At 38.8% G+C, this 60,553-nt stretch overlaps 2 protein-coding genes across 5 annotated transcripts; both read left to right on the top strand.

Moving 5' to 3' along the window:
- The first annotated feature begins 10,756 nt into the window (after positions 1-10,756).
- Positions 10,757-21,389, top strand: popdc1 (popeye domain cAMP effector 1). Its single transcript, XM_078790517.1, has 11 exons — positions 10,757-11,375; positions 12,270-12,378; positions 12,492-12,757; positions 14,678-14,835; positions 15,543-15,776; positions 16,490-16,614; positions 17,786-17,973; positions 19,198-19,306; positions 19,451-19,618; positions 19,724-19,865; positions 20,542-21,389. Exons 1-11 carry the CDS (start codon positions 10,870-10,872, stop codon positions 20,670-20,672), a joined length of 2,136 nt encoding a protein of 711 aa, XP_078646643.1. The 5' UTR covers positions 10,757-10,869; the 3' UTR covers positions 20,673-21,389.
- A 426-nt stretch (positions 21,390-21,815) lies between these two features.
- On the top strand, positions 21,816-46,095 carry hace1 (HECT domain and ankyrin repeat containing E3 ubiquitin protein ligase 1). Of its 4 annotated transcripts, XR_009119938.2 has the most exons (27): positions 21,816-22,130; positions 22,384-22,438; positions 22,719-22,808; positions 23,543-23,647; positions 23,738-23,813; positions 23,951-24,082; positions 24,350-24,432; positions 24,510-24,606; positions 24,705-24,806; positions 24,885-24,991; positions 25,472-25,622; positions 26,652-26,720; positions 28,799-29,103; positions 30,159-30,227; positions 30,411-30,498; positions 31,268-31,379; positions 31,680-31,777; positions 31,906-31,993; positions 32,093-32,242; positions 32,995-33,191; positions 33,409-33,540; positions 36,438-36,536; positions 37,899-37,969; positions 38,047-38,160; positions 38,589-38,720; positions 45,913-45,981; positions 46,063-46,095. XR_009119938.2 is itself a non-coding variant. In XM_078790859.1 (26 exons), exons 1-25 carry the CDS (start codon positions 22,040-22,042, stop codon positions 38,689-38,691), a joined length of 2,784 nt encoding a protein of 927 aa, XP_078646985.1. In that variant the 5' UTR covers positions 21,816-22,039; the 3' UTR covers positions 38,692-38,720; positions 45,913-45,990. The 4 variants fall into 4 exon arrangements, 3 of the variants coding, with proteins under 3 accessions (XP_078646985.1, XP_057909588.1, XP_057909589.1); XM_078790859.1 differs by lacking the exon at positions 46,063-46,095 and having other exon boundaries at positions 45,913-45,990; XM_058053605.2 differs by lacking the exons at positions 45,913-45,981; positions 46,063-46,095 and having other exon boundaries at positions 38,589-42,006.
- The last annotated feature ends 14,458 nt before the right edge of the window (positions 46,096-60,553 follow it).

Here is a 60,553-nt window from a genome sequence, read left to right as displayed (position 1 = left end):
TGTTTGTGTCCTGCCGGGAACCCTGATCAATGTTTGATGGGTTTGTTCCATCTCCTGGAATGGAAAAGCGCCGTTTTTTGCACCTCAAAAACAGTTTTGCAACATGAAAAACGGGCAAAGAAACGAACCGTCATTAGCCTTCATTAGGTCCTGCCGGTACCTCTGATGAATGTGTGGTGGGTGTTGTCCATCTCCCGGACAATAAAAGTGCTTTTTAACCACCTTAAAAAAGGAGAATTTGCAACGACCGCTGACCTGAAAAACGGGCAAAAACGAAGCGTCAGAAAAGTGGAATTTTTTGCCTTCTTTAGGTCCTGCTGGGACACCTGATGAATGTGTGGTGGGTTTTTTTCCACCTCTGGACAAGAAAAGTGTTGTTTCAGCACCAAAAAAAAAATAGAATTTGCAACGGCCGCGGACCTGAAAAACGAGCAAAAAAACGAACTATCAGAAAAGTGGGATTTTTTGCTTTCATTATGTGCTGCCAGGACCCCTGATGAACGTGGGGTGGGTTTTGTCCGCCTCCTGGACCAAAAAATTTTTGTTTCTGCACCTCAAAAATTTGAGGATTCGAGAATTCACGACAGCCGTTAGTCGGCGCCACAGTGAGCCACTACGCATCAATCACAACATCTTTGACTGGCTCCAACTGGCACCAGCCCAGTGGACTCCTCGCATCATTGTCGCAACTTGGCTCGAGCCATTACATTCCAGTGGATTCCAATAGGTGGATTGTTTGTGACATTTGGTTCCACTTGGTGGACACTTTGTGCCAATTACTTGATGCAAGTGGCGCGAAATTTTCTTGCCACCAAACTAAATTATTGCCGCTGTTACGGGCCACCACGAGCCAGTTGGGAGGCAGTTTGAGCCACTGCACGCCACTAGGCACCTTATTGGTGACACTAGGCACCACAACAAATTGCATTGACGCGAACTGGCACCAACTGGCGCCGGCTCAGTGGACTCCTAGCATCATTGTCGCAACTTGGCTCGAGCCATTACATTCCAGTGGATTCCAATAGGTGGATTGTTTGTGACATTTGGTTCCACTTGGTGGACACTTTGTGCCGATTGCTTGATGCAAGTGCGCGAAGAAGATTTTCTTGCTGCCAAAAAAATTTTTTGCTGCTGTTACGGGCCACCATGAGCCAGTTGGGAGGCAGTTTGAGCCAATGCACGCCACACTAGGCACCTTATTGGTGACACTAGGCGCCACAGTAAATTGCATTGGCGTGAACTGGCACCAACTGGCACCGGCCCAGTGGACTCTTAGCATTACTAACGTTACTAACAGTAGAATCAAACCAAGCAAATGTCATACATAAAATCATATCTAAAGCCACTATCCCAGATTTACCGCTCAACATCTATTTGGCACTTTGCCCGTGTGATCAAGGCCGCCACCGCCATTCATACACAAATGTGTCTGTGTGTGCGTGTTGAGGGGGAAAGGCCTCCTTGTGCTAATTTTGGGTCAATGAGTTCCAATAACCCAGGCTGGGGTGCCAGTCTTGGTGCAAGAGAAGCATGAACAGATGATGTCATCATGCCCCTGGATGACACCCACCCACCAACACGGGTCCCCTGAGCCTGTTGTGACGGGGGGGGGGGGGGGGGGGGGTGTTGCTATACTGTTTCTTGTAAACCACCCTCCTTACAATAAACACGAACTGACAAAGATTGCACAGTTGGGACTGATCAGAGAGGACATTTCCCACACTGATGTCAGTGATTATGCCAGACATTTTACAACAAAGATGACTGTGTGGCTCGCTTTTTGACGCTCGTGCACAGAGCAAGCAGCTGATTAATTGTTTTTGATTTATAAAGGAAAAAGAGTGAAACATGTCTCAGAAAAAATTCTACAGGTCAACAATCGACATTCTGATCTCCTCCCAGTTGCACACACACCCATCACGAAAAAACAAGACAAAAACCAGCAACACTCAGTCACATCTGGCTTTTCTCCTGTTCTGCTTTAGCGTGAAATGAGTGTTGGTAAGGGTGGTAGCCCAAATACTTACATTTACTATTACACGCAAAGTAACCACCACTAACACTCACTACTACATCAGGTCTGTTTGATTATATGGCAAATTTATTTTTCTAAACAATATAATCCAGATTCCGAAACTGCACAAAAATACATTCTTAATTACTGATTACATCCAAAGCAGTATGAAAAACCAATACGTTTTGATATTTATATATAAGATTTTTATTTTATTTTATTTTATTTTATTTTATTTTATTTTATTTTATTTTATTTTATTTTATTTTATTTTATTTTATTTTTATTTTTATTTTTATTTTATTATTTTTTATTATATGATTTTTTTAGGTTATGTTTTTAGCATAACAAGTATTGGAACTGAAAAAGATTCAAGTGAAAAATAAAATACAGAGAATTTTTTTTCGGGGGGATATGCTTCATATGCTTCATATTTCATATTTCATATCATCTTGTAAACTGTATTGTATATAATCCTGGGTAAAACTGTTATTACTTTAGGCTGTTTATATTGTTTATTTTTAGATTGTTTATTTTTATATTGTTTAACTGGTTCTGTCCCCTCTGCTGCTGTGCAATGTAAATTCCCCCACTGAGGGACAAATAAATGTATATCTAATGTCTCATAACTAAGGTCTTGTTGACAGACACACACTCACATAGCACAATCAGACTTGATCAGAACCAAATATATTGCGCTTGGTTTTAAATACAATTGGAAAGCCTTTAAAATTGTACAATCATCTGCTATTTCTCAGATAGTAAGGCGGTCCTAAGAACAGGGTAGAAAAGCTAAAAAAAAATTTAAAAAAATTGCTTTTTTTAATGTCAGTTTTCAGATTTCCTAATCCTAACTTTTTTTCATGGTTGTCAATGTTCAATGTCACCTTCCTGGTTTTAAGCTTAATGTTAACCTGCATAAAAACTTATCCCATCCACCAATGTTGTGGACTTATTACTGCATATTGTAGTGTAGGCTCCAGGCCTTTGAATTAGGATCAAATTTGAATCAAATCACCAGAAAGAAAGACTGGGCTGGAGATGCTGCCGCTCTGCACGTAGGCCACAGGAGACGGGGAGGGGGTATGGGGAGGAGAATGGGGCATACCAGCCTGGGCTCTGGTTGGTAGGGCTCTGGTGGCGTGAAGTCTCACGTCGTCTGCTGGCTAATAGCTACTGCAGCAGATCGGATGAATGGTGGGATATGGTGAATGGAATTATGTCCTCTTCAGTTTTGGCTGTGTGGAGTTTCAGTGTATTATAAAAAAAAAGAGAAAAGAGGCTTTTTTGGAGGTTTCCCGGCTATTGAATTAACCTGTCGGTGCTGTTGACTTCATTATGGCTGCAGGACATTAGCTACCCCGTGCTCGTACCACCACGCCACTTCATCCAGGGGGCGGAGCTTATTTAAATCATCACTATACAAGTGTGTCCCCTTCATCACAGAAGCCACCGTGACATTCAAATCAAAATACTTCCTTTGTTCCCTGGCCGCTACTAAGGAAATGTCAAGGCTCCTCATGTGACAGAAATTCCTTTGCATTTCGCCGTTGCCCCCATTTCCTTCTCTGAGGCGCCATTTGTGTCGTCCGGTCTTGTATTTGAATATCAAAAGACCACAAAAATGTGGCCAAGTTTGGTACATTTCTGAGTTTTTTTTAACCATAGAACTTGTTTTTAAATCTAGTATATCATATTTGATATCGATCAAACACTAAATAAAAACATGCGTATTCTCCATGAAATGTATATATTGGACTTCGACTTTTAAAAAGTTACTTAATATTGCTTTATTAGTAGCTTTACGAACATAATCATAGTTAATTTCTGTGCCTTCAAATATAGAATCCCCTTAAATCCTGTTTATCCCTATAAAAAAACAAAGAACTGGTTATTTATTTCATTGAATTATGGGGCCTCAAGGAAGTCATATTCTCAGATATCTGTAAGATACATACTTTACAACAATGATATGGGTACTGGATAAATATTTGAAGGATATAGTGACCGGGGAAAGGGCTTTAGGGATTGACGGAGCAAAGACTATACCCTTGTTCAAAACAGAAACCTATATAATTTAGCTTGGAGTTACAAATAAATTGCTAACTGCATGGGTGTGTTTGTAATAGTATTTCATATTATATAAACATATCTGTTTGCACTGAAATCAACAATTCATATTAGTTTAGCCTATTAGTTTGCTAGCAAGCAAACAATGGCAATTAAAGAGAGATGGGGAGTGTTATTGAAGCTGAAATGAACTGATTTATTGAAAGTATTGAGTTAAAATCAAATAAAAAAGAACTGTATGCCCTCTGAATGAGTCATAAAAATACAGGAAATGCAAATTAGATGATGGAATTTGGTGACTTTATTTTTTTAGGACAACTAATAACTTATTTTCTGATGAAGTAATGAAGGAATTACTGTACTTGGAAGCATCTTTACCACCTAAAAGTGAAAACACAGGGAAAAAAATGTCCGTAAATAATGATTTATTTGATGAAGAAAGCTTTTCGAAGCACATTCCTAAACACGCCCCTACAATCTCTCAATCTTATTTTATGTTTAGTGGGTCCTTTTAAGATGATTTTACAGTTTCTTGGAGTCAAATGAGCTTGGATTAACCAATTATAGGAATTATAGGGTCTTTGTCAGGTGATGTTTTGTAGGCAAGGTTTTCGGTACTTGTCGCCTTTGACACATTTGAAGCAAACTGTTTGTATTTGTGAACATACCCGCCCCTTGTTTCTCATGATCACATCTGCACCTTGATTTCATTACTGCTGGCACGGAAAACAGACAATGTAGGCCAGATGGTTTTGTGTTTTTGTCGTCCGTCTGTCTGTATGTAACAAAGACAGATTTCTCTTGGAGATTAATTATTTATCTAATTTATCACAAAAAAAGGCACCATAAAAACAACATTAAAAAAATGTTATATTCTAGGGCATGTTTTTTTTTTTTTTAAAGAATTCCTAAAAGTAAATCACATTAAAGCTGTACTGTCGCTCTTTGGCAGACTGCAGAATGTAGAAAATGTTTGCAATAGCATCACAATCACAAACAATTCATCCATATTTATTGCTCACTCATGGATTAAATGCAAATAATACAATTTTTTTTCAACCAACTCCAAAAATATTTTTGATCAATACATAAATTTGGAACCACTGGAACTGGGGTCAGAATAAGTGGCATAGAAAATGGATGGGTTGGATCCTGGTGAGTAGGAAGGTCAATCAGGTTTAGTGACAGGGAGATTATGGTTGGTGAAAGCAGGACAGAAGATACGTAAGTTCAACTTCAATATGCAACCAGTCTTGGCTCAGTAGAACATTGTCAAGCCTTCAAGTGTCCTTCCATGTCTCGGCCTTGTAATTATTTTGCCACATATGGCAATGGAAATGAAGAAATTTAGATCAAATTATCTAAAAGTAAGACAAATGTACTGCTGAGGTACTTTGTCACAGTTTGGGTCATAATCTTACTGTAGGATGCACAGGGGTCGGCAACCTTGAACCATTATGAGCACTGACTACTACATTGAATGTCATCTTATTGTGTAGGTACTGTACATATATTTGTTTACATGCATTGCTTTACACACTGTATGCAAATTATGGTGTTAATTAATTAAGTCAATGAACTACAACAGACCACTTGGTTTGGTTCCTTCGGAGGACCAGACCCTGAATTTGGACAATGAACAAAAAAATACTTTATGTATTGTTTATATTTGTATTGTAAAGGGGCGACACATTTCAAGTGTATTTTCATCAGCTGGTGTTTTCTGCCATCTAGTGGTTTACTGGCGTAACTACATATGCAGTGCACTACAGTCAATACTGAGTCAATGGAGCCAATACTGTCTAACGTATACTTTGTGTGTGTGTGTGTTACAGCTACAACACCTGCAGAGAAGACGGACGCCGAAAAAAAATGTAAGTAATTACGCATAATAATTGAGTTTTACAGTAACGCCATTCATCATTCACGTTTTATTACGTATTCAACAACTTTGCTACTCCGCGTAAATGTTCTCCATGTTTTGAATTGTTTGTTGTTGCTAGCTAACTTTAGCCGGTTCACACCGATATATAACTTCACTGTAATGTACCGCATTTCATATATGATTAAACAATAAACAGATGGAGATAGAGACCTCAGTAGTGTAGTAATTGTGAGTTGTATTTTAATATCGGTCGTTAGCGAAGGGAATATACATTAATAAACTGGCTGAGAGAGTGGCATGTTTGTGTCCGACGAAAGAGCCCCCTTTTCGGCCACGGCAGGTGGCTATCACCGCTCTCCGAGTTCTGTGGAGGCACGGATACTGCATGCCGTTTTCGAGTATAAAATACAACAATATAAAATACAATATGAAATCATTCATATTCCAAACATGAAATGGTGATATATGTTTATTGAATTCATCATAAAGTATGGATGGTCAGGAAGTGAGCTCATACAGCACATCACATTATATAACTTTATTCAGCTTTTGGAATCTAACCCTGTCCATATGTTTTTTTTTACAGTCACTCTATATTTGTTTTCAGCACACTTACCATATTACTATTATGATTGTATTTACAATGAGATGATATTTGTAGCAATCACTCATGTGTGTCATTCCTGCAGGAGATGCTGAGCCAAGTGACGTCATCAAACAGCATCCAAGTACCATTTCAAAGATACAATCTCACTATGGATTTGGATTATTTATATTACATATGCATTTGATACATTTTTATAAATGTTGACACAGTGCTACTTGTAAGCTGTCATTTATTACAACAAATAACTGTAAAATGTATTTATTTAAAAATGGGTGAGGTAGGCTATACAAGTATGCCGGAGCCTATCCCAGCTGACTTCAGGTGAGAGGTGGCGTACACCCTGGACTGGTCCCCAGCCAATCGCAGGGCACATATAGACAAACAACCATTCACACTCACATATGAATTGAGTCACCAATTAACCTAACATGCATGTTTTTGGAGTGTGGGAGGAAACCCACACACGCATGCGGAGAACATACAAACTCCAACCAACCAGTATGGAATGACTATACAGTACAGTACAATCTACAGCGGTATTGAAGCATGTTGTCCACTAGATGTCAGGAAAAATCAGTATTTTGTCAAGTAAGTCACCGTCTTGTAAAATGAAAATTAAATTATTCCTATTTTTTAACAGGGATCTTTGGAATCGTCCTAACTTTTCCCCTCAATACGGCTCACCTGACTGTAAGTGTTTACTTCAAGGGATTAAGCACCGCATCCCAGATCTACATAAGAATATTAAGAATGAATGGAATTGTTTCTTATTGAAATTATTTTCTAGTATATCATTTTATCAATTTACTTTCCATGAGAAGTATTGATTCTACATTCAAACAAATCAGTGTCCAAGATTGGATTGAGACCGACATTAGAGGTTCAACCTTTTACATGAAAGCTGATGTACTTGCCCTCAAAGTCAAGGATATCAAGCTGGGCGAAACATCGTCACTTGATGACACTTGAAGCAAGTAATGAGTGTGAAGTGGGCTGTGTTGAGGTTGGTTGTCTTGGTTACATTCCATCTTGGGCTCACCAAGTGGTCTCCATCCACTCAGCAAAGTCATCTTGTGTGTCTAAGGCTGCTTTGACTCAATAATCAATGCAATTATCATAAACTTTGTCCTCCAGCTCCCACTCAGTATGGTTATTTTAGTCTAGTTTTAAAGTTAGGCTGTCAGAAACATCAATTATTGGGCAGGATTATGTATATTTGTATGTATATAAGTGTTTGTAATTGACCTACTGATTTTTTCATGTCAGTGTGAACAGCAAAATTCAAATTTTTTTAAATGCAACTCATATAAATCCTACAGCAATCTGAACAGTCACATTGCATAAATCCAGCATATATGTAATTGAAAGGCTTGGATAAAGGTTCTTACTGATTGATGTAGGCAAAAGTTTTTCTTCTCATGTGAAAATTATTTTTAAAAGGTGTTAGTGAAGCAGTTCTTGTCAATGTCTCACCCACCCACACGCTTCTTGGAACGCTCGCTATATACTCCAGAATATAAAATAAATCAGTAAATGACTATGATGTCTTGTATGATGTCTTGTACCCGGGGTTTGAATCTCCACTAGTAAGCATAATCGGTATTCATCAGGAAGGGCGTCTGGAATTTTAAAGGACTCAAGCAAAAAAAAAAAAAAAAAGATCCGCTGTGGTGACTCCGTAATCAGTAGTATAATCATCCCAGTATCGGATAGGAAATGAAATTAATGATCACACATAAATAGAGCACAGACTGCAGCAACCCATGCAGAGCAGATGGAACAGATTTCCATACACATTAATTTGGTCTCAAACTGGATTTAGAATTCGTCTCCTAGCATAAAAACGAAAACATGATGATTTTTTTTTTGTATAAGTGTGTAGATGACTTGACAGACATGCACCTTTTCACTTCTTTTTTTGCTCCACAGATCTTTCAAAAAAGCTTTCTGGTTCCCTTTCCCTTGAGCAGTTCTGTTATCAGAAAGAAGTCTCACGGGAAATCTCGACTGAATGTCAAACAAAAAATTCATGTCTGCTCTTTTCTTATTATGCTGGAAGAATAAAAGAAGGATGAACCTGCTTTTGTTGTGCTTCAGGTTGAACCCGTCATACCTATTTTTCTTAGATTTTTTTTTTTTTTCCAGAGAGATGTGAACACCTAGAGCTGCAGCAGCAGTCTGAGAGATAAGGACAGGACACAATGGTCTCTCCACTGAGAAAAGTCAGAGTAGGAAAAAACTTTTTCTGAGTTGTTCTTGATGCCTAAAGATAAATGTTGGAAGGTAGCATTCATTCAATCTTTAATTTAATGTCACTTATCCTGTTTCAAGGTCACCTCTCTTAAACTGTAGATGTAGACTGGACTGATTTCTAGTCAATTCCCAGGACATGTACTAAAATCTGTAGACAAAACTTTCACATTTAAACTAACGTGCATGATTTATGGATTGCGGGAACAAGGTCCAAACTGAGATTTGAACCCAGAATCTGCAAAGTTACTCACTTATTTTTTTTTGTCCGGAATACATGAGATTGATAGTTACCGTTAGAATAACTGACTTAGCCAAGCTACTGTATGTACGTTGTATGTACGTCATCACACTAAGCTCCGATTAAACCAAAGATCTAATATTTGGCTGAGTATCGCTGACAGCTGGCATTTGTGAGAAGGAAGTCTACTAGCATTGCAATCATTTCCAAAAAAAAAGTTAATATTTGGGGATGGCTTTAAAAAAAGAGCTGTGGAGGATAGTTCCAGAACTTGCAGAAAATAGATGTTTGTATTTGGATTGTGCTGTGAGCACAATTGTGTGTGACAGAAGGCGCAGGCTGACATATAGTAATATTGGCAAATTTCACCCAACACCAGGACACACACAACAGACTCTTTAAATTTATCTGCATAGTACAGTAATTCAATAAAGGGTCGGTTTTTATATTCTGACTTTACAGAGATAATGATCGAATCTATTGATATCTGATATAATATTCTGTATTTCATTTTGAACCCCTCTACCTGATAGAGTGCCATTTAAATGTACTGGAAAGTACAATCCCCATACTCGTGTACTGTATATGAATCCCTTTGTGGAAAGCATAATGATTTCCTTCTATATATGTGGTATATTATCACATCTTGTATTCAACCCTGTGACCATTGAGGGTAAGACTACTTTGTTTACATGACTCTATACGCATCCAGATTGACCTCGGGGTTAGAAGATGCTATAAATAGTTGGTTGTAGGTGCCTGGTGATATCTGGCCAGATAAATTCCCCAGCTCCATGCATGCTACCAAACACGTGCACACACACACACACACCTGATAAACACACACAATCCTCAACGTTAACATTGATATACATAGTACATAGCCCCAAATTTGAAATATGATGCCGTGTTCTTCTTCTTTTGCACTACACTGCCATTAACCCCATGTCTGAAAAAGGGGGTCAGACCCAGTGAGAGTTTTCCTGCAACAGCGTCATACCATCTGCTGAGAGAATATGACATGTGCCAAAGGGGTTCTCTGGCACTCTATGTTGCTCTACATATTTCATCCAACTGACTAGCTCCTATTTAAATGAACAAAGTTACTTTTATTAAAAATGCAATGGATGGACTGCACTATAATAAGTTAATTTTAATAAAATACTCATAAATCATGTTGTGTATAAGACAAATCTGCATTCTTCTCTTCTTGCCCAAAACACCATCTGCACATTGGACCATATTGGACCAGTTAGACTATATTTCTCTTCTCTTGTTACCAGTATAAAGGAAAAATGCTCCGACCACATCCAGAACTGTTAAGACTCTCAGTCTTATGCTGAAAATTGCACTGAACACATATAGTCATATAGCCATAACCTCACATACAAGGAAATTCACATTTTTATTACTGGTCCTAGATACTTTATTTACTAAGTGTATTATTGTCTGTATTATTATATCAATACTTTTTTTGCACCTTCAATTTCTTATTTGTTACAATGACAATAAACTAATTCTTCTTCACTTCTCACGCTTAATAATAATATTTACTTAATATTAATGACATTTTCATTGGTAGTATAATTTGAAATGCACGTGTTACTATAAAGTTTACTTTTATTTTTACAACTTTAACCTACTTCCGGTTTGACCGTGGCTAAACTCCTCGAACTTAACAGTCAGGTGTCTCAACTGTGTGGTTTTCTCTGCCTATTAAATTGTACTGCTCAGGCTGGACTTGTCTTGACTATAGGTGGAATGTACTGTTAGTTGTTAACATTTATAAAAAAAAAAAAAAGATGGAACCTCCAGACTTCGAAAGTATGAACTTCACCGTGAAGCTCGTTGAGAACACATACCCTTTATGTGAGAAATGGAAAAACGGCTCCGAGGGCTCGGTGTATCACCTCGCCCACATCTTCCTCTTTCTCGGCTTCATGGGTGGTAGCGGATTTTACGGACAGCTCTATTTGTTCACCTTCCTGACTTTGGGCTTTTTCTGCGCCACTCTTTGGGCTTGGACGGACCCCTGCACCAATGACGCCTTCCTGTGGTGTTTGGCGCTCTTCTCGGTGTGTTTGGGGCAGGTTCTCCATGCTGCCTACAGACTCCAGAGAGTGTCTTTTAAAAGGGACTTCCAGGAGCTTTACAACTGCCTGTTTAAAAAGCTTGGAGTGTCACTTTCACACTTTGGGAAAATTGTTGCATGCTGTGACGAAGACATCCACACCATAGAGAAGGACCACTGTTTCGCCATTGAGGGGAAGACGGCCATTGACAAGCTGTCATTGCTCCTGACTGGCAGGTGACTACATCACTAATGTTGTGATGGTGGAACGTCTTTGTACATTTAATATACATGAAGTCATATTTGTGGCCATTTAGTAACATTTAAAATGGCAGTTCATAAGAGAAAGCAGTTGAATTTATAATGAAGGGGAAAAAAATACAATTTTTTCCCATTTGGTTGTTTTGTTACAGTTGTTTGATGCCTTGGAGTACTTATTCCTCCAGCAACTGTTGTAACATAGGACTCAAACACTGAGTACTCAGGCAAGCACATTCATTTATTCATTCATTTTCTACCGCTTTTCCTCACAAGGGTCGCGGGGGTGCTGGAGCCTATCCCAGCTGTCTTCAGGCGAGAAGCGGGGTACACCCTGGACTGGTCGCCAACCAATCACAAGGCACATATAGACAAACAACCATTCACACTCACATTCATACCTATGGACAATTTGGAGTCGCCAATTAACCTAGCATGTTTTTGGAATGTGGGAGGAAACCGGAGTACCCGGAGAAAACCCACGCATGCACAGGGAGAACATGCAAACTCCACACAGACATGGCCGAGGGTGGGATTGAACGCAGGTCTCAGAGCTGTGAGGTCTGCGTGCTAACCACTCGATCACCGTGCAACCGCACTCCCAACTTAGATAAATAAATAGAACAAACTCATTAAAAAAACAATTTCACTTGAGTGTACCAAGTAAAACATCTAGAGTGGTCAACTATGGTTTTTAAGTTGCGTTTACATCGTTTTTTCAAGGAAATCGGTTTGCCTGGCAGGCTAGTTCCAACCCCTCCCTTCCTCACACTCATCCAATCACCAGTCAGAACTCAGCCAAGATGCATTCATGGTCTTCGAGACCGTCATATATTTAATTTCATATATTTTCTTTCTTTGTTTGTCCTACAGAATCCGAGTGACGGTTCAGGATGAGTTTCTACACTACATCTATCCCTTTCAGTTTTTGGATTCACCAGAATGGGACTCACTCAGACCATCAGAGGAGGGGGTATTCCAGGTCATCACATATCTCGACACTTTTTTTCCGCAAGATGTTAGAACAGATACAAGATTTACTCAAAGTTTTCTAACACTTTATGATCAATTTATTATGTGTTTTCCTTTCTTTAGGTCACCCTGTCCGCTGATAACCCGTGTACGTACGTATCATGGAGGCGGAAGAAACTCTACCTTCTTTTTGCCAAACACCGCTACATAGCCAGGATCTTTGCCCTGGTTGTGCGGAACGATATTGCAGAGAAGCTGTACTCCCTTAACGACAAGGCATTCGACTGCTCCGGACACCGCTATGATCTCCGCTTACCGAGTTACTGCCACATGCCAGGGACTGAATTAGAAACGGCAGATGTCCACTCAAAAGTCCCAGTGCAGGAATGACTGCTTGGCCACTCAAATACTGCTGCAGGCATGACACACCTTCGCACTTTCAGAATGTGGTGACGATTTTTGCCGGTTTCATTGCAGTAATGTTTTGGTAAACATTGCACACGATTCTGAACAAGTGCAGGGAGCTTGCACGCTGCACTTAATGTAGGTGTTTGGAATATGGCGTACATATTGTAAACTAACCCAAATTCTCAAACACACACAAAGTGCTGAAATTGCACACATTTTGCATAAAATACACATAAATTTCATAGATGTAATTCAATTCATTTTTGCACGAATGGAACGGCTCATGTTCATTGGCCGAAATATACAACCATAGAATATCTGCACTACTGATCTGTCTGTCCGCACAATGTATGGATATGTCTCACTAGCGATTGGCTGTTATCTGGGATGTGGCTCTGCATTTAACCAATCAGATGGTGCCGTGGGTGGGACAATACTGGAGACAGAACTGCAGACGGAGAAGCTCGCATCTGAGCCTAAATAATCAATTTTTAAATAAGTCAAAATGCAAAAATATCGTCTGATAATATTAATTAATTGGTCGATCACTGTTGTAAATTTAAGATGGTAATGGTTTGAATGATTTTGAATGTGTCTAAGGGATAATGTGGATAATTTGTTGTTGTATGCCATCCCCATCTGCAGTGGAATACAACAACAACCCCTTGGTCCCGTGAGCCTAATTCTGGTCAAATGTTGGTGATGAGGAACATAGTTCCGGTTAGTTGGTGGGGCTACTTGGCTTATCAAAACAATACGTGTTCAAAAGAGTAATAGATGACTACGCATAAATAACTGCGAGGTCTGATTTTTGCAATGTGAATGGGTGATTTGGTCAAGCTTTGAGCAGGAGGGGATGGAAAATGAATGTGGACTGAATGTGCCGTCTAGCTTGACAAACACCAAGATAGCTAAATATCTGCTGGAGAAGAGTGTGGCATAAACCGAAATCCCACATGTTACGTTGGAAAATCCCGCTTACAATGCAGACTACCAGGTACGGTGTGACGGTACTGTTTAATGCCCAATACTGTATCTGTTGGTCCAGGTAGAGGGGTGGTCGACAGGACCCAAAATTGAAATGTCAACAAGACTTCACAACATACATATGAATTCATATTTTAAAACACTGTATTTGGTTGTGTAGAGTGGTTAGCATGCAGACCTCACAGTTAGGAGACCAGGGTTCAATTCCACCTCTCTGTGTGGAGTTTGCATGTTCCCCCCGCGCATGTGTAAGTTTTCTCCGGGTACTCCGGTTTCCTCCCACATTCCAAAAACATGCTAGGTTAATTGGCGACTCCAAATTGTCCATAGGTATGAATGTGAGTGTGAATGGTGTACCCCGCCTCTCGCCCGAAGACAGCTGGGATAGGCTCCAGCAACCCCCGTGACCATCGTGAGAAAAAGCGGTAGAAAATGAATGAATGAATGTATTTGGATGTACCTGTATTGTTGGTTGAATGCATATAAATGTTAGTAAACAAAAACACTATTTAATTTCTCTACTTGTTCGGGCATGGAACCTGTAAATATGGTCATATTTAGTGTTTTAGTAATGCAGTCACATGACACTGTGTTTTGTGTAACTGTCATATAACACAGATATGTATAAGCATAGTAAATTCAATATAGAACTGCTAGTGTTATAGTCACTGGATAATATTGTGTCTGTGTATGCAGTGTCAAACAAAAGCGCAAAGACCGCACATTATTAATGCTAAATCCATAAATTCTGCAAATAACACACAATAGAAATTGTTGTGTTGGAAAAGTCAACCAATTTTACTGTAAGAGAACTAAAAGGAAATAAAGATAACTTGTAAATGTGTTGTTGCTCCCCCCTGCTGGAGGCCTCAGTCACTGCACATGTGCTACTTCTCAATCCCGGTCCATTTTAGTCAGTGCTTGTCAAGACCGTGGAATGTGCGACGCACATTGTGCAGCCCTCTCTATCTGACTGAGGGTCCAGGCTGTCCCCACTCTTCCAAAGAAGCCATTCCTCTGCCGTTGGCGCTCGCTCGCTCGCTCGCTTATTCCATTGGCTGTCGCTCAATCGGTAAGTTAAATGCCTTTTGTTCGTGGCGTTAACTCGGAAAGTTGTAGGTGTGAGAAATCCCTCAATAGAGATCGAGCATGTGTGCATCTATTTTTATCAGCACCCCCCAACCGCGCTGCATCACACGTAGAGAAAATCGATTAGTCTGTTGTTTATCTTCAGAAGTGTTTTCTGTTTACAATGTCATTTAAAAATCCAATCTTTATGTAGAGATTTCCTTCAACATAGTGAGTTATTCTATGGAAGGATAATCCACCATACAGTGCAAGTACATTTGAAATAGTCAAATGTAGAGTTATCCAAAAGTGAAAGCTTATATTATACACTCAATATCAATTTTCAAAAGAACAAGACAAAAGTTCATGCAAAAGAAATGATTGTGAGAATTTAATTAGGTTCAAATAGGGCATTTATGGCATTAGTCTTTTGTTATTAACCTGTTTATAAATCAGGGCTGTGGGGTTGTGTTTGTGTTCCTATGGAAAACAGAAAACAATTCATACTACAAGCCTTAAAATGGTGCAAATGTTGAAAACAAGTAACCAGCATATGTCATGAGTACATTCAAAAAACTAAAGACGCAACTTCAAGGGACTTGAATTTGAAGCCACAAATGTTATTTGCATAAAAATCCAATTTTTTTTAGCTCCGAGTAATTCATCGTCTTCGACTGACATGCTGGTAATCTTTGCCCTCCTCTCCAAGGTGACCCTGCTGCAGGATGTCGTCTACCCCGGAGCTCCTTTTTACCACCCTGCCCCCCTTTCACTCAGTCAGCCCGGGATTCCCGTCAATGGGGCCCAACACCACCACTTGCCAAGAGTGGGAGCAGACCCACCATCTTCTCTTCCACGTGGGGAACTTGTCCCTGCTGCTAGGCCTGCTCATCCCTACCACACTTGGTCTGCACATGATCCTGCTGCGCCTTCTTCTGGTGACAGGTCAGTTTGGGGTGTGGAGACTGTTACCACATGACTTGCAATACTGTTGTGTTATTTATGTATTATTTGCCCTGTCGTAAAGTTTCAGAAAGGAGAACATGGTGAATGGAAAAAGCATTACAATGTGTTTATATTGCACTTGGAATCAGACAGGCGACAGGAAGCAGCAAGATTCATGGGAAACAGGGTTGTAAATTCAAAGTGGTACTTATTTTTACAGCGCTTTTTTTTTTTGGAGGCATGTCTCAGAGGGACTGACAGAGAGAAGCAAAAAGGAAAAGAAAGAAAAGCCACAATATATTGGACACAATGACAAGTCAATTTCAAGTCAATGATGCTTTATATATCACTATATTGACAGTTACTATGGTACACATAATGTCATTGTATGGTCATATCACCTAAAAAACCTTAAACTGTATTATGGAAAGCAGGAAATGAACAAATGTAACAGTTACTGATTGTAAAAGTACCAGATGGAGGGGTAGGATTTAATAAGCTTTGCTTCTTCCTACTCCTTTTGGACATGTGGAACTGTGAACTGATTATGTGATGCATTCAATTGTAATCTGATGCATGTTCAAATGAAATTAAACCATTACCATTACCAATTTCGGTTAATAGATGTACAGTATATAGTATAGTTTTGGAATGAAATGTATTCTGTTTCTCGGTTGGTAATATGTACTGTCATACTTCTCACACCCTGACAGGATGTGGCCTATTCATCGCGTGGGCAACACTGTACAGATGTAACATGGATGTGATGGTTTGGAACGTGGTTTTCCTGGTGGTCAACTTCATGCACTTGATGTTCCTCTTGTATAAACGCAGGCCGGTGAGTTGTCCATCTGTTTTAGTGTTTGTTTTGGTCTGGTGAATGCAATCACTGTACCCCACTTGAGCACAAATGTGAATGCATACTGCACCAATGCACCAAAACACCAGTGATGATGTCACCAAATGCAACACTCCTTTCCATAGAAATAGAAATATTACGGGAGTATGTAACCCAGAAGCCGACATTTTTTAGATGAGAGTTTTGTCGCACAATGTACACGTCACATACACGGTCCTATCAAGTCACCATTTTATGTGTACAGCATGCTTAAAGGAAAACTAAACTTTTGCCCATCATCCATAATCCTTATGTGAGACATGAACATTCATTAATTCATTCATTTTCTACCGCCTTTTCCTCACGAGGGTTTCTGGAGCCTATCCCAACTGTCTTCGGGCGAGAGGCGGGGTTCACCCTTTACTGGTCACCAGCCAATCACAGGGCACATATAGACAAACAACCATTCACACTCACATTCATACCTCTGGACAATTTGGAGTCGCCAATTAACCTAGCATGTTTTTGGAATGTGGGAGGAAACCGGATTACCCGGAAAAAACCCACGCATGCACGGACAGAACATGCATACTCCACACAGAGATGGCCGAGGGTGGAATTGAACCCTGGTCTCATAGCTGTGAGGTCTGCGCGCTAACCACTCAACCACCGTGCCGCCCAGACATGAACATATGTTTTTTCTTTCCTGTGCATTCTAAAGATAGAAAAACAGATAAAAACAGACTGTCTTTTTTACTGGATGTAATGGGATCCACCAACAGTATGCCGCCTACAAAGACCACTATAAATCTCCAACAACTTTTTATGGTTTTATATATGGTACATAAGGACTATAAGTTTGAACGCACCTTTGGTCAGTTAGTTTAGTTGGTTTAGTTAGTTCACTGGCTACATTGCTTTGCATTGTCTGAGGAAGCAGGTCACATAGCCTCCCGGGTTTGGTTCTGCTTTATGGTAATGTGATGCAAGTTTGATCAAATGGAAAAGTACCTCTGGGGGATTTAGTGTAACAAGCCAAAAGCAAACTGACAGAATCGGAGCAGGATTTTACAATACAAAAGCCCTCTTTTCCTCTCCTCAGCTTTTTGTGTTGTCACATAGACCAGTTTTATCGTAAAAACTCGTAAATCCACATTGTTTGCTTTGCCAGATTAAGATTGACAGGGAGCTGAGGTCTGTGTACAAGCGGATGTTTGAGCCCCTACATGTGAACGAGGCTCTGTTCCAGAGGCTCACAGGACAGTTCTGCACCATCCAGACGCTCAAGAAAGGGCAAGCCTATGCTGCAGAGGACAAGACCTCCGTGGATGAACGACTCAGCATTCTTCTCAAAGGAAAGTATGTACTGTTTATAAGCTGTTGGTAGAAAGATGATGAAAAACTACCTCATATTTTTATATTTTCAATGAAGGGATGATATGTCTGTATAAATCTGAATGGTTTGTGCCTTCATCAAAATTCAGATATAGTAGCTGCTAAATAAAATATGAATACAAAATAAATGTGATTTTTGTTTTGCTCGAATATATGCATCATTGTGCATTATATGTGTCCAAACTTAGGGAAACTCTGTATATTTGGATATATTTTTTCATAGAAAAAACACCATTATTTTATATATATGCATATATATATAAAATACTATTATTTTATATATATTTATATATAAATAAAATAATAGTGTTAAAAATATATATAAAATTTAATATAATATATGTAAAATAATAGTGTTTTTTTATGAAAAAATATATCAGAATATACAGAGTTTCCCTAAGTTTGGACACATATAATGCGCAATGATACATATATTCGAGCAAAAAAAAATCACATTTATTATTTTTTTTATTGAATATGATTCAACAAATACTCATCTCTCACTACATCATGGATTGACTTTAGATTTTTCACTCTAACATGGTACATCACAATTTTTCATAAATCAAACATATCCAAATCTAAGCTAATGTTACATGTTTTTTGCCTAAATGAAGCATTTAATAAGGTGTAGTATTCTACACTAGTCACTAGGTGTCAGTAATGTCACTGTAATGTTTGGTGAGACACACAATCACCGTACACACAACAGACATTTATTGCAGGTTTGAATTATCTCACTAAAGGCGCAATGATCCCTAATAAAAATCCCTAATAATCCATAACCCATGGCAACCAACACTTCCTTTCCACCACTTGCTCTACTCACCCGGGGAACACATTTATAGCGACACATACAGTCTTATTTATGTCTTAAATGCCTTATTTACTGTTGTTATGTTTACTGTATTGGTCAATACAAGCATAAAGGTGACTATAGGGGTATTAGTTCATGTCTAGAGGGCTCTAATAATGTTACAAATTGTATTTAGAAGGTCGGAAACAGGTTTTTTATGCTCTTAACTATGAAAATATTCCATTTGTAAATAAGGAACCAATTATCCAAAATAAACAAGTGATTACTGTATGCAGTATAATTGTATTTATTTTATTTTAATGTAATGCAGACTTTTAAGTCAAAACATTTTTTTTCTGAGTCTTTCTGAATTCTGCTGTTTTTTGCAACAGGATGAAAGTGTCCTACCGAGGTCATTTCCTTCACAACATCTACACTAATGCATTCGTCGACTCCCCAGAATTTAGGTCCACTGTGATGCACAGAGGAGAGAAGTTCCAGGTAAGAAAAAAACGATGCGTGATGAAATCATGCAAAAGACTATTTGCCATCATTGGGGTAAAATGAATTATAATCAATTTATGTTACAGTAATCACCAATTAATTTTCATTTGACGTGTCTGTTTTTCCTAATATGACTGCTAGGTAACCATTATGGCAGAGGAGAACTGTAAGATCCTGTGTTGGTCTCGAGAGAGACTCACCTACTTTCTGGAGTCCAACACGTTTCTTAATGAAGTGTTCAGGTACCTCATTGGAAAAGACATCACCAACAAGCTCTATTCCCTCAATGACCCCACACTCAGTGACAAGGTGGGTGGAAAAAAAAATCCAATAACAAAGAGAAACAAATCATACCTATTTTTCCGATTATGAATTGGTGTGATGTGAACTTGTTGAAATGATGTTCGGTCTCAGGCAGTGAAGAAGATGGACCGCCAGCCCAGCCTCTGCTCTCAGCTATCAATGATGCAAATGAGGAACAGCATGGCCAGCACTAGTGATAGTGATGACGTCCTTAATCAAATTCTGAGAGGAGGATCTGCTGGCTCTTCTCTTCGTAAGTCATACTATCACCCAGAAAGAGGTCAAGTCAGGTGAAATTTATATAGCACAGTTTCACATACTTACATAGTTACAGTGTATTAGTTGTAATGGTTATATCATTGCACTTTACTTTCAAGGCGTCAACTATGAGGGACATAGCGAGCGGGTGACAATTTAATGACGTACATGACAGTTTATAAATGTGAAGAGGTTGCGATTGAGGAAAAGGGAGATCTATAGAGCATGACAGCAGTCTCGGTCAATGGCAGCATCACAAAAAAATGAACAAACACGAGCTTGAGAAAAACATGGCTATATAAGCTTTATAAATATGGAAAGTTGAAGTCAACATGGCAAAAAAAAAACAACCCACGATTAAAGCACTTAAAAACAGAATATATTACATACACATAAGAGGAAGCATAACATCAATACAGTATTTTTTACCAGATGCTGCTTGATTCTGACAAACAAAACAAATGGAATTAACTGTTTTCCCTCAAAATGCTTTTAGAGTAGCTCCTCTGTTTGGCACAAAAGCTCTTAATGTTGCATTTTGGAAACAGTTTGTGTTAATGGAGGGACATTGAGAGCTTTTTAGTCTGACAGAATCCACTCAACCATATATCACATTAATATTTTTACATCAAATTGCTACATTTCTGTGTTGTTGTCTCCGTCTCATGTAGAAAAATCACCCGGTGCCAGGACCTCCTCAAAGATGAAGCCAATTGAAGAAGGCATGGAGGATGATGTTTTTGTTGAATCTCCCTTCTCCAAGCCATGCCGCCTGTCCAGCACCTCCACCGAGGAGGTATAACCTAGGGAAGTACACTGGCCGAAACAAAACAACTAGTATCCAAGGTGATACTGTATGTGATTGAAGTCAACAAATAAGAATAAATGAAGTAGTTGAGGTCATATACAGTACTTTGTGACATGCGTACTTGTAGCATGTGGAGATGTATTTGTTTATGTTGTCCTGTCACTAACGAAAGGTGTTCATTGTGTCACATGTGTTTATTTTTGTCATATTCTAAGTGCCTCTGTTGCTGGTATTGAAATTATAAAATATGTTGGGTGAGGAAATATAAAGTGCTGGGTAATATACGTATGTTCACAATAAATTAAACCATTACTATTCCTATTATTCAAAATCTTTGTCACGATTACTTCTGATGGTATTTTCAAATATTTATTGAAAATCTCAACTTAAATATTAATGTAACAAAATCAAATGCAAAACCAAAGATACATTATAAACAGACTTTAAAACTTTTTCTAACAAGTATATTAAAAACTCAAAGGATGCAGTGGCCACTTTGATATTTGACATTTTGTTAACTGACCCATTATGCTAAGAAGTCGTATATATTTCCGGAAAAATCAGCACCTCAGATTTGTGTTATAAATTAAAACGCACATTATTATGAACTTTGGGCCCTATTCATTACACTTTTTTGCTCTTGTATTTTTAGTTTTTCTTGTACCAAGTATTCACTTGTAATATTATGGCTTTATTTCCATAATATTGTAATATTATACCCTTTTTCAAATTAAACTTTACAAAAATTGCAGTGTTATTTATTGTTTTGTTTGCTCTTCATAACATTATTTTTTTTAAATAACATTTTTTCAAAATATATATTTAAAATTCACGCTTCTAAATTTACATTATTTTACCTCATGTTACAACTTTACGCTCATTAAATTATGACTCTTTTTCTCAATATTTTTTCTATAATATTATGACTTTTATACGTTCTTGTTTACTAGTTAATTGTATTTTTAACAACAAGCAGCTAGCTTTTAATTGGAATATATACTAATCATTAAATTTTAAAATTAAATCATGCAATAAACACATCACCTATTTTGATCTACAAATTGCAGCCTTTTTTGGGGTCAGGGAGTTGTTAAATCGTCACTAAAGACTACATTACCCAGTGACCACAGCGAACGGTGAACGTCATCATAACAGGAAGTATGAAACATTTGCAGTAACGTTGACGTTCAGGAGGGCAGCAGGGGAGGGAAATAATGAGTTAGCAGTAAAGCAGTGTACCAGAAAAAAAACGCCTACCCCTGTTAGCGTCCATGGGCAACGCCCAGGGACGACACATTCGAATGTGGATCACATAAACCTATTGGGTGACACGACAATTTCTACCGGCTGGCTGCTCCCCTATGATGGAACGGGCGATGGAGCAGCTTAACGTACAGCTCAACCGGCTGACCCGCTCCCTCCGCCGGGCCAGGACTGTGGAACTCCCCGAAGGTAATGTCGACCCTGAAGGTGTCAGTACCCGGAACCAAACATAGCTTGGGTCCCGTTTCTAATACGGTATAAATCCGTACTGTACCTAATGTATGTTACACATTTCACAAATATAAACAACAGCCGCACTAATAATAGTGTTATATATATCATAAGTGAATGTTGTGAATGTAAACCCTTTTTATGAGTGTGAAATCAACTCAGATCAGTTAATTTACTTTAGACTTTATCTTAAGTCCTTCTTTTTCCACAGACAATGAAACTGCAGTATACACACTTATGCCCATGGTGATGGCTGACCAGCACAGGTAGGCATCCAACCAACCTCGATAACATGCTTTTACTGGAGGTCCTTAGTCTGTACGCAACTGTACAAAAAAAGAGCATAATAGGTTCCTTTTAACGCTAAACATTGTAAGATAAAAGGTAAACCTGGGGCAGCATACGTTTGGTTGTGTTGTGTTCATTTTTGGATGAACCTTAAACAATAAATCATAGCTCTTTTTGGTCTGGTACATGCTGAAGTTGATAGTGTTTGTGTCACCCACTCCAATTAAATAATATTTTTTTTGTCACTGTTTCCAAAAGATCAGTATCAGAGTTGCTGCTCAACTCCAAGTTTGATGTCAACTATGCATTTGGGCGAGTGAAGAGAAGCCTGCTTCATATTGCTGCCAAGTAAGAACTTCTTTGTTTTTGTAGTCCACACACACAAAGTATTGTATTTGTGTGACCATTTATATACTGATGCAACACTTTTGAATGAAAATCATTGTCAGCCTAATAATTCCAATAGTCTTTCAACATTTCCTATACTGTATATGAATTTCAGTTTAGCCCCTCTGAAAGCCGTGCACCCCAAAACTAAACAGGAAGTGTGGCTCAACGATGTCACTGGAGCAGCGCGGCGTGGAAAATATGAGCTGCATGAGCTATTTTGTTTACAGACTATTTATTCTCCACATTATTATTTATTATTATACGGGAGCCAGGCAACGGCATTTCGTTGGCAATTTCACTGCTGTGTTATTGTGCAATGACAATAAAGAAAGGCTATCTATCTTATGCTAAGGTGTGTTTCAAACTCCAATGTGCTTCACACTTCAAATATGCAACTGTAGTGCGTTCTGGGATTGGAGTCTGCTGCGCATGTGTTTTGTTTTAAATCGCTAGTTCAGATAAGTATAGATAGAAATATTTAGCATCACATGGAGATTGGACATTGGAGATGTTCAGGACTGGCACAAACCTGGATAAATGGGAGGGTGGTGTCAGGAATGGCATCCAACACACAAAAAAAGCCAGACTAGCCATAACGTTCCTTGCTTAAAAAGAGCTGTGCAATGGGGATAAAGTGTGATGCCACAAGATGTTGCATTTGTATGTAAAATCTGCATATTTTCCCTGCATAGCTGTGGGTCAGTGGAGTGTCTTGTTCTGTTGCTGAAGAGGGGTGCCAATCCAAATTACCAGGACATCTCAGGCTGCACCCCACTGCACCTTGCAGCAAGGAATGGGTAAGGATCTATCTATATCTAGTGGAGGCAATAACGGCAAGTGCAACAATGTGATATGTGAATATCTGAACTCTGTCCTGTTCCCTGCAGACAGAAGAAATGTATGGGCAAACTACTGGAATATAATGCTGATGTCAACATTTGCAACAATGAGGGACTGACCGCTGTGAGTGGAATATAATCCTCCGTCTGGTTTTGATACAAATCATAGCAGTCATCGCTACTTATTAAATAACCCATAAACTGTTTTATTTCAAGTCTTGATCAATAGTCAGAGCTGTGACTCCACCCCCTCTGCTTTAGATTCATTGGTTGGCAGTGAATGGGAGGACTGAACTCCTCCACGATCTGGTCCAACATGTGTCCAACGTTGATGTCGAGGATGCCATGGGACAGACAGCATTGCATGTAGCTTGTCAGAACGGACACAAAACTGTAAGCCACTTTTCATAGTTAAATGTTTATATAATAGAATAGAATGCCTTCATGATCATTGTATTATATTATATTATATATTATATTATTATTGGAGCAGATTTATTTATTTTTTATATTTATATTTTTTTATTTATATATATTTATATATCTATTTATATTTTTTAAATATATATTTATTTTTTAAATATATTTATTTACCAGATTTCAGAGATCATGCTCTCCAAAATTGCCACTGTATGACTGATGTGTGTTGTGTCCGTTCAGACGGTGTTGTGTCTGCTGGACAGTGGTGCTGACATCAACCGACCAAACGTCTCCGGCGCCACACCCCTTTACTTTGCCTGCAGGTGATGCCAACAGTACATTCATTTTAATGTTGGAAAAAATTATATAATTTTTGTTCATAAAATAATAATCTATGCAGTCATGGCCAAAGAGACACAGCACAGATCCTGCTTTCTCGAGGAGCCAAATACCTTGCTGACAAGAATGGGATCACTCCTCTTGATCTGTGTGTCCAGGTAAACACTGCAGCAGACGCCGTATGTTGTTTCTCTAGCTAAGTTGGAATTTACTTCGATGTGAAGTACTCTGATTTGTGTCTGTCCTTAATATATAGGGAGGATACGGGGAGACCTGCGAGATTCTCATTCAGCACCATGGCAGACTCTTCCAGATCCTCATTCAGATGACACAGAATGATGACATAAAAGAGAATATGGTTTGAGCATATTCATTAAAATGTCCAGATACTGCTATACTTGTTACACATATTTGTTAAAAGTGTGTTTGTATGTAGCTCCGGCAGGTTCTGGAGCACGTTTCTCAGCAGAGTGACAGTAATTATCAGAGGATCTTGACAAGTTTGGCTGAAGTTGCCACCACTAATGGACACAAGCTGCTCAGGTATGATTTTCAGGATTGTCTCCCTATTAAAATAATTTAAAGTAATTTTTTGGAAGAAAATAACTTGGCGTTTGGTCTTATAATTTATCTGTCTTGCAGTTTCCAAGAAAAAGTCAATTTCTGCTACCGTTCATGAAAGACAGAGATTCCAAGACATAGATTTGTCAAAACCCTTGACATCAAAATGAATGTTTTGGAATGTGCAGACAGGCTTTCAGATAGAGCTGCTTCTACTGTTTTTGCCTTATTTTGCATATTTTTTCCTATTCTGAGCCAACAGTGTATCTTGGAAACTATATCCAAACTTCACTTTTGACTTATTTTTTTGTTATCAGTGACTTAAAAAAAAAAAACACAAGCATTTTGCTTGTAGACCAGTGCAGTCAGCCATCTTTTTTAATTGTGTCATTAGAAGTGGATGGAAGATCCCATTATAAAGCAAATAATCACTAATACCATTTTATTTTATTTTCTACCCAGCCTATCCAGCAGCTATGACGCTCAGATGAAGAGTCTCCTGAGGATCGTTCGCATTTTCTGCCATGTATTCCGCTTGGGACCTTCATCACCCAATAATGGCAACGATATGGGCTACAACGGCAACAAGACCCCTCGTAGTCAGGTCTTTAAGGTTGGTACCTCATATTTACTGGAGCAGTAGTGTACTATATGTTTACTGCAAGTGTTGCATGCGCTTCACTCTAACTGTCATTGATATGCTGATTGCTGACATGTAAATCCTTCAGCTTTTTCACAGTGTATTGCTTCCATCCAGTAACATTAGGCAGATTGTAAAGAAAGATCATGCTAAATGACATTACCGGTATTACATATCCCACATATTATATTTAACATTAGTCCAATAATAGCTCATTGACAAAGTGTGGCCACTTGATGGCAGTAAAGCGCTTTGATTTGACAACAAGTACCAAAGCAGTTTCAGTAAAATGTTGTACAGATGACAAAAAATAACATACCTTCAAAGAACACATTTAAAAATATGAAAATGGTGTAAAACTTAGAGACTAGAAAATGTATGTAGCTTCTCTAGCAGTTTTTACACTTGTGGCTTTCTGTATGTGTGTCATCTTGACCTAAGTCAGTGCTTAGTGGGTGGCCGGGGCCCGGTTGCGTGGGGAACTTTCCGGGGTGGGGGTGGGTGTTTAATTTAAATGCAGACCAACCAACATGTTCAAATTCATAGTACTCAACATGCAGTTTGACTCCTGACACTTGTATGCTCTCCATTTGGTTGCATACAGATAATAAATAATTGAAAAGCACTGACTTAGTAGTCGTAGTGATGCTTCAAATAATTTAAATTTGTGCTTTTGATAATAATAATTGCACTGCAGCTTTTAAAAATAGTCACTCCTAACCACTCTCCATATATTCCAGGGTTAATTTTGTATGCTTTTCTAAAACCCTTGCAATACAAAACTGTCAAAGTTTTGCTCGAGAACCAGTGGTGGATGGAAGCTGAACACATTCCATAGTGTATTATATTAGTAATTGTAGTAAGATTGTCATATTTTTATTAACCTGGCCTTGTGACTGACTGGTGGCGGGATGAATGAACTCAGTAATGATTTAAACAAACAAATAAACATATCAGTATTGTTCAATAACTGTCATCTGGTTACATTAATCCTGGTTGTAGATGCGTATGAGACAAGCAGAGGCTATACCAAAAGACAAGTGCTCTTCGACAGCTTCTGCTGTATTTTACGTAAGCCACTGACATATTTCAGTTTCATTTCTTAAGCTCAAGCATGTTAGTATATTGACACTGATGATCCACAAGGCTGGGAATCTTTTTTTTTTTTTTTTTAATTTCCTATCATCAATCAACTGGCTTTGGTTTGGATGTAACCTCTTTTTAGCTTGATATTTTATTTTCAAATACAACCCTTTGAAAATGGCATTTTATATCTGTTTTGAATTTGGATTAGGCAATTAGTGGGGAGTATGGACAATCTCTGTTTGTGAGTTGACGTCAAATATAATCGGCGTCGCCAACAGAAACGTCAGAAGTGGTTCAATCAGAATGAGTAGAACAAATTTTAACTGACAGACTTCTACTCCCTCAAATTTCTGTAAATGTCCTATTGCCTAAACCAAAGCTTTCATCTTCCTTGGACTTCTGCGTTTTTTCTTTTTTTTTCTGATGGCCACTACTCAAGATGATTTAAGCACAAAAGTAAGTAGTGTTCAGGAAGTACATCTGTGGGCTTTTTTACCAAGTCAGAACCTGAGGGGCAAAGCGAATGCTTCTGTAAACTTAATTAACACCTTGCAACATCTCTGGAGTGCACTAATCATCGTGTATTTGTTCAATCTGTGTACAGAGAAATCCTGGGAATTGTGTACATTAGACTGAATACTTGATACAGATGTGATCAGAGTTATATATTCACCCATAATAAGCATTGCAGCACGGCGATATTGAATGTGTAGTAATATAATTAAGTAATTCTTTGTGTGGGATGGATTTCTGTAACACTGTAACCCTCACTAGGGTCGCAGGGGTATGCAGGAACTTATCTCAGCTGATTTTGGGCAAGGGGCAGGGTACGCACCAGCCAATCACAGAGCACATATAAGCAAACTTTCACACTCACATTCATACCTACAGGCAATATATAAATATCATATTGGAGGTTACATTTACTTTCATTTATGACTATTATTGATTAAAAACATGACATGGCAGCGAGATCAACTCTGACACTTCCTTTATGTTTTGCTGTAAGTTGTAAGTGTTTGTCAAGACTAGCCAATGAAGGTTGCAAGTGCCAGCATTCGATAAAGAAGGTGAAAAACCAATCAACCACCAAAGCTCAACCCTGCCATGAATTGGGAACTGCTGGAACACCGAGTTATTGTCCACAGGGTGGCATATTTTACATCACCATGGACTGAGGAAATTATTCATTGGTCCGAAATGTACACCTTCAAACTGGACTGAAATTTTCCACTTACAAAATCAGCAGGGGATCAAATATCTATTTTCCCCAGTGAATATAGGTAATTTAGCCTACATGTATAATTTTGACTCTGTGTGGATTTCATTTCATTTTGGAAAGAGAGTGGCTCCACTAGGCCTTTTATGATAACACATTTTGTTGGAAGAAATTTTTCCTACAGGTTATTGCCAGTTACGATACCATCGTCAATGTTATATTAACATTTTTTTCATTAATGTACTGATAATGTATGACATAGTAATGCGAGTACACTGTATCAAAAGCAATGAACTTTAATTTCTCAAGAGTATTTGGAATGTTAAGAGCATTTAAATATATTTGACAGCTGAAAAATACACAAAAAAAAACAACAAAATATAAAATGGACTATGCAAAAATTCCACATAAAGAAAAATCACAACCAAAAACCAAAAGTCGACCTCTGTGAAGAAAAGAAAACACTTCATTAAAAACAAAAACACAAAATGTTGTTTGTTGTGTTTCTAAAGGTCTGATCACAACTGTACAGTTGCTGGAAGTTAAATTTGTATTTTTTATCTGCATAAATCCTGCTTTAAAACTTTATTAGTTGGGGCTGCATGACAGGGTATCTTCAGGTCTGTTTTTGAAATAAAAGTATTGCATAGAATGAATTGATTTTAACAGAGCAACTTTTTCCTTTAGGGTCTTAATTAATTCTCTGATATGATGAATAATGTTATCAACCTGAAGATACCCTGAAAGCAAAATATTTAAATCAATTTATAATATCTTCATGATTAATTATCTTAGCTTTTTTGTTATCTTATTCACCTCTCATATCTTATTTATGCTTTTACAGCCGTTGGAGCTGCTTTGGCACTCGCTGGACGAGTGGCTTGTGCTGATCTCCACTGAGCTGGACAGAAACAGGAAGAACCCTTCTTTCACATCCTCCAGCAGTGAGATAGCCTCTCTGATTCTCAAACAGCGGGAGGTCGATCACTCTGGCACCACACCAAAGCTCCCCACCTCACTGGACCCTCAGATTGTCATGGAAACGGAGGTGTACGCCGACGGAGAGGATGTTATCTCCATGACAGCCAATCGTCTCAGCGCCGTGATCCAAGCCTTCTACATGTGCTGCTCCTGCCAGATGCCACAAGGGTTTGTTCACTGCAATGACAATCAATAGAGGAAGCAAGAAGCATGGCTTTTGCAGTACATAACATTTAATTGCACTGTACATCTTAGACCTAATCCATAGCCATTAATTCTAGTAATACTAATAGCAAAACTAGCGTGACTATTGCTACTTTTTAATTTACTACATTTTGCAGGCAGATTAGCTAAAATCAGGTAGTTGAGACAAGAGTTGAACTCTACGGCGACTGCACTTACACACTTGAATTAGGGAAGTAGGTGTACAGCGTGTCCTAGGTCTGGGGGCAGCAGTCTTAATAGGGAATCCCAGACTTCCCAGTCTCCGCCCACCTCCTCCAGCTCCACCGGGATTTCACCAAGGTGTTCCCAGGCCAGCTGCCATCCCGGCAGACCTAGGAAAAGCTGCAGGGATTACGTCTCACAGCTAGCCAGGCTCGATTTACTGCTGGCAATCGAACCAGGCATCTGTGCTGGTTGTCCAGGGACCGAATAGCACAAAGTAGCATGCTACCAATCCCATACCCCGGTACCTATTCACAGATTTGAATTTCTATTGCTTATATTCGCTTCCTTTATAACTATACCTTGTACTATATTATCTCACATACATGACAAGTGTGGTGCAAATACCTTGGATTACTTGTAGTATTTTGTTTTCTCAAAGTCAAAAGAAAACATTTCTATCCCCCCTCTGAGGTGCAGCCTATACCGCCTGTTATCTCTCTTTGTTTAAACTCTGACCAAGTCTGTAATTATGCTCAATTAGATCATTAAGCGTGCTTAATAAGCAGCCAAGAGATGCCTGGTATTGACATGCCTGCCGAAATGAGATGGCTGTCTTTGTTGTTGTTGATCTTATGTCGTTCACCCTGCTTGTTGATTAAGATTCTGGTCTAGTCTCGTCTCCGACGGCAATTCATCATTTTCAGTGTAGATATTTGGCTGTTTCAGATGAGTAATCTGTGTCTAATTGGAAAGCAGACGCTGCCACAGCATTGTTGCTGCTGTCTATTTCACTGTCCTTTCTCACTCATCACTTCCTCTCTTTCTTCATTCAGAATGACATCCCCTCACTTCATTGAGTTTGTCTGCAAGCATGACGAGGTGCTGAAGTGTTTTGTAAACAGGTGAGTCAGTCTGGCACTTGGCTTAGGCTATACATCAACCTGCTCACGGTGCCCGGAGACCGGCCATTGATTGGGAAAAACAATCCATTCTCTTCGACGTTAGTCTCTCCACCACAGCCGCCTTTTCACATCATAATATCGTGTTTCTTTCCATCAGTCTCATTTCTACCTCCCTTTTTGTAGAAATCCAAAGATCATCTTTAACCACTTCCACTTCCTGCTGGAGTGTCCCGAGCTGATGTCACGCTTCATGCACATCATTAAGGGCCAGGTATGAAGACATGGGACAAGTAGAAGTCTTATAAAAAGCAGTTATGACCAAAAAATATTTGGTTGCATGTGGGGAGCGGAGATGCTGCAGAGCTCCGTGATTCTGGTTTCAAATCTCGGTCTGGACTTCTGTGTGTAGTTTGCATGTGCTTGTGTGAGTTTTCTCCCATTATTCCGGTTTCCTCTTAACAGTCCAAAAACATGATGTTTCTTTTAGACTATAGACTTTATACTATCTAGTCCATATTTCAATTTTATTTCTTAACCATATAGCTATGGCTATTGCACTCACCTTAAATTCTATTTTGTATAGCTTCTTAAATGAACAATTTGAGATTTCGCCCAACTCACTTTCTCGTCAGTATTCATATTGGAGCTGCAGAATGCCAAGCTTCGTTACGTATGGATTATGGCCCGCCTGGGAGCAGGCCCTTGTTTTAATTACAGACTTTAACCTGGTGAATTTGATTTCATCTGATTTCTCTCTCAGTACGCCTCACAGCCCCAGGAGGAAAAAAAGCCTCTCTCTCTTCCACGCTCATCCTTCACTCTACCTCTGCCGCTTAGAGAACAAAGGCATACATTATGCAAATAGAACTGAGCTCCAACTCTGTATTACAGAGGAGTATTTCAACAAAGAAGGCTTTCCAGGCCGTTGGTTGAGACTGAAAATCCACAGTCTGAGATTTGAAAGCAAGGCAAAGTGGTAATTAGTTTAAGGGTGGAAAGTGCTGTGTGACGTTTGTTGAAGTTGTGCTTTTCCTCCACAGCCCTTCAAGGATCGGTGTGAGTGGTTCTACGAGCATCTTCTTGCTGGTCAGCCGGACTCAGACATGGTTCATCGCCCGGTCAATGAGAGCGATATCCTACTCATCCACAGAGGTAGTAGATACCTTAAATAATCTTTTATGTCTATGTAAGAAGAACATCTGTGTGCAGATTGTTGTTTTTGCACAAAACCATTAGGTTCACCTACACCATCGTTGAAATATGAGGACTTGTTTGTACCTTGTTAAATTTTTGTTGATTGACTGTCAGAGTTGTTGTAAGTGGTGTTTCTCGTGTCATGTCGCAATATTAGACTTATATTATAAGACCTATTCATTTTTTGGTACAGTGTGTATTGTGTATAGTTCCTTTATTAATCAATAATCACAAATGTTTTGGTCCCCCTGTCAATAGACTCAATATTTCGAAGCAGCTGTGAAATGGTTTCCAAGTCTACCAATGAAAAACTGAAGCAAGGGATTGCGGTCCGCTTCCACGGCGAGGAAGGGATGGTGCGTTTTTGGATGGTGCCACACAATGGTTCCTCAGCAAGAAAACTTTTGATTCACCTTTTTTTCAGTTGCAACAATGCCATACTGAGAGAACTATGTTGATATTTGATGTTTGCAATTGTTTACAGGGTCAGGGTGTTGTTCGAGAATGGTTTGACATCTTGTCTAATGAGATAATCAATCCAGACTACGCTCTCTTCACTCAGTCAGCTGATGGTACACTGCCTTTGCTTTTGTATTATACCATTCATTATGACACGCATGTTTTTATTTCAGAGAATCCATGTGTATCATGGTGTGCTTCCGATTTTACAGGTACAACTTTCCAGCCCAACAGTAACTCCTCAGTGAACCCAGACCACCTGAACTACTTCCGGTTTGCGGGCCAAATCTTGGGTCTGGCTCTGTATCACAGGCAGCTGGTCAATATCTATTTCACCCGCTCCTTCTACAAACACATCCTGGGTAAAAAGAAATTCAGAATGTGATGCTTTCATGTTGACTGTCTGAACCCGACTGACAGCGTTAAAGACAAAAATAATTCAAAATTCTCCCGTGCATATCCATAAAACCTAGGATTCTCTATAAACATTTGGATTCTCATCACCCAAAGCTAAATCTCTTTGCAAGATTAGTATCGGTTTTAATGTTCATAATATGTCAATATAGACTATATATAGACAATAATGCTTCAAATAATTAAGGTTCCAAAATACTTTATGGTAATGGTAATTGTTTTTATTTCATTTGAACATGCATCAGATTACAATTGAATGCATCACATAATTAGTTCACAGTTCCACATGTCCAAAAGGAGGAGGAAGAAGCAAAGCTTATTAAATCCTACCCCTCCATCTGGTACTTATACAATCAGTAACTGTTACATTTGTTCACTTCCTGCTTTCCATAATACAATTTAAGTTTTTTTTTTGTACCTCCTTTATTGTGGTTACTTTCCTCCAGACCCGAGCATGATAAGTAATTTCCGTGAAGTAGTATTTCTAATTTATAAATTGAATTTTTCCATAGTTGCAGCATGGAAAACCTGCTTACGACCTAAATAAAGTTTTTACAACTTCAAGTAGTATTTATTATCATTGTACAAAAACAACAACATTTGGAGCATCATTAGAGCCCTCTAGACATGAACTAACACCTCCATAGTCAGCTTAAGTTCGTATTTCCCAATGTAGTAATGTAGTGATTGGTTGTTCCAGGTATCCCAGTGAACTACCAAGATGTGTCATCCATTGATCCAGAGTATGCCAAAAACCTGCAGTGGATCCTGGACAATGACATCAGTGATTTGGGTCTGGAGCTCACCTTTTCTGTGGAGACTGATGTATTTGGTGCCATGGAGGAAGTGCCTCTCAAACCAGGAGGCACGGGCATTGTTGTGACTCAGGATAATAAGGTACTGTTTGTGTGTGTGTGATTTAATATAATTATATATACCTGTCCTTTTTGCCAAATTATCCATGCAGTATGTAGTTCCTTAATATTATAGTAATACTTAATTTATTCGTATGAGGAGCTTGTCACTGTTGCTGTGCCACATTTAGTTAGTTAGTTAGTTAACAGCCATGTGTCTTTCTGAATACTTTATTTTTTTGTGTTTGTGTGTGCACCAGGATGAGTATGTCCAGCTTGTGACAGAGCTAAGAATGACACGGGCCATCCAGCCACAGATAAACGCCTTCCTGCAAGGATTCCACACTTTCATCCCGCCCTCACTCATCCAGCTTTTTGATGAATATGAATTGGTAAGTCGTCGTCCCTCCCCATTGTGTCTCTCGTTGTCCTCTCGTCAGTTGGTATTCACCTTATTCTCCGCTGCCAGCTTGTCCCGCTTGCATCTAATGTAAGGATTGATTAGCCATGCCTGGCTTGGGGGTTGGAATCAAAAGGATAGGGTCACCTTGAAGCCCCGCCTCCTGATTTAGCTCTATCAGATGGTTATTGTTTTTTGTTTTTTTTTTTTCTCCCCCCCATGTGTGTCGGCAGCTTTAATGTTGTCACTTGGACATGGATCAATTGTATTATTCCACTCCATGTTTGTTAGACACACCTCGGTCACACTGTCATTTCTCTTCTTGAAAATATTGACAGTGGAAGGCCTGTTTTATGTTTTCATACCGACATTTCAAGACATTTCATTCATGGCTTCTTTCATAATGAAAAAAAAAATGCAAGGTCACTTTCTGTATTTTTGCTGAATTAAAATAGCAGAACACCGCTAAAAAACGACGATCCAATATGATCCATGTAATTGTGACCAGTGTCACAGGTTTTTGCACTACACAGACACTGCTGTTTTTTTCTGTTATTACTCCAAGATTTGATGCAGCGGCCAGTAATACTCACGAAAAACAGCAAATGGCCGCCAACACAAGTCGAGTCGCTGTGATCTTTATATATCCAGCCTTTGAGTCTGGCTTCTTCTGGTGTTCCGTTTAACTGTTTTACAGTCGGTGCTCCAAGAGACCTGCTCATTCATGTAGAAGTTCCTTTGAGCTTGCTTCCCTGTTTTGTTTTGTTTTGTTTTTTTTTCTGGTGAGCATTATGATGATACGTGGCCTTGTTATTTTTTCCATACAGTGTATTGCATGCATTGATCATACCTATACTTCCACTTCCTTTGATTGCAAGATTTTGGCCACCTGTTGTTCTGTTGAGGCTACTTCCATTTCATGTGGTTCCTCTCTGCCTCTCTTACAGTGGTATGAAAAAATCATTTTTATAAATCACTGCTTGTTGGGATCAGCCATTTCAGTTAAATATATCATATAGCAGACAAACACAGTGATAGATGAGAAGTGAAATCAAGTTTATAGTATTTAGTGTGCAATTGATGTAATTATTTAAAGTTGGCAGGTGCCTAAATTTCGGCATTCCAACAGAAAAATTACATCAATATTTAGGAGAGCCTCCTTTTGCAGAATAATGAAGCTTCCAATGAAGGTCTAGATTTTGGTTGAAGGTAATTTTGATCATTCCTCTTTGGAAAACATCTCCAATTGAATTTCTGAGCATGGACAGCCCGCTTTAAATCACAGCTTTTCAATAATATTCTTCCGAATGACTCTCCCAGAATAGCTGAATAGTTGAACAGTGACACCATCTACAGCAAGATCATGTTTTAGGTCTTTGGGTTGAGTTTGACTGTTCTCACCATCCTTCGCCTCTGCTTATCTGTGATTTTTTTTGTCCTACCAATCCGGGCCTAAACTAGGACTCTGTGGTTTTCCATTTTGTATTCATTTCCACTTTTTGTATTCTGCCCCTAAACCATGATGTTGAACAATCTTTGCTCTCAGGTCATTTGACAATTGTTTTGATTCTACCATGTTGCTACTCTTCAGAGAAGATGCAAATAGAACTACTTGCAATTGGCCGCCTTAATTACCCTTTTCCTCATGGGTCAGTGACCTCACCAAAAAAAATGTTGTGTTTCAATCACCGTAACCGTCCTGACCTAAGACTGACTATATTGTGGAACTCTGTCACGATCCCATCATTCTGCACGCTAATTGCAATATTCTGTTTCATGAGTTTCTATTTTTTTCTCCCAGGCTGGCAATTATTCACATAAGACAGCATTCTCTTCCTTCAGAACCATGACAGCACAATAGATAAAGTTTGATGACTTTATTAATTGAACAATTACCCAACCATTTTTAATCACACAAGTCATGACGTTCGGCTGTCACTTAATGTTTTGGCTTGTCTTGCTTGCTGTTATTAGCAATAGTAACTCGTTTTCTTCTTGAAGTTAGTTTCTCATTGCATACAGTATTCAAGCCAATGGTATCAGCAAACCGTTCTTTAGTTACGGTCAAGATCTGTGGTGAGGTAAAGTGTAAAGTATTCATTCAAAAGTCTAATGACAATACAGAGCTCAGGTAATAGACAGTCAGTTCACTTCACAGGAAGTGATGCAAATGACTGTGAATAATTACTTAACTAATGCAATATGAAAGCTGTTCACACAAATGCTAACAAGTTATATGTTCTATGAACCCAATCATGACCTTAAAATCAGGATAAGGCCTGTTACGCCCAAGCAATTTCATACATTTGCTACGGTACCATTTTTACAAGTGTATAGTACTTGCATTATTGCACACTCCATTATAAAGAGAATTTGTTTACATTGTTATATGTGATGTTGCAGAACATATAATTGGTCACATTTAAATAATTCCATTGCACAATTGTTTCATTGTACAATCATGACAAGTCCTCCAAAATGACTGACCTTCAAGAATAGGACATCCTTAAGGACCGGTACACACAGTGCAGTTCTTAATATGAGTTTACAATCAAACTGCATTGTACTGTATATACAGACTACATTGAACATGATTTTTGTGTCTTTTCACCCTCCTTTTGTACACTGGTTGTTGGTTGTGCATCACCACAGTTAGCAGCATAACAACAGAAAGGCGTAGCTGCAACTGTATTGATATCTGTGTGAATGCCACAGCCGGAAGAGAGGCGCAGCTTATTCACAATGCTCCAAACACCTTTGATACTACATAAATGTACCGGCTGGGGCGACATTTTACAGAGCATCAATATATTCTGTGTAAACAAGCCAATCTCTGTGGGAAAGGGTTTTTCCTTCACTCCTTTCATGCATGTTTGTGTTTGTGTGCAGGAGCTCCTACTGTCAGGGATGCCAGAGATCGATGTGCAGGATTGGTGCAGGAACACCGAGTACACCAGTGGCTACGAACCCCAGGAGCCAGTCATCCAGGTGGGCTCATTTATAGCTGCTGTGATTTGGACTAATGCCTAGAATATTTAGAAAGACAATCTGGTTTACTTTTTTAATTACATTATTATTGAATATATGACACATCATTTAGTAAATACTGGAACCTTCGAAGTCGAATGCAATCATTTTTTGACCTCAGTATACAATTGAACACAGCATGTTTCACAACCGTGTGTGACATCGGCAGTAGTAAAAGTACACATATTTTTTCTTTCTTACACGTTTTTGTCTTTCCTGATTCACCTAGAATGAAGGTAATGTTTTTTTTGTTTGTTTTCATGCAGCACTTTGTGTTACATTTTATTACATGTTACATTTTATTGTGTTCATATTTCTCCAATACTTCTCTACAAGAGAGTAGAAATATGATCTTAGGGAAGAACTAAATTTGAAGCACTTATATGCTAGGACTACGTTAAAAAGCCATAGATTTCAGTATGTGGAATCAAACTAAGGAATAGATTGAGTAAGGACCTCAAACAATGCACAAAACAGTGAGCCAATTCAAGAAACAATACAAGCAGTTGATGTTTGCTAAATACAAGGATGAAGAGTCTTGAACCAGTCATGATGTGCTATACATATCACTATATTGACACTTACTATGGTACCCATTATGTCAGGGGTGGGCAAACTTTTTGATTAGTGGGCCGCGTTGAGTTAATAAAATTGTGCGGGGGCCCAGAACATATATTTAACACACACACGCTATTTTATGCTTATAATTCTTAACAGTCCGCCTTGAATTATTAGTCTAATTGTATTTGTAAAAGTGTCATACTATCAGCTATATGTTTTCATTTCCCTCAAACTACGCGATTTAATTTTAGGTTTGTTTTTTTTTACTGAATAAGACATGTTAAAAGTTGAAATACTCCAAAAGTAACTGGTGGGCCGGATTCAAATGCTTGGTGGCCCCCGGGCCGCAGTTTGCCCACCCCTGCATTATGTCATTGGATGGTCATATCAACTTGTACTTTGGTACGGGACAAAAAAAAAAAAACCTTAAATTGTATTACGGAAAGCAGGAAGTGAACAAATGTAACAGTTACTGATTGTAAAAGTACCAGATGGAGGGGTAGGATTTAATAAGCTTTGCTTCTTCCTACTCCTTTTGGACATGTGGAACTGTGAACTGATTATGTGATGCATTCAATTGTAATCTGATGCATGTTCAAATGAAATAATACCATTACCATTACCATTATATTTTAACTAGTCAAAGTACGAAGACATCTGTTGAAATTTCCCATCAAATGTTCTTTGAAATTAGTTTTGTTGTGGAGAAAGGATGAAGACATTTTTCTTCAGGGTAATTTTACTGTCCTTACTGTGTTACAGTGGTTTTGGGAAGTCGTGAGAAGTCTAACCCAGGAGGAACGAGTTCTGATGCTTCAGTTTGTCACTGGAAGGTTTGTCTACACCATTAAATGTTCTCTGTGACTAAATATTTGCCTCTGTTTTGTAATTTTATCTTAATTGTTATCAGTTCCAGAGTTCCTCATGGTGGCTTTGCCTATCTAATGGGTGGCAGCGGTTTACAGAAGTTCACCATAGCTGCAGTGCCATACACCTCCAACCTTCTTCCTACCTCCAGTACCTGGTAAACACGTTTGAGATACATTTGTTTCAGCCACTTTGTATTATCTGAACTGTTTATGAAAATGAGTCCAACAGCTTGACATATTAAGCTTTGCACTGAACAAAAGGTTAAGACAGAATACCTCAGTCACTTCATAAGTATTCTTCTTTGCAGTAGTATGCCTAAGCACTAGGGGGCAATATGTTTCTTCAGTGATTTACGCTCTAGCAGGTTACGTTGTGGCACAAAGAAAGCTGATAGTTGGACTCAGCGAGACCTCTGTGTGATGGAATGTGCAAAAGGTACCTCATTTTACGGTTCAAGGTCTTTCTTCTGGACAAAGTACGAGACACCAGGAGTGTTCCACCAGCTTCATATAAACCTCTGTGACCTTAGAGCTTTACTATTCCGTACACATTTCCGATATATTTTTTTCTTCACATTTGCAGTATCAACATGCTGAAACTCCCGGAATATCCCAGCCAGGAGATTCTAAGAGATCGCCTCCTGGTCGCGCTGCACTGTGGGAGTTACGGCTATACCATGGCATAACCATCCTATCCTGTTATACAGCTGGAAAGGTGTGCAGACTCATACAACTCCCTCCATTGTTGCTGCTTTTGCTGGACAAAAAAAAAGAAACGTTTTTGTGTGTGTATGAGAGACACTGGAGAAAATGATTTTTTATTTCCCCCTTTATAAAGACGGGAAGAGTTCTGATTTTTATTATGGTAGGTTAATTTTAACAGACGCGGCATATCAACCACCCCAGAAAACACCATAAAAAAAAAAATCAAAGGTTCCACACCTTTGTATTTCACAGATTGTATAAATATTGAATCTCTGACAAACCAGAAATAATTCTGCCCCCCACAGATCAGTGTGTCCATGAAACACACAAAATGAGTCCTGCAGCCTGGTGACAAAGGGACCACTGGTGGTACAATAATTAAAAAAAAACGAAAAAAAAAAAATGCAGTCAACTTTGGAGCGCCTGGTGGTGTAAGGGTAATTCAGAGAAAATTGAAGGATCAACTCAGAATTATGCAGGAGGGAGCTTGTTAATGATATCGAGGTTTTCAGGAAGACCATTGCTAAAACACTCTGCTTTCATGGAATGAGATCCATGCCCGCAAGGCCCAGGTACAGACCCCGTCTGAAGTTCGCCAATGAACCCCTGAATGCCTCAGAAGGCATGGGAGCATGTAATGTGGTCAGATGAGACTAAAATTGAGCTCTTTGGCATCCCGGGTCGATGTGTTCAGAAAAATGTTGATGAAATCATCAAGAACACCGTCCTTCTTTTCAAGGATGGAGGTGAAAAAATTATAGTTTTGGGCTAAGAGGCGAAAATCTCCGCTCGAGGGAGCTGAAACTTTGAGTTACCGAGCAACAGCCTTAAAACATTTAGGTTTTGGAGAGTATTTATAAAAAGGAGTGTGCCAGAATCCCAAATAAATTACAGTAATGAGTAATGATGTTCCGATCAGTGTTTGATGCTGACGATACCGATCCAAATAATCCATGAGTGAAATCCACCAACACCCATACATACATGTAGTGTAAATGTTTAAATGGACTACTGGCTATATTCGGGGTCACCAAGGTTTTTTTTAATAAAATGAAATTATTTTAAATTTATAAATAATATTTATATAATATTAATAATAATATAAATAATATTTATAAATATTTTAAATTAATTTTCATAGCTTATTTCAAGCCAAACAAAGCCATTATGCTTGTTTTACCACAACATGAACAAAATGCTGCTATCCACAACCCATGTTTTGTATTTCACAATTTATTTCTAGTCTTCTCACATTATTAACCAAAAACGTCAATAAAAAAAGCAGGTTTGCACGCCTCTTGGCCGATACCGATCGGTGGCTGATCAATCGGATCGACCTCTAGTAATGGAGTATACCTGTATAACTCTTCCCAAGTCGAATCAACTGGATAAAAGTAAATTATAGGGTTGATCCGATTGACTGGGCACCGATCAGTATTGACCATTTTCCATAAAAAAAAATTGCTTGATCTGCATATACTGATTAAACACCACCAACTATTTTAATTAGCAAGTTTTAACAGGGTATTTGAAGAACAACACTTGATGGAATATGGTGAGTTTTGGAGGCTAACGCTCACCCATGTGTGTGAGAGTCAGTAAAATAATTGATGTCTTTCTCAGCGGGAGACACCGGGTTCATCAAAGTCTGGATCCCGTAATAAAAGAAGCCCCCCCCCCATTAATTCATGACTAAATTTATAAGTAATTACCTATTATTACCTGCTCCGTGGCAGCCAAGGGACCTTAAAATTGTCCTGACTTTTCCCCTTTTTATGGCACACCAGATCAATAACACTCGTCATAAATACATTTGAATACTTAAATAAATGTACTGCAACAGATGTGGAACGGACGTGAGGGGTAGGATTAAATAAGCTTTGCTTCTTCCTACTCCTTTTGGACATGTGGAACTGTGAATTGAATGATGTGATTTATTCCATTGTAACACATATACATGATCAAATTAAATTAAATCATTATTACTACCAATTTTAAAATGTATAATTAATCTATATGATCGGTATTGGACAATTTCAGTTTAATCGGCATCGGCAGCATACTGTAAAACCCTGATCAGAGCATCCCTAGTATTGTAGTTTTATCACAAGTTCTGATATGTGGGAGTTGCACTCAAAATCATTCATACTTTGTAAATTATGCTTTGTCTAAAATTGAATTAGTTTACAATAAACCAACAAAAATCATTGAAATTTTAATTAAGGTAATTAGTTTACTTAACACACCTAATATTCACATTTTTTTTTTTTTACCGGCTATTTAATGTTTGTACATTTTGAAAATAAATTTAATTTGTAATAGGAGTTGCAGAAAGAAGCTCCAATTAATAAGAATTTACTACAATTACTGACTACTACTCCAAAAATGAATGGACAAATATTGACGTCTTTGTATGCTGGAACATGAACAATTCATTCCACTGACCAAATCTGCGGGATTTATGATTTTATTATATTTTTTATATGGCCATGCTGTCCAAATGTTTACATTGTATCCTGTATATATTTGAACATCAATTTAGCATGAAAATTTTGCCTTGTGTACTTTTCAGTTTTTGTTTTTTTTATATGCGAGTGATTTTGTAATATTTTAGATGAACATGAGCAGGACCACCCTCGGCCAAATTGGTGCCCAAAGCTGAATTTTATTTGCCTCCAGTTAACTGGTCGCCCTATGCCTCACGGCAGTAATGTACATCCTTTGCGCATTTGCCAAATATGCGCCCCCTTGCGCAAAATGGGTCCCAGCATGAATCGTGGTGGCTTATGCACAGTGCATGTTCAGCGTGCAGGATGGGGGCAGATCATAAATCATACTTTTCCATTACAACTGTGCTCGTTAAGTGTACCACAAAAAAGCTGGAATGTTTTTTTTTGATTTTTCCAAAAAGGGATGGGAATTATTTCATACGCTTTCCTTGTTTTCATTTGAAATAAAGTGTAATTATTGACTATATCATGTTATTTCTCAGTATTGCCTTGTTATCAGAGCCAGCCCCCCCCCACACCATCGGTGGTTTATACAGTTTGCTAAATAAATTAAATTGTATTAAATTTGGCATTGCTTTCCATTTTAAGAATAATAATTACTATTTTTAATGTAATTATATTTATTATTTTTCTCCCAATTTTTTTGGCACTCCTGGGAACCACAGCGCCTAATGGGCTAGCCGGCTCTGCTTGTCATATTTTGATGAATTGTACTTCATATGCATTTCTGTCAAAGTTGTCAATATCAATATCATGTATTTTATAATAAAGTCTATATGTTGTATTCTTTAAGATGTTAGTCAATTACATAAACAATTACACAAAAAAAAATCAAAAAAACTAATTTTGAAGTTTTGAAGCAACTACAGTTTGAGTTTGAGTGTGCATGCGATGACTTGTGTGATGCGTTTATGTGTACGCAAAGCTATGTGTTTGCTTGGAAAGACATATGTGGCCACAGCGGGAGCGCTGTGTCGGGTCACCCGCTTGGAACAGCAGGTCGACTGCTGTTAAATGGCCCCTAACAGGCATTGTCAGTCCAACAGCTGCTCCAGCTCTGCCATAACGCTACATCACAATAGGCTAAAACCTTTCTCACTCCTGCTAATCTGCCCAGCGGTATCCAGTTGTTTTAACACAGCGATCAATACAAAACCCATAATAACCCCATTAAAAAGGAACACGTATCTAACACAGCAGAGTCATACAATGACTGGAATGCAATTGCTTCTTGCAGGTTCTTAATGATCAATGACATTTGGTTTGTGTAATAAGACGTCACATTAATAACAACCACCACCTTTGCACAATTAAAACATTTGGAACGACTCAAAATAAGACAATAATCCACAACGTTAGACAAATTTTAACATGTGCAAAGGCCCGAGTTCAGTCCATTCTACGTTCTAAGTCGCCGCATTAAAAACAATTTACAAATATCTCGACACATTCACTCTTGAATGTGACAGAAGGGCATATTTGTGGGGAGCAGAATCTGATATAAACCTAGGAATGAACTTGTAATGCCAATTGAGACAATCCCAATGGACGCATACTCAAATCAACGATATCTGATTTGTAATGAAATACTATACTGTACTGGCGGTCCATCTATCTTGCTTTAATCTCTACCACAATACCTGGTCTCCAATGGCAACACTTCCTGCTCACAAATAACTGACTGCAATGTACTTGTGACACAGTTTGATTGCCATGGCAACAGCTTGCAATAAAACGAGTCTGGTACTGTCACGGTCACAGCCTTTGAAGTCTTACCTGTGTCGTGCTGGCAAGTCACAAGAGACGTAAAAGTAACAAAAGTCTGGCTTTTGTTTACTCGACCATTGACTTGACAACGAGGCTTGCGTCGGTCGGGTATTCATCTCTATGGAGTGCTGTTGGTTTTGATCTTGTTGAACAAAATTAGGATGAATATTCCAAAGAGTGTTTTCAATGGCTCGCCGGTTGGTGTTTCAAATTATATATATTTGTGATGCATTCAGCTGAAAACTTTTGGTAAGAAAGCGCACTTTTTGACCTGAAAGGAAACACAATACAGTCGTTCCTCGCTACTTTCCGGTTCGTATTAAGCAGTCTACCGCTTATCCTCACGATGGTCGCTGTCGTGCTGGAGTCTATCCCAGCTGTCTTCAGGCGAGAGACGGGGTACACTCTGGACTGGTCGCCAGCCAATCACAGGGCACATATAGACAAACAACCATTCACACTCACATTCATACCTATGGACAATTTGGAGTCGCCAATTAACCTAGCATGTTTTTGGAATGTGCGAAAAAACCGGAGTACCCAGAGAAAACCCACAGGGAGAACATGCAAATTCTACACAGAGATGCCCGAACGGGGAATCGAACCTGGGTCTCCTAGCTGTGTAATAGTAATGGTAATGGTTTTATTTCATTTGAACATGCATCAGATTACAATTGAATGCATCACATAATCAGTTCACAGTTCCACATGTCCAAAAGGAGTAGGAAGAAGCAAAGCTTATTAAAATCCTACCCCTCCAGCTGGCACTTTTACAATCAGTAACTGTTATTTGTTCACTTCCTGCTTTCCTAATATAGTTTAATTTTTTTTATAAAAAAATATATTTAAAAAAAATTAAAAAGTTTGTTTAATTAAAAAAAAATTTGTTTTGAATTTTTTGAAATTTTTATAATTAACTAACTGTTACATTTGTTCACTTCCTGCTTTCCATAATACAGTTTAAGGTTTTTTTTTTTCGTTTTTTTTTTTATAATGTGGGCTACAAATCACTCGTCCAGTGGAAAGCTGGAGCTTATCCCAATTGACTATACACTCTATCAAATCGGTCAATCACATGCAAAAATAGGCAGCGGAGCATTCCCATCATCACTGAATGGGAAGTACAACAAAGCTGCCTGGAACTAAAATCATGCCATTCAACCACTGAACCATCAGCGACTCACTCCAAAATGCACGACTTCAAAAGTATTCGAGATTCCACTGAATATTGGACCTGCTTCACACATCGGATTAAGATTCATCATTTCTAAAAGTTGGGCATCAACCAGATATCAGAATTCCTATGTAGTTGATTTACTTTGTAAAATGTGCATTGCATTGCCCGACTTCCAAACTTAATGCTGCTTTATCTGCTCGCTGTTTTTTTTTTTTTTTCCCCTTCCTGATTGCACCGCATCTTCACGACAGAGACAGATTCACTTCTGTGGCTTTCGCCTGTAGAGTTATTACCTCTGCATCCACACAAGCTGATTACATCTGTTCGACTCAGTGCTCTCTCGTACGCACACCCATTGGCTCCCCTGCAAAAACACCCAGTGCTGCTTCATCCTGTTCATTCCCTATCATCAGACTTCTCTCGGTTCCTTATTTCACCCCCCCACACAAAATCTGATGTCCATATTCGTCATAACCATATCCAGCATTGTGCTCACAGAAGATAGTTATTGTGCATATAGATCTTCTTTTCTAGGATCGGTACAACGCAATGAGGCTGAAAATGTGCTTGTGGAATGAGACTTTCTCAAACCACTCAAGACTTTGGCAGTCGTCTCACAGCGGGGGGGGGGGGGGGGGGGGGGGGGTTCAGATAAGCACATGTATAAAGTAGTTGGATCCAGCTCTAAACTCAAAGTCACAGTATTGTATTATATGGAAAAAATAGGATGTCTTATATATCATATACAGTACATGGAATATACCAGACATGAGTGGACTAGTTTTGTTTGTGAGTGTGATTGACTGCATTTCGGGCTGCATGGCGATCGAGTGGTTAGCGTGCAGACCTCACAGCTAGGAGACCAGGGTTCAATTCCACCCTCGGCCATCTCTGTGTGGAGTTTGCATGCTCTCCCCGTGCATGCGTGGGTTTTCTCCAAGTACTCCGGTTTCCTCCCACATTCCAAAAACATACTAGGTTAATTAGCGACTCCAAATTGTCCATAGGTATGAATGTGAGTGTGAATGGTTGTTTGTCTATATGTGCCCTGTGATTGGCTGGCGACCAGTCCAGGGTGTACCCCGTTACAGCCCAGTTACAGTAGAATAGTAGAACCCATCTCCAGTCCAAAACCCTCGGCAACCCAAATTTTTCATGCAGAATATTAAAACTGACCTTGTCCCTTTGGAATCTTTTGATCGGATTATGGGTGAGAGATGCAATCACAGTTGTAAAATGTATCCAAAAATGTCAGCTGATTTAAATTTGCCTGAATTGATCATTGTCATGGACTACTGTGTCTGCTCATGGTCACTGAGGCTAATATGATAAAACACTGAACAATGAAAGATGCAGTGCAGATCTCAGCATTAATGTTTGGCTTGAAGGAATAAACACAAGCAGCATCCGAATGATTTGGAATTCCACAACTGCATTTTGTTATGATTTTAATACAGCGTTTCTTCATGAAGAATTTTGGAAAACAGAGGAATTTTCCCCATAGGAAGTCATGCGTTAAATCCGTTCCATTATATAGTTATTTTATATAAACATATTACCAACAATGTGATATTACAATAATAATTATAAATGATGAATGGATGGACATTATTGCTCTGTGCAAGAGTTAAAATTAGGATTACCATATTTTCCAGATTATAAATCTAACTTTTTTCCCGTGTTTTGGCCGGGGGTGTGACTTCTACTCTACAGTGACTTATGCATGTTTTTTTTTTCCCCACTGACAGCTGCGAGTGGGTGCTCTAGGATGGTGTCCCAGTCTCTGCTACACTCCTCCACCACTGAACATTTACAATGTAAACATCAACTTGTAAAACTGGTTAAAATTACTTTAACAGGCTATGAATGTCCACTAAAAGAAAATGTATATTCTGCAGATTACAAGCTGCAAGTCGCCGAAATTGGTAATCGAGGAGCGAGAAACTTATGGTAGAATGGCTAATATCTAGCTAGCCACAGCTAACGCAGCAAGCCAAGTGGGTGCTTGAACAACGTGCTGCTGGGAGAAGTTTGTCAACATCCGGGTAAGTGCCAGGGTGATGAATATAGTAGATGACTTTGTGGGTTGTTTGGGGTATAGTTATTGGAATAACTCATTCATTCATTCATTTTCTACCGCTTTTTCCTCACGAGGGTCGCGGGGGTGCTGCAGCCTATCCCAGCTGTTTTCGGGCGTAAGGCGGGGTACACCCTAGACTGGTCGCCAGCCAATTAACCTAGCATGTTTTTGGAATGTGGTACGCGGAGAAAACCCACGCATGCACGGGGAGAACATGCAAACTCCACACAGAGATGCCCAAGGGTGGGATTGAACTCCTAGCTGTGAGGTCTGCGCGCTAACCCCTAGACCACCGTGCCGCCTATTGGAATAACTGTTAATAACGGTTATTTTAACATTCCACATATTCACGTTATGCTAACAGACGCCTATTTGGTCTGTTGTTCTCATTTTATTTATTATTACTATAAGCTTGTTTTTGGTCTCTTTATAGTCTTGAAAATGCGCTAGTTGGATTCCCCTCAAAACTGCCACTCTTCAAATGAACACTGATATCTTTAAGCAGGGTTTTCTTGTTCCTTGCCACTAATCAGTGAATTTCTCAGAAAAAAAAAATAATCTTGCTTTGACGGCTTTAACCCCCGAGGCACACTTTCGAGTTTTGTTCAAAAGATAAATTATTTTTCTTTAGAAGACTGTTGTTTGGACTGCGTCGCTGGTGCAAATCTTTCCCCGAATCCTAAAGTTTCTGTGTAATCAGTTCTGTCAACTCAAGCTGCCTTGGTTGGAAATAACAAATTACACAAAACAACTGAGGCTGGGGTAGAATGTACACATGGAAATGTTTTTTTCAGGCAATGGCATTTTGAGAACCATATTCCTATTATAACAATATCAAAACAGAAGAGGAAGCAGTGTTGGAGAAGAAACATATTAGAGTAGGTGGAGGTAGCCATTATGCAAATGTATCTTCATTAAAAGATTTTAGTTGTAAAAATGGCCTCTTACTAGCCTGTAGCCTGAGCTAGCCATAGCAGACACCTTTATATAGCGAGAACCCAACCATAAATCCTCAACTAGAGGGTAAGGCACTTCCTACAAAAAGCATCATATTTACATTTTTAAAACCTTTCCTTTATATTACAAATACATTTTAATGTTAATGTCTTTAGGTTTTAATTTCTGTACATTATAACCCCAATATTATAATTAACTGAATAGTTACAAAGAAAAACTCCAGTTAAGCCTCCCCTCTTCCAGGTGAAATTTGGGAGAGTCCAATCAGGGTGATGACATGCATCTGGTCTGCACTCACACGCCCCTCAAACCAATCACCTCAAAGAAAGAACAAGCTGATGAGAAATTAGAAACAAAACCAAGAACTTCTATGTGAAAAACTAACAAAGGATCCAATCATTAGCCGTTAACACAAAGATTGATTGGTAAATAAATGTAATGTAACAACAATGTGTGTGTAAATGATACAGTAGAAAACGATATACCTGTCACTGACATTGTGTCATTTTTGCTGTGTCATTTGGGGGCGTATGTAGTCATTTGGGGGCCCAAGACAAACCCAGCCATTGGCTCCCCCCACATCCTTTTTCTACACTGCCAAGTCATTTTTATTTTATCATAATAGACCTAAAAATATATAAACCTAAATTTAAATTAAATTAAAAATATAAACCTAAATTTTATTTTAGGTTTATCATCGACTAAGAAGTCCTTAAAATTCGTATAATTACCTAACTAATGAATCATCTCAACACTATTGTAATGTTAAGAATATTAAGCATCATTGCATACAGTTTAATACTTTAATACTCACATCTTTATGATGGAAAGCATCGCTCTTAGTGTCACACCTAAAATTACAACATTTTCTCAGCTGTCAAGAGCATCTGAATGTCTGCTTATGGTAGTTTGGATTAAAATATGATATATTACACATTATTATGTGGTTTTAAGCATGAGAATTAAGACTAAATCGATAATATGTACTTTAAATCTGTTTTTAAAAAGTCAGTATAATCAGTTTTTATGACACATTTGGGACCCCAGCTAAATGCCTGTGTTTGCCTAATGGTAAGTCCGCCCCTGATTGTAATGGTAATGGTAATGGTTTTATTTCATTTGAACATGCATCAGATTACAATTGAATGCATCACATAATCAGTTCCACATGTCCAAAAGGAGTAGGAAGAAGCAAAGCTTATTAAATCCTACCCCTCCATCTGGTACTTTTGCAATCAGTAACTGTTACATTTGTTCACTTCCTGCTTTCCATATTACAGTTTACTTTTACAATCAGTAAAATACTCCAATCCCGTAGTGTTACATTTGTTCACTTCCTGCTTTCCATAATACAATTTACTTTTACAATCAGTAACTGTTTCATTTGTTCACTTCCTGCTTTCTATATTACAGTTTGTTTACTTTTACAATCAGTATCTGTTTCATTTGTTCACTTCCTGCTTTCCATATTACAGTTTGTTTACTTTTACAATCAGTAGAATACTCCAATCCTGTAGTATTACATTTGTTCACTTCCTGCTTTCCATAATACAGTTTAAGTTTTTTTTTTTCACATTTTCACCAAGTCATCGCTTCCCAGTCTCAACTCTTGTGATTCGCTAAAGCTCCAAACTTTACAAACCATTTATTTTTCAACCTACCAAAAAAAAAAAAGAAACAGGAACATTTCCTCATGGACAGGGCCTGAATCTACAGTATGTGTATCCGTGTATCTCACCTCTCTACAAAGGTCAAGTGGGAAAGGCACTAAGTCGCCCCTGACCTTGAACAGGATAAGTGGTAGAAAATGAATGGATGAATGTCCCTTGATCTACAGTAGTTCAGGACACACCCATAACAGGGTAGCCTGCTGACTGGACAGTTGTACAGAACATGATCACTGGCATCCTCCACGAGGAAGGGAAGCCACTGAAGGTCATTAATAAAAGAGCTGGTTGTTAGAGTGTCACATTAAAGTATATTAATGGAAAGGGAAAAGGTGGCGACCCGAGGCTGAACCTGTAATGCTTCACAGGGTATGTGCACCGAGGCTGCAGTCAGTGCATCAAAAGCCACTTCACATGTCTTCAACTGTCATATTCCGAGTAAACAGCATGGCTCCAAAATCATACCTGGTATGAAGACATCGAACTCTGATTTAAACTTTTTTTTTCCAGATAAAGTCATTACTTTTTTACACAGGGTCATTCATTCATTTTTTTTCTTATCCTCACGAGGGTCAAAGACATGCTGGAGCCTATCCCAGCTGTCTTCAGGCTAGAGGTGGGGTACACCATGGACTGGTGGCCAGCCAATCACAGGGCACATAAAGACAAACAACGATTCACACTCACATTCATACCTATGGACAATTTGGAGTCGCCAACATACAAAACTCCACACAAGAATAGAACTCGGGTCTGCTAGATGTGTGGTCTCTGGGCTAACCACTTGACTACCGTGCAGCCGCTTAACAAAAATAGCCGGAATAAACAGCCGTAATAACAAAAAGTTTCATTTAAAAACTGCATTTTGCGTTCAGTTGTGTTGGCATTGACGATATTTGTTTGATATTTTGTTTGACATGCAAAAAAAATAAACCAGAAAGAGGGGGGGGGGGGCAAACACACACACACACAATTTTTGACCCATTGTTGTCCACGAGTCAAAATAAATGCTCACCCCTGAATTCATTCATTCATTCATTTTCTACCCCTTATCCTCACAAGGGTGCTGGAGCCTATCCCAGCTGTCTTCAGGCGAGAGGCGGGGTACACCCTGGACTGGTCGCCAGCCAATCACAGGGCACATATAGACAAACAACCATTCACACTCACATTCATACCTATGGACTATTTGGAGTCGGTAATTAACCTAGCATGTTTTTGGAATGTGGGAGGAAACCGGAGTACCCGGAGAAAACCCACACATGCACGGGAACGAGAACATGCAAACTTCACACAGAGATGGCCGAGGGTGGAATTGAACTCGGGTCTCCTAGCTGTGAGGCCTGCGTGCCAACCACTCGGACACCGTGCAGCCCACCCCTAAATTACATCAATTAAAAAGTTCCCACTCTGGTGGAAACAGTGACTTGAGTGATTGTTTGCGACCTGATGTGCAAATCCCCACATTAACAATTTCAAAGCACAATGTAGAAACTCCATCATGAAACAAAAAAAGGTCTTTACGTCAATTCTTTCTCTCTCTGGGTGGCAGATTTTCCTGAAAAAGGTGCATAGATTTGGATAGTACCGCCTCAGGTTGTGTTCTTAATGTATGGATCCACCTCCGCTTCTTCTTCTTTTGCTACACAGTCTCAAAGGAGAGGTCAGGGTCGTCCTCCTTGTGTTCGCCTACAACCTTATGAAAGTGTCAACCCATCAAAGAGCAGATTAACTACTCCATAATGTGTGTGTGTGTTTGTGTGTGTGTGTGTTTGTGTGTTCTCTCCCTCCCTGGCCTTGCCTCCCAGTCATGAATACACATCAGTATCGGAGCTTGTTCGAAGAGGTCAGCAGTTCAAAGCAATAATCATGTTTCTGGGTTTGAACTCTCCCCAGCACTCTTTGACATTGGTTGCGTTGCTACTTGTGGAGGAAGCAGGGCTGCCACAATCACCCCCATACTCTTCTCACCCTTCAATCTTTGGAGCATGCCCTCAGGGCGTCTTTACAGGCCGCTAGTCTGCTGACATGCCCTTTCTTTCCGGCTTCATGTCAGGCATTCTCATGCTGTTTAGACCAACAAAGCCAAATCTGTTTGCTCTCGTGTGGCAGAGTTCTAGCTTTAATGTTATTACTGTTGCTTTTGTTCTGCGGTACATAAATCAGTCTATATGCAGCAATAACTTCAGAGAGAAACTTTTCAGAACGAAATCGCCTTGTAGAAACACATCTGGGGAGAAACTATTCTCATTAGCACCTGGTAGAGAAAATGAAGACAGATTATGTAACGTTTGGCTCTTGTGATGAGGCATTAAGAAGACGTGTGAATACTTTCATTTTTTTATGCTTATACGATAGAAATATGACTATGGGTTTTTAACTACATTAGCATTTCAGTATGTGGAATCAAACTGGATTGAGTAAGACCCTCAAACAATGCACATGATGAGCCAATTCAAGAAACAATACAAGCAGTTGATGTTTGCTAAATACAAGGATGAAGAGTCTTGAACCAGTCATGATGTGCTATACATATCACTATATTGACACTTACTATGGTACCCATTATGTCATTGTAAGGTCATATCACCTCGTACCTCGGTACGAGGTGCATTATTAAAAAAAAAAAAATTGGCATTGGATGAACAAGTTGAGAGTTGCCTCCAAAGTCACATAAAAACAGATTGAACCGGGAAGGATTCACTTCACATGTGTCTAAACTGAAATAGTGTGTACTGTATACCAAATTTTTCAGACTTTTAAATTACAGAATCAGATGAACCTAAAGGAAGAGGGCAATGTTTACACCAACAAGAAGAAAAACTAAAGCTACAGAAGGTGAAATAGAAAAAATATATAGATACAGTAACATTACTAAGACCTAGTGACCAGTGTAGAACACTAACAGTGTCTTTGAATGGAATTGGAATTAGTTTAAAATGTCAAATTTGATTTACTATGCATATTTTTATAAATATATTTTAGAGTCAAGCTGCTTAATTTGATGCTGCACGGTGGACGAGTGATTTGTAGCCCACACCTCGTACTTCGGTACATTATTAAAAAAAAAAAAAAATTAAACTGTATTATGGAAAGCAGGAAGTGAACAAATGAAACAGTTACTGATTGTTAAAGAAAATTGTATTATAGAAAGCAGGAAGTGAACAAATGTAATACTACGGGATTGGAGTATTTTACTGATTGTAAAAGTAAACTGTAATATGGAAAGCAGGAAGTGAACAAATGAAACAGTTACTGATTGTAAAAGTAAATTGTATTATGGAAAGCAGGAAGTGAACAAATGTAATACTACGGGAATGGAGTATTTTACTGATTGTAAAAGTAAACTGTAATATGGAAAGCAGGAAGTGAACAAATGAAACAGTTACTGATTGTAAAAGTAAATTGTATTATGGAAAGCAGGAAGTGAACAAATGTAATACTACGGGATTGGAGTATTTTACTGATTGTAAAAGTAAACTGTAATATGGAAAGCAGGAAGTGAACAAATGAAACAGTTACTGATTGTAAAAGTAAATTGTATTATGGAAAGCGGGAAGTGAACAAATGTAATACTGCGGGATTGGAGTATTTTACTGATTGTAGGGGTAGGGGTAGGATTTAATAAGCTGCTTCTTCCTACTCCTTTTGGACATGTGGAACTGTGAACTGATTATGGGATGCACTCAATTGTAATCTGATGCATGTTCAAATGAAATTAAACCATTACCATTACCAAATATTCTATGAGAACACTGGAACATATAAATTGTATCGTGCAGAGCGGCAGGGCACCGCCAGATTGTTCCCGAGACCCGCGATTAATCTTCCCCTTGGCCTCTTGTCCTTGGCTGTGGTGGAAACTTGGGATTAAAACATGACTGCTCCTCCTCTCTCTACGGCGATGAGAAGGAAGAGTGGATAAGTGGCGCCTTAGGCATCCCCCATTTAGACGCATTTTCCTTCCACTGTTCCAAATCCTTCTTGCTCTCCTCAGCAGCTTTTGGCCAGATAAGAACAAAACGAATAACGGCAATGCTAATGAAGCTAATAAAGAGTCTGCATATGGGTTCTACGTGGACAAGAATTAAGTGGCAATTTCCTTTTTTAAATGGTTTTGTTTGTGTTTCTTCTGTTTATCGTTTTTGTTGTGGCTTTGATTAGGAAAAAGTAGAACGTGGTGATGACTTCTCCGAGCTGTCGGGATTCCTCAGGTGTGTTTACTGTGAACTAGTCCTCGTTATCTTGACAAGGCAGTCAGTTGCAAATAAGTCACGTTATCTGTGCAGTGCAGTCATGAAGGAAGGTGGCATTGGATAATCAGTTTCCACTTGCACAGGTCGAACCGTTTTATCTTCTTTGTGCTTCTCAAAGTCTTATAAAAAAAAAAATAACCTCCACCGGACATTAAGTCCCGCCCCACTTCACATACAAAGCACCGTGTGTACAAAGTACTATTGTGTTGTTGAAGGACATGCAATATTATGTTGTATTCACTGGATTGAAACCAAACAATTGCAGAATGTGGGTGGAAGTCAAAAGGTAGCATAAAAGAACCAGATGATGTATAAATGTGTAAAATTTAATTATTTGACAGTTGCTCAGAGTAAAGAAGCTACAATTCAAAAGTATTCAAGTCAGATGACGGACGGTAATAGTTGGATGTTAGATGGAAATGACTCTGATGTAACACTTAACAAAAATGGCTGACAATTTTGTTACAGTGTATCTGCACTTTGACGTTAATCAACACGTAAATTAAGAGCTCTGGCTTCTGGCTTCACTACAACCAGTCTGGTACTGCGATGGTATTTAATTCTTTATGCTGATACTTGATACTTGAACTCCTTTACCTGAGGCAAAAACCCCGCTTCCAACTCCACCCTTCTCCAGCTGAGAACATAGGCCTCGAGATTTGGTGAGTGCTTCAAATCCAGCTTTGGACTGTGTCGGTAAACGGCGAAATTTGATGAGGCTATCAGAACAACATCACACACAAATAACAGAGACAAGATATGATATGCCACAAACCAGACATCAAAATTATAAACAAAATCGGTGATAAAGCGGAGCCTTGGCAGACGCCAACCATAAAACCAACAGCATTTTATTGGGCTGCACGGCGGTTGAGTGGTTAGTGCTCAGACCTCACAGCTAGGAGACCCGAGTTCAATTCCACCCTCGGAGTTTGCATGTTCTCCCCGTGCATGCGTGGGTTTTCTCCGGGTACTCCGGTTTCCTCCCACATTCCAAAAACATGCTAGGTTAATTGGCGACTCCAAATTGTCCATAGGTATGAATGTGAGTGTGAATGGTTGTTTGTCTATATGTGCCCTGTGATTGGCTGGCGACCAGTCCAGGGTGTACCCCGCCACTCGCCTGAAGACAGCTACCATCGTGAGGATAAGCCGTACAAAATGAATGAAAAAATGTTATTAGTTGAAGTTAATAATAAAAAAGGTAAAGGAGATTCCCTTCCTTTGAATGAGCAAAATTCCTCATAGACAGCAACCATTAATTGCAAGGAATCGGTTACTAAGGTGTAATAATGATTGTTAGACAAGAAAAAAAAAAAAGCACGACTTACTGGAGTGTCTGATGTGCTTGTTAACAAGCAAATTCAGGGATGAGAAAAAAAACCCACAAAATTGGCTGTCCGAAGCAGGAAGAGATGAAAAGGTGAGCATGAAGGATCTCTTGTCCTTGACGGAAACAATGACACGATCAGAGGAAGCAATATTGGTCTGGTTAACCGTTTGAAGAAAGAAAACATGCTTCTCCTTCAGCTTGTCCTGCTTTGGAGACGTGTATGAAATGAGTGAAGTGGCCAAAAAAAAACGACATGACACAACAATGTTCATTTTTACATTCTGAGAAGGCAATTAGTTGGACTTTTGGAAAAGGGGCTGGAAAATGTAGTCTTGAGTCAACGACTCCTAAACTTCCCCAGCACTTTTCCATTTCATTGGTCCTCTGTTCGCATTTATCTTCTATTTTGTCTTCCCGTGCTCAGCATTCCTTTTTTTTTTTTCGTCCATGGTCATTGCTTGCTGGGAAAACCATCTGCTGTTCCGTGGCAATTAGTCTTTGTAGACTAATACTGCCTTTTGTCTCACGCTCCTGACTGCCATTACAGTAAATCCTTGCTTTACGCTGGGGTCCGGTTCCAGGCCCCCCAGCGAATGGCAAAAAAAAAAAAAAAAATTATATATATATATATATATATTTTTTTTTTTTTTAAAATTTTTTCCAAACCAGGGGTGGGCAAACTGTGGCCCGGGGGCCACATGTGGCCCACCAAGTGTTTGAATCCGGCCCGCCAGTTGCTTTTTAAGGATTTCAACTTTTAACATACAAGCTGGCAACATGACTTGCAAGTCGGATGTCTAGTCAGAAAAAAAAACTTTTTACAAAGTGTTATAAAGTGTGAAATAGTGTGTGTGTGAGAGGCGGGGTACGCCCTGGACTGGTGGCCAGCCAATCACAGGGCACAAACCATTCACACTCACATTCATACCTATGGACAATTTGGAGTCGCTAATTAACCTAGCATGTTTTTGGAATGTGGGAGGAAACTGGAGTACCTGGAGAAAACCTACGCATGCACATGCAAACTCCACACAGAAATGGAATTGAGGGTGGAATTGAACTCTGGTCTCCTAGCTGTGAGGTCTGCGCGCTAACCACTTGACCACTGTGCCACCCTATGTTAAATATATATATTAAATATATGTTCACTCAACATGGCCCACGAGTCAAAAGGTTTGCCCACCCCTGTTCCAAACTCACATTTGCAATGCAAGTTGAAGTCCTAAGTATGGTAAGGAATTCAGGACAGTAAAAACCTTAAAAAGTATAAAATGTTGTGGTACTCGCCACTAATTAACAATAATGTAAGATGATGAATGAACAGATAGAAATTACTGAAGGTTATGTTAAGTTTCACTTTTGCTTTGCTTCACGCAACTTCAAGGACCGCTGAACAAAATATAACATTTCAAAATATTATCAGTGATGCATTATGTATTCACTCTTCATGCTCTGTGATTGGCCAGTCACACACAGTCTTTAAACAAAAATACCGATAATGTCGAAATGTACTAATTTCATACTCTTATTCAGCAAAAATGCATTATCTGTAACTCCTTATAAACGAGTATACGTTATAAACTTGCTAGAATGCTAGGAGTCCACTGGGCCGGCGCCAGTTGGTGCCAGTTGGTGCCAGTTGGTGCCAGTTTGCTCCAATGCAATTTGCTGCCGAATTAATGTTCGCTCGGCATTTTGCTGTTATTCGGCGCCACAGCGAGCTACTACGTGCCAATCACATAATCTTTGGCACCAACTGGTGCCGGCCCAGTGGACTCCTAGCATTATTGGCACAACTTGGCGCCCGCCATTACATTCCCGTGGATTCCAATAGGCCAAAAGATTCCAATTGTTTGCGACATTTGGTTCCACTTGGTGGACACTTAGCGCTAATAGCTTGATGCTCGTGGCGCGGCGAAAATTTTAAACATTTTGAAATTTTCTTGCTGCCAAACTCAATTTTTGTCGCCGTTATGGGCCACCCCGGGCCAGTTGGGAGGCAGTTTGAGCCATTGCACGCCACTAGGCACCTTATTGGTGACACTAGGCACCACAGCAAATTGCATTGGCGCAAACTGGCACCAACTGGGGCCGGCCCAGTGGACTCCTAGCATCATTGTCGCAACATGGCTCGCGCCATTACATTCCAGTGGATTCCAATAGGTGGATTGTTTGTGACATTTGGTTCCACTTGGTGGACACTTTGCGCTAATAGCTTGATGCTCGTGGCGCGGCGAAAATTTTAAACATTTTGAAATTTTCTTGCTGCCAAACTCAATTTTTGTCGCCGTTATGGGCCACCACGGGCCAGTTGGGAGGCAGTTTGAGCCATTGCACGCCACTAGGCACCTTATTGGTGACACTAGGCACCACAGCAAATTGCATTGGTGCAAACTGGCACCAACTGGGGCCGGCCCAGTGGACTCCTAGCATCATTGTCGCAACTTGGCTCGCGCCATTACATTCCAGTGGATTCCAATAGGTGGATTGTTTGTGACATTTGGTTCCACTTGGTGGATACTTCGCGCTCATAGCTTCATGCTAGTGGCGTGATGAAAATTTTAAACATTTTGAAATTTTCTTGCCGCCAAACTCAATTTTTGCCGCTGTTACGGTCCTCCATGGGCCAGTTGGGAGGCAGTTTGAGCCACTGCATGCCACTCGGCACCTTATTGGTGACATTAGGCGCCACAGCAAATTGCATTGGTGCAAACTGGTGCAAACTGGCGCCGGCCCAGTGCACTCCTAGCATGAGTCATAATAAAAATTTTTTACTAGTACTGTTTAGCATCACATGACCACTTTGATGCGGTTAAGCAGAAGTACATGATAGCGTTACGTATAGCACAAACGCTTTGTGTTTGCTGCTCTGAGAAATTGTCCATAAAGTTTTTCACTGGCCTTTCACAACTCTCAGAATAGTTTTCTCATAACTTGGAGCAACATCAAATGACTTTTATCTTCACTTGTGGCCCATCTGAAGCTTAAGTCTGTCGATAAGAAACCTCGCAGAGCAATTAATATGAATAGTTTAACCTTTAATTTCAAGCCTCTGAAAGAAATCATTGTAGCTTCATAGTCCGGGTCATCGATAAAGACTCAACTCACAGGCCATTTCAGAAAGGTTAACAAGAGTAACCCTCTTTGGACGACTCCCTCGTTGAAATCATGAGCCGACCTGATCCTCCTCCATCTTGGAGATTCGATTAATGCCCTCTTGCTTTTGATATGTATTTGTATTTTTATTATAGATGTGCCTGTTCCGTGCCTGCCATATTGCATACAAATTGATCAGCGTGGTTAGATTCTGGGTAGGCAGTGTATGTGGGAATGATATCTATTCACTTTAATGAGGTTACATGGGACTAAACAGAATGATTGGCAGTCAGGGAGGTTTCTCTTCAGTTTGGCATTGATCGCTCATCCCCACCTGTGCTCTCCTGACTGTGATCCCATGACTCAATGAAGCTTTTTCAACAAACAGCCCCAGGATCTAACATAATTTTATATATTTTCATTGCTGTAAACCCTGAATACATTTCCAGAACTTAAAAATCTTAAAATTTGCCTTAATTTTTTGAGGTTGGAAAAACTTTTTCCAAAACTTTTCATTATATTCAACTTATATTTCTTGATTACAGTTTGTCTTCATTGTGTCAACTGGAATATTTTTAATTATGACCTTAATTTGATGTGTCTTACATTTTCAGTTGTATCAACTATCAATCTAATAGAGCTTAGATTTAGTCGATTTAAAGTTTAAAGTAAGCTAACAAAAATAAGAACACAACCACAAGGATTTAAGTTACCAAAATGTTTATTATTTTCCGTTGCCTTTATTGTAAGTGCACTGACGTTCGTAATGTTGACTTTGTTATTCAAAGCAAATGACACATTTTTTTTTTTTAAAAAGTGGCATAAATATATTCTGCTTAACAGCATTTTTTTGCCCTCTCATTTAACACAGTATGGTGTTAATACTTCATAAATAAATATAACTAAAATAAGAAATATATAACTAAATAAATATAAAAATAACAAAATGTTATTAAAATGTAAAGTGTAAAAATAATAATAAGAAAATAATAATAACATATAATTTATGCAAAAGTCAGACAATATAGCTGAAGCCAAAGCTACATATTATTATTATTTTTTTAATTTTAATTTTAATTTTAATTTTAATTTTAATTTTAATTTTAATTTTAATTTTAATTTTAATTTTAATTTTAATTTTAATTTTTTTTTATTTTTTTAGTCAAGGCTACATATTAAAAATGATTCAGCAATGGGTGCATTAATCATGAATAAATAGTTTTGCAAACAAAAGTGAAGAAAAGATGCATTTCTATCATGGAGTTCAGGATGTGGATCAGAGCCAGACTGTTTTAGAACTACAAACGTTCAGTGTAATACATTAAGCGGGAAGAAATCAAAATTGCACTTTGAATCATCTCGTACAGTTCACTTTGAACGGCATTTATCTGCATTTTCCGATCACATGTATTTTACGGAAATCAGCCAATACCAATCGGAGTCTACCTAGTATCATCACATTATTCTCTGGAACCACAGTTTAACAAACAAGTAGAGTCCTGGATTCAACCTTTGTGGGAGTGCAACTGCAACATCTGCAACAAATGAATGCTAAAGAGACGCTTATTATTATAAACTAATCCATTCTTGCTCCAACAGTTCAATTGTATTGTTTTTTTTCTAGACACTTTTAATGAAGGCTTTTTGTTATTGCTGACAAATAAGCTCCCCTGATCACTGGCGCTGCAGCACCAGCACATACACATATACACCAGTATCGTAAAATTGCATTCTTTCATCTAAGGAACATCGCCCTTTCCTTTCCCTCTGTGATGCTGAAAAGCTGCTACATGCCTTTGTCTCCTCCTCTCCGGGATCCCTGGCAAAAGCGTTCAAAAGCTCCAACACAGTCAAAACAATGTGAGGATACTGATGATGAGGGCGTAGAAATATGAGGACATTGCAGGAATCCTCCATATACTCCATTGCCCCCCCCCCCCCTTCCGCCTCTGTATTGATTACAAACTTTTTATTCATTTAAAGACACAAGACACCTCCGCTCCACAAATACTTACAGTCTCCCAGGACCAAGATCCATACAATGGCCCATTGGGCCTTCTCTGCAGGCTCTCTATGTATACGGCTATGGAATGGACTGCCTGAGAACTTTAACAACACTTTAACAAACGTTGAACACCTTAACATTTCGTAAAACAAATTAACATGTCAGAAAATAAATTAACAAAAGGAAAAAAAAATATTTGTTTTCTTAGCAAAAACAAATTAGCATTCCAGGAAGAACATTTACCAAACTCAAAACAAATTAGCATTTCAGGAAACACTTTAACGAGAGAAGATAATATTATCGGAACGGGAATACAGTCATCGCTTTGCCATTCTAATTGCATGACTTCACTCTATCACAGCTTAAAAAAAATAAATTAAAAAAAAATATATTATTTCATAAATCATGCTGTTTCGTGGTTGTAAACAGTATATTAGTGGTTTAAAAATATAAACATTGAAGCAATTTTCCCCCCTAAATTAAGCATTTTAATTATAAAATTGACTAAAATACAAATATAACTTCAACTCTGAATTTCCGATGTCACTCATCCTCTGCCCCCCACTTCGCTCCCCTGGGGAACACATTTAAAGTAACACAGGTCCTTATTTAGCATGCCTTAAAAGCCTTGTTTCCTCTTATATTGTCTACTAGATTGAGCAATACGAGTGTAAAGGTGACCATAGGGTTGTTATTTCCTGTTTAGAACTTTATAATAATATTAAAAAATATATATATTATTAGAGGTCATGAACAGGTTTTCTATGCTGTAATTACAAAAGCATTAAATTTATAAATAAGGAAACTTTGTGGAAATTCATTTACACGGTCAGCTCTAGATAAATCAATGATAATAAATGAGGGATTACCGTATACCACAGCCCAGATTACCAGCAATGGAGGCCAATAATGTTGTTGAAATTATTAATCTTATGGATAGATGTCGCTGATGAAATGAACAAATCTAACATGTCTACCTGCATCTTTACGCTAAA

Source organism: Doryrhamphus excisus, linkage group LG5 (genome assembly GCF_037039965.1).
Source record: "Doryrhamphus excisus strain RoL-2023G ecotype Guam linkage group LG5, RoL_Dexc_Guam_v1.1, whole genome shotgun sequence".
NCBI lineage: Eukaryota > Metazoa > Chordata > Actinopteri > Syngnathiformes > Syngnathidae > Doryrhamphus > Doryrhamphus excisus.
The sequence above is the reverse complement of the archived record's forward strand: the minus strand, read 5'-3'. Positions and strand labels throughout refer to the sequence as shown.

Coding starts and splice junctions, on each gene's coding strand:
- popdc1 (XM_078790517.1), top strand. CDS start 10,870: ATGGAACCTCCAGACTTCGAAAGTATGAACTTCACCGTGAAGCTCGTT. Junction 16,615..17,785: donor TCTTGTATAAACGCAGGCCG/GTGAGTTGTCCA, acceptor TTGCTTTGCCAG/ATTAAGATTGACAGGGAGCT. Junction 19,619..19,723: donor ACCCCACACTCAGTGACAAG/GTGGGTGGAAAA, acceptor GTTCGGTCTCAG/GCAGTGAAGAAGATGGACCG.
- hace1 (XM_078790859.1), top strand. CDS start 22,040: ATGATGGAACGGGCGATGGAGCAGCTTAACGTACAGCTCAACCGGCTG. Junction 29,104..30,158: donor TCCTGCCAGATGCCACAAGG/GTTTGTTCACTG, acceptor TTCTTCATTCAG/AATGACATCCCCTCACTTCA. Junction 32,243..32,994: donor CTTCTACAAACACATCCTGG/GTAAAAAGAAAT, acceptor TGGTTGTTCCAG/GTATCCCAGTGAACTACCAA.